Here is a 70,006-nt window from a genome sequence, read left to right as displayed (position 1 = left end):
AGGAAGTCCAGGAAGCTCAGAGAGTCCCAAAGAGGGTGGACCCAAGGAGGAACACACCAAGGCACATCATAGTTACATTAGCCAAGATTGAAATCAAGGAGAGAATCCTAGAAGCAGCAAGAAATAAGGGGACAGTCACCTACAAAGGAGTTCCCATCAGACTGTCAGCTGATTTCTCAAAAGAGACCTTACCAGAAGAAGGGGCTGGAAAGAAGTATGTATGAAAACCGAAGACCTACATTGACCTACAGCGAAGATTTCCATTAGGATGGGGGGGCAAAAAAAGTGCTTCTCAGATAGATCAAATTCAAGGAGTTTACCCACAAGAGGGGGAGAGTCACACACAAAGGAGTTCCCATCAGACGCTGTTCTCAAAAGAGACCTTACCAGCAAGAAGGGGCTGGAAAGAAGTATTCCAAGTCATGAAATCCGAAGACCTACATCCAAGATTGCTGTATCCAGCAAAGCTTTCATTTAGAATGGAAGGGCAGATGCAGTGCTTCTCAGATAAGATCAAATTCAAGGAGTTCATCATCACCAAGCCTTTATTATATGAAATGTTAAAGGGACTTATCTAAGAAAAAGAAGATAAAAAAGATGAACAGTGAAAGGACAGCAAACTCACAGTTATTAAGAACCACACCTAAAACAAAAGTAAACTAAGAGGACAGCTAGATCATGAGCAGAACCATAAAAATGAAGATCACATGGAGGGTTAACAACAGGGGAGTGGGAGGAGGAGAAGGAGGGAGAAGGTACAGAGAATAAGCAGCATAGACAGTATAGACCGGGGGAGGGCAAGAATAATGTGGGAAATGTAGAAGCTAAAGAATTTATGACACATGGACATGAACTCAAGGGGGGAATGTGGGGGAAGGGAGTATGCAGGGTGGAGGGGAATGAAGAGGGGGAAATGGGACAACTGTAATGGCATAATCAATAAAACATATTTTTTAAAAAAGAAAAAATTATAGGCCAATATTCCTAATGAACATAGACACTAAAATCCTCAGTAAAATATTAGCAAACCAAACACAGCAATATATTGAAAAGATCATACACTATGATCAATGTAATTAATTCCTTGGATGCAAAGTTGGTGCCACATTCACGAATCAATAAATGTGACACATCACTTAAACAAAATGAAGGATAAAAACCACATGGTCATATCAATACATGCAGAAAAAGCATTTGATAAAATCCAGCACCCAGCAAAGTGAGAATAGAGGGAACCTGCCTAAACATAATAAAGGCGATAGATGACAAACCCACTGCCAGCACCATACTCAATGGGCAAAAAGTACAAGCGTTTCTCTTAAGATCAAGAAGACAGGGATGTCTGCGTTCACCTCTTATTCAACATAGCACTGGAAGTCCTAGCCATACCAATCAGACAAGAAGAAGAAATAAAAGGCATCCAATTCGAAAAGGAGGAAGTAAAATTGCCATTATTTGCAGATGACATGTTAGTGTACATAGAGAACCCTAAAGATTCCTAGAAACTACTAGAACTGATAAATGAATTCAGTAAAGTAACAGGATACAAAATTAATATCCAGAAATCAGTTGCATTTTTTTAATTTTAAAAGATTTTATTTAATTTTAGAGAGGGAAGGGAGGGAAAGAGAGAGGAAAACATCAATGTGCGGTTGCCTCTTGTGTGCCCCCTACTGGGGACCTGGCCCACAACCCAGGCATGTGCCCTGACTGGGAATCAAACCAGTGACCCTTTGATCCTCAGGCCAGCACTCAATCCACTAAGCCACACCAGCCAGGGCTCAGTTGCATTTTTATATGCCAATAATGAACTATCAAAAAGAGAAATTATGATAACAATCCCAGCCCTGACTAGTGTGGCTCCATGGGTTGGGCATTATCCTGCAACTGAAATGTTGCTGATTCAATTCCGGGTCAGGGCACCTGCCTGGGCTGTGGGCCAGGTTCCCAGTTGGGGGTGTGCAATAGGCAACCAATCACGTTTCTCTCACATTTTAATGTTTTTCTCCCTCCCTTCCCCTCTCTCTAAAAATAAATAAATAAAATATTTTTTAAAAAATCCCATTCCCGATTTCTTCAAAAAGAATAAAATATGTAGGAATAAAGGTAACAAGGTATGTAAAATACCTGTACTCAGAAAACTATGACACTAAAGAAAAAAATTGAAGAAGATACAAGTAAGTGGAAGCACATGCCGTGTTCATGGTTAGAAAGAGTTAACATCATAAGATGTCCGTACCATCCAAAGCAATCTATAGATTGTGTTGGTCTGCTAAATAAATAAATAAATAAGTAATAAAACACAAGCCTACCAGACACTATGCTGCCACAGATGTGGGACTCAAGTTGTTCTTAAACATGTCTTCACCTTGGCCCACTGGAGAAACAAAACCTCTAGCTCTGAGCTCAGAGAAACCTGGATTTTAGAGCCAGTTGGAAGTGTGGCCCCGGCTTCACTCTGTGCCTTTCTGGGCCTTGGTTTTCTCATCTGGAAAATGAAGAGAAGAAGAAGCAGCCGCTCTCCGAGTTTTTGAGAGAATTCCACGAGCTGACACACGTAGAGTAGCCCCAGCACAGTACCTGACATGGAGTGGGGCTCAGCCATGGCCGGTCCCTTTCCTCCCTTTACCCACACACACCCTTGGCGTTCCCCTGACCAGATTTCACCCGCACAGACACCGTCCTGGAGACTGTGCAGAGGCAGTGCTATGTCAGGTTCCCTGATGGACTGGGCCCTGCCCCTGGGATATCTGCACGTTCAAAGAGAAAACTAGTTAATCCACAGAAAGCCTAAGTGACACCGGGAGGTAAAGAATTTCTGGATTCACCCCAGAAATATTTGGGGTGGGAAGCACCCCTTCCCCCCCACCCCTGCCCCGCAGTCAGGCCGCTGAGGCAGCAGTGTGCTTCCGCACCACTTCCCCACACACCCCCAGGCCCCTGCGCCCGCAGTTCCCAAGAGCCAGTCCCCGCCCGTGTTCTCGCCCATTCACAGCTCGAAATGTCGGTGTGAGAATGCCTATCAGCCTTCTTGGGAAAGGACTGATATTAATTTTAATCATTTTGGCATTAAAATGTTCATTCTGGGGGATGTAATAATGGGAAATGTTAAAAAATTATCCTTATGGCTTTATTTAACAAAATAAGATCCCAGCTACCCTTACATCAAGTCCCAAAATGACTTCTTAAATTTTATCAGAAATTTTATCTTTAAATCTGAGGCGCATAGCTCTACCTGCTCAGTGGGTGGGGGGCAGGGTGGCTTTTTCCTGTGGCCCGGAGTCCTCCCATTTACCAGATCTCCCGGTCTGGCCTAAGAAGGGACAAGTCATGTTCAGGGACCAATATTCCCGTGAACCGAATGAGGTTTCATTAGACTGTGCGAACCCCATGCGTCCTGGGCAACTCACACCCAAGCTCCCCTCCTGAAATGGGTCCAGGGGCAGCACCAGGACCTCCTGCCTCTCTCCAAGTCTCTCAGGTTAAACCAGACCATCTAGGCCACTGTCCCAAGGGCACAGCCAGGCCTCTATAGCCAGGAACGTACCTCCAACTCCCCCCTTAATATCTTGTCTTTGGCTTGGAAGCAAAGTCAGGGACAGAGACCTGGAGTCTGTCCAGCATACCCCCCACCCTCTGGAGATGCCAGGCTCAGCCTAACATGCATGAGAAGCCATTGGTTGACTACAGGGAATGTGAAGGGAAGAGAAGAGAGAAAAACAGGACGAAAGGGCAGGCAGCAAATACAGATGTAGGGCCCACTCGGGGCCAGGCCCCGTGCTTGGGGCCAAGAAGGCAAACATGAGAGACACAGCCCCTGCCCTGAGAGGCTCCCAGGTGGGCAAGTGGAAGAGGCCAGGCCAGGACTGACATTTATCAAGTCTGTTCATCCTCCATAATCCTAGAGACATTAGCCCCATCCTCAGGGAGCTGACAACCAATTCAAAAAGAAGGAAAAGTACAGACTAGGGTAGGCCCTAGAATAAAATATTCGAACAAAGATGACAATTTAGAAGGTGGTTACAAAGGACCTCTCTGAGGAGGTGACATTAACAATGAGGTGGGGGAGGATGAGGAGGAAGAGTGTTGTAGGTAGAGAGCAGCAAGCCAAAGCCCAGGAGACCAGAAAGGTCTTGGCACGTGCGAGGAAGCGCTGGGAGGCTGGCGAGGCTGCAGCACGGGAACCGTGGGCAGAGAGGAAGGAGATGATGGGTCAGGCAAGGCCTTGCAGGCCACGGTAAGGAATGTAGGTTGTGTAATAAGGCGTTTATCCCCATGTAGCAGGTCAGAAAAGGAGACTCAGAGAGGTCAACTATCTCACCCAAGGTCACACAGCTGGTGGGTGGTGAAGTTGAGATCCCACCATGCAATCTGACATCAAAGCCCACATGTTTTCTTTCCTCTACCCCACTGAACAGGTACCGGGCTGGCTGTTCCAAATGTCGTAACTGATAAGTGATTAATGACAACTGACTGATAACAGGGGCCCGGGGTGGCCTGTTTGCCAGGGAAATCTATGTGGAGGAGCAGACACTCATACTGGGCCTTTAAGGATGAGGAGGACTTTACCAGGTGGAGAAGGGGGGAGAAAGCATGTTCGATGCAAGGAGAAAGCACAAAGGCAGAAATGGGGGGTACACAGCCTGGTGGGGGGAATGAGAGGCAATGATTTGCAAAGAATGGAAGTCAGGTGAGACAGGTGTGAGAAGGCAGCTGGGCCAGATGACAAGGGACCCCGAATGCCTATCAGGATGTCTGAATTGTCTCACAGGCAATGAGAAGCCAAGGAAGGTTCTCAAACAGGCTAAGCTATTCTGTGCTTTAGGAAGATGCCTTTGGTGCAGGAGCCGAGAGAGACCCGGCTGGGGGAAGAGACAGCTAAAATAAATCAGGAAAGGAGAGAAGGAAAGAGAGAAGTGGTGAGTCATTAACTGCAGAGGGAGTGGGGGGAGGTAGGGTGGGCCCCTTACACTCCAGAAATAACCGGCATTTTTAGTCCCTCCCCTCCCCCACAGTAGCATATTTATCCTGATCACACTTAACCTCCACAGCCTGGCGGTGGGCGGGAGGGAAGGGTGGAATTTGAGAGAGCAGAGGACCTCACTCGGCAGATAAAGCGGTATTTGCAGACCCTAAAAATGGGGTATCACAGCCCAGGGCCCCACTCTGCTCTGCTCCACCCACCCCTCAGGCCTGGAGCAGGCCCTTGGTCCATTCTTAGCCAATAGCCCCACGCCCTGCTGCCAGCGACCCCCCACCAGCAGCCTAGGGCTGTCTGCCCATGCCCCACAACCCTCAGCCCCCACTATCTGTAGAACATAAAGGGTGGGGTGTGGGCTTCACAAGGTTGAGTGACCCTCAGGTGCTGATCAAAGCCAACCCTCCGCCGCCCTCAGTGAGAAGGGCCCTGTTCTGATCTTTGGTTCTCATGTCAATTCCTGCCATCCCTACAAGGTAAATATCAGGATAGCCAAAAAGTCCGTTTAGTTTTCTTTATAAAATAAAAGACACATTTTTCATTTTCATCAATAACTTTGTTGATTTAGATATTTTGAGTGTATTGGCTATCTCTCATGTGGTATTGACATTGATTGTTCTCAATTAATGTCTATTTCATCGCTATCAACTTCAACTGGTCTACAAGGCCATGGAGCTTGCTTTGTCCAGTGAGAAATCTCCAGCATGAAACTTCCCAAACCACTTTTGACATGTTCGATCAGTCACAGCACCTTCTGCACAAATCTTTTGTGTGTATGTGTTTCAGTTGTATTTTTACCTTTCTTTAAATAGTAAAGCACAATATGCCAAAAACGTTGCATATTTTCTTCCATCTTTAATATTAAAATGGCTACACAAAAATTCACGAATTTTGTTTTCTTAAAAGACAGCTGAGATGACAGCTGAAACAATCTAACAAAATTGTTTTAAATGAAGTTAAAGGCATCTAAGCACTACTAGACCCATTCTATGGGAAAAAAACAAACAACCTTTTTGGCCAACCTTGTGTTCCCAGGAGGGGAAATTGTAGCATGAGGGAAAATTTGAACCCTGGCAATCTGATGCAAGGGCCTAGGTGTAGACGCTCCTCACTGCTGGGTCTTCGGTGAGTCATTGTTCTCTCTGGACTCTGAGCATCTCTACCCTCTCTCCCACCTTGCAACAGTGGGCAGTCACAAGGCCCCTGTGGGGAAGCAGGACAAGCCTGTCTGCACCCTCCCACCCTGCACTAGTGCAGGGCCCGCCCGGACCTGGAGCCTGCCCACAGCCAGCCTCAGTGAGGCGGTCCCACCTACTCTGCTCCTGGGGCCTTGCCAGACAGCCCCCGCCCAGGATGCCCTGGCACCAGGGTTGTGAACCAACTCTGGGAGACAGGGAGCAGGGAGCCCTCTTGCCCACTAGATGGCGAGATGTGCACAGAAATGTAGGTTTGACCCAATGGACTGCCCTTCTCACCCAGAGAGACTGAATTTTCAACACACACCCTTTGTATTTATCTCCCTTTTATCCCAATTCCTCATGCACACCTCAGAGCCAAACACTTGTATGTGTCTTTGTAAAACATGAGCATGGATTTTTCAGTTTCATACTTAGTATGTTTATAACCCATCCATGTTGCTATGGGCATATTTAGTCCCTGGTGGGCATCTTCCACATCTACTCCCCCGCTCAGAGAGTGCTGGGCACCATGGTTCTCTCTGATACCCCTTAACAATCTGGCCACGAGCACTACTGCATGTGACCCCCGTGGCCCTGTCTGAGAACTTAGGGAGCAAAATTTCCAGGTCACAGGGTACATGTCAACTTAATGTGATGTACAACCTAATGTAGCATACCCGGCCAGCTCTCAATTCACCCATTCTTGAAGAGTCCCTGGGGAAAAGACCACCAGCCTGCAGGATGGCACAGCCTGACATCCCTCCCAAATCCATTCTACTTGAGCCTTCAGGGAGTTGGAGAGCTGCTGGCCAGTGGCCTTTGTCAAAAGCTCCTTGCAAATGTAAGACCTTAGGTTCTGCTTTCTCCCCTGGGCCTGCACTGCCTACCTTGACTGAATGCTCACCAAGGCCACGCTGACCTGTTAAATGCCCCACATCCCTGTCTTCAGGAGTCTTTCTGGTACCAAGGCCCATTCTTTCCCTCTTCTCCTGACCACAGAACCACCCGTTTTCTGCATTTTCCCAAGTTCTCTTTCTAAGCCCGTTCCTTCCCTGGGACCGGTTCAGCACTTCTTTGCTCTAAGGGCAACTTACTGAATCTCTCCGAGTGTCCTTACCCATGATGTCCCTCCCAGCCTCTGCACATAGCCCTCTCTCTGACTCATAGCTGTCCTATTTTTCCCACATTCAAGTAGCTTAAGCTCCTCCTTCTCCAGGAACTCATCTTGGATTGAATCAGATGTGGCCCCAAAGCCCTTAACCCAACAGTCACCTAGTAAGAGCTCATATCTTTTGGGCTGAAATTTGAAATAGCAATAATGGCTATAATCCATGAAGCACTTATCATGTGCTGAGTTATCTTTCCTACTCCATCCTCCTAAGAGCCCTACTAGGCATACATTATCACCCCATTTCACAAATGAGGAAGTTGAGGCTCAGAGAGTTCAACCTCAAGCCTCAAGAACTCAGAGTTCAAGCCTAATGACTTCCCCAAGGTCACTGTCAGGAGGCTGTCAAGGTCTAGACTAGAATACAGTGTTGTCCGACATGAAGTGTTTCCCCTACCCCACACCACCTCCTTCAGAACCCCTTCTTCCATCCCTCCTTCTACATAAGCCCAGTGTGTGTGCTGCCTTTCAAAATTAGTTTTAAGTAGACAAATGATAAAGGTGTATATTCTCCTGATAAAAAAAAATTAAAGCACTGTAGATAGGGCTATGCACCTTCAACCAGGACCTTCTACCCTTCTCCGAAGCATCCCACTATTAGCAGTGCCCCAGACAGCACTCCAGCCTTTGTGCGTGGGCTCATGTACATTTTTCCACATGTGTAGGAGATAAGTACTGTTGCGTGCTCTTATTTTGCTGTGTTTTTCATAAACAATGTGTGCGTATATTGCTCTTCAACATGCTTTTCCCCCACTCAACAATATGCCTGGGAGAGTTACATCTATTTTCACCCGTGCCATCCTTTCTTGGTGCTGTTGTGGGGTGTGCTGTTGCATGGAAGGCTTTGTTCACTGAAGCAGCCCACTACCGATGGGCTTGAACTACTGATGGTCGTTCAAGCTGTTTCTGGTTCTGCTGTTAAAAATGGGGCTGAAAAGAAAGTGCACAAACAGCTTCCCTGTGCACTGCGTGTGTCCTATGCCGGGCACAGAGAGTCCCTCCTCTCATCTATCACACTGCTAAGGGACACCTCTCATGGGAATGTGCAACCCAGGAACCACTGGTGGGTTCGGGGGCCTCGAACCCCTGAATCACACCCAAACGTATGTGTGTGAGCCTCTGTATGTACGGACTATTCTGGGAGAGAGTCCATAACCCTCACCAGGCCTCAGGTTTTCAAAGGGACCCTAAAAGCTAAGAAGCACTGGCCCATGTTAATCTGTGTGCTTTTCCTTAGGAATACCAAGTTATGTGTGTGGAGGCACACGGTGGGCCACACAAAGCCCCCTCCCTCCCAGGGGTTTGCTAACAAGAATTCTGCCTAGGGCTGAGAGGACCTTTGATGTCAGGCCTGGGCCAATATCCTGGCTCCATCCCTCACTGTGGACAACTAATTAATTAATACCTCAGGTTCTACTTTACAAAGTGAGGTGAGTAACATCTGCTTCAAAGGTATGAAGAGTGAATAAAATCATCTACAGCACACAGTAGGTGCTGCTGCATGTCCTTGCTCTTGGCCTCCTTCACTTCTGGCCAAGCCCTTTGGGCAATCAGAACCTCTGACATGCAGACACCAAGGCTCACCCAGCTTCTAAAACCCCCTTTTAATCTGCCATTGACAAATCTAGGAGTGATTATGCTGTGAGCAGAATCCCCGCCCACCCTCTCTGGGCCACACCACAGCAAGGCCCTGCCCCTAGAGAGGTCCTGCTGGGGGGGGGGGGTCTAATGGGAGTAGTGTGTGTGTGTGTGTGTGTGTGTGTGTGTGTGTGTGTGTGCGTGTGTGTGTGAGCTCATGTGTATGAGTGTTTGTGCATGTGTGTGAGCTTGTGTGTTTGTGCATGCATAAGTGTGAGCTCGTGTATGGGTGTGAGAATGTGTGGGCACATGTGTGTTTGCGCACGTGTGCGGGCTCAGGTGTGTTTGTGTCCTGTGTATATGAGATTATACGTTTGTGTGTGAGCTCGTGTGTGAGCGTGCATGTGTTAGTGTGAGCTCATGGGTATTAGTGTGTTTGTGGAGTGTGAGCTCATGTGTGCGTGTTTGTGTATGTAGATGTGAGCTCTTGTGTGTTTGTGTGTGCACGTGTGAGTGTATACAGATGTGCTGGGAGAGGCAGAGACCAGAGGAGGATCAGGGTTTCTGGAGAGAGAGGAGCCCAGGCCCCTTTTCTCGAGCAGTTTCCAGGATGGTGGAGCGATTTGAGGTCACCTACTAGGTGCCAAGCACTGCTCCTGTCCTTGAGAAACTGACAGGGGCTGGAAACAAGACAGTTGGGTTCAAGCAAGATCCCCAGGTGCCAGCATTGTATCAAGTGCTAGAGACTGAAAAAGACAGTGTCTTTGTTTGTTGTTTTGTTGACGTTTTTGTTTGTTTTTATTTGGGGGGTTGGGTTTTCTTTCTTTCTTTGTTTGCCTTCTGGAGTCCGATGTGCCACTCCTCTGCAGTCAGACTCACAACCCAACAAACACAGTACCGTGTATGGCACCTGGGAACAGAGGTGTAGTCCAGACCCAGAGAGGAGGAGAGTGGCATTAACTCTGTCCTGGGGTCACAGACCTGTCGGAAGGAAGGGGGCACTTCCCCTGCCGGGCCCTTCAGACCCTGACCCAGGATGACCCTGCCACTGGTCTCCCCCCACCCATGCCCCCACGGCCACTGAGCACTGCTGGGCAGACTCCCCCACTGCACAGGCGGGAAACCCTGGGCAGTGCACTAACGATCCATTCTCCATCCTCCACCCTGGCTCCTGGGTATTGGATCCCCTCCCTGCCCACCCCCACTCTCAGCGGACAGCCTCCCTACACACAAACGGAATTCACCAAGCACCCATTCTGCCTCCAGGCTCAGGGACTGCCATACCCTATGCTTGTTCATATTCCCCTGCTTCTCCCTGTCCTGGGGCCTCCTTCTGCCCCAGCAGCACTGTAGATGCTGAGCACCCCAGCACCCCATCTCCTGGGCCCAGGACCTTAGACAGCCACTCCACTGATCTGAGTGTCAGTTCCCTCCTCTGTGCCCAGTGAGACTAAACAGACCTACCTTCTAAGGCATTGGGAAGACAGGGTGGTATCAGCACACAAAATGCTTAGTGGGGAGCAGCAGGCAGGAGTGTTCACTGAACGTGACCGCTGTTGCTTTAAACCCTCAGCAATACCCACCACATCTGAAAGGGCACAGGGCCCACTAAATGACCATTAGGTGATCAGGTATGCAGAGTCTGGGTTGTTTGATTCTGCAAATGGCTGTTTACTTTACCCATCAAATCACCCTTAAGTCTAAGTAAGATGAACCCCCAAATCCATCCCTTCTAGGATCTCTGCCACCTCCCCCAGGGCTGGCCCTCCGAGAGCCAGTTTGGTTCCATTGTCCTCCCAAGGGTCAGCTTCCTCTGCCCAAGAGTTCCCAGAAAGGCCCTTCTGAGTGAAGCACCAACCATTCTACCAGGCCTTCTCGTGCGGCCAGTGCCGACCTGCCAGCACTTACCGTGTGTCAAACGTTCAGAAATCACAGAAGTTAAAACAGTGAGTTCACCAAGCAATAATGAGTGAAAGTTCATTGCGCACACACCAAAAAGGCAGTGTACGAACCGGGAACACGCCAGCCAGAGCATGGACTGCGGCTCAGGGTGCATTACATGTGCAGTGGGAAGGCAGTGACTGCTCATCCTTCACAGATTTGGGTTATAATATCAGAATTTTCTTAAGTGGCAGGGAAATGGCATATCAACCTTGGGCAACAGCTTACATTTTGCTTACAACTTTCAGAGCAGACAGGAGTGACACAGGTCAAGTAGGCCTTGCCCAGTGAGCTGAATGAAGTTTGCTCGTATGAAACTGGCTTTGCCCACTCAAAGGGTTTTTGAGGCTGGTCTCCATTTGTTTTTTAACACATGCTAACGTCTTCTCAAAAAAAATCCCCTCACAGCAAGAAGAACCCACACGTCTATAAAAAGTTGCTCAGGCCTCTCCAGCCCGAAACACTCCTCACGCCGCCCCCCAGCAGCAGCCGGCCTCTGCTCTTGAAGAAGCCTCCACACTCCCGGGACCACCCCCCTTCCCATGCTCTCTAACCCACCGCGGGTGCCTCTGATCCAGTTCTGCACCAAGTCAGCCACGTGGTCATGGCACCCAGCCCTCTGTACACCTCGCTTCAAATGGCCCCTGCCACATCTGACCTAGTGACCACTTCCTCCTGAGCCTCATTTCCCTGCCTCCAGGACCCTGCTTCCAGCCCCCTTCCCCCTTCCTGATCATTTCTTCCTGATCTCCTGCCCAGCTCCACCTCCCCCACCCACCTCTTAAACATCAGTGTTCAGAGCTCTGCCCTTGGCTTACAGCTCCTTCCTCCCTCTCCTCCCCTCGGTGACCTCATGGTCAAGAACCACCTGTGTCCTGACAGCCTGAAATCTCCCACTGTTCTCTCCCCTGACCTTGTGTTTAGTGTGGCCCACTGTCCCTCGAACACAACTCAACAACTGAAAAAGAACCTGGTTCTTCCTCTCCACTCCTCCCCCAGGACCCCAGACCCCAGGAGGAGTCCCACCAGCACCCCATGCCGGGAGACCTAGAAAAAGGGCACCCTGGCCTCCTTCCACTTCCGGTCACCAGATCTGCCTGTTCCACCTTTGGAGCAGTTTAGCAATCGGGTGGCCCGGCAGCTTTAACAGTCGGGGTGCAGGAATCATGGGTGCACTTTATTTCAAGGACATGGCTCAGAGGAGGGGCAGCTCCTGAGTGCAAGGACAGGGCTGAGGAGCAACACAGGGCAGAGGAGGGAGGCAAACCCCACGGCTCCAGTCCCCAGGTGATCTGAGCAGGCCTCCTCCCACCACAGGGATGCTGTGGCAGGCGCCGTCCCCCCCACACCCCACCGCCCAGCCCAGGCCACCCCGTCACCCCCCCGAGCTGGCCGAGCTGGCCGAGCTGGCCCCCAGGACCTGCGGCTTGCCCTAGGTGTGGCTCTCCCCACCCACCCACCCTCCTTTACTGTTTCCCACCACATAGCTCCTTGGGATACAAAACTTACCCCTCAATAACCTATCCCCCTCAAGTTGGGCTAACTTGAATTTCTGGACCCCTGCCATCTCCCAACATGACTCTTCTCTGGGAAACACTGTCTCTACCCGCTAAATACCTATTTTTCCCAAGGTACTTCTTTTTAAAATATATATTTTATTGATTATATTATTACAGTTGTTCCATTTTCCCCCTCCACCCTGAACCCCCTCCAGCCACATTCCCCCCTTTAGTTCACGTCCATGTATCATACTTATAAGTTCTTTATCTTCATTTCCCACACTATTCTGTGGGAAATATACCCTTTCCCTGTCTATTTTCTACCTACCATCTATGCTACTTATTCTCTGTACCTTTTCCCCCTCCCCCTCCTGTTGGTCCAAGTGATCTCCATTTCTGTGGTTCTGTTCCTGTTCTAGTTGTTTGTTTAGCTTTTCTTTTTGTTTTAGGTGTGATTGTTAATAACTGTGAGTTTGCTGTCCTTTCACTATTCATATTTATAACTCCTTTTTCTTAGATAAGTCCCTTTAACATTTCATATAATAAGGGCTTGGTGATGATGAACTCCTTGAACTTGACCTTATTTGAGAAGCACTTTATCTGCCCTTCCATTCTAAATGAACGATTTGCTGGACAGAACAATCTTGGATGTAGATCCTTGCCTTTCAGCTGACAGTCTGATGGGAACTCCTTTGTAGATAACTGTCTCCTTTTGTATTGCTGCTTTTAAAATCCTATCCTTATCTTTAATCTTGGGTAATGTAATGATGATGTGCCTTGGTGTGTTCCTTCTTGGGTCCACCTTCTTTGGAACTCTGAGCTTCCTGGACTTCCTGGGAAGTCTATTTCCTTTGCCAGATTGGGGAAGTTCTCCTTTATTATTTATTCAAGTAACTTTTCCACTTATTGTCTTCCTCTTCTTCTGGTAGCCCTATAATTTGGATGTTGGAATGTTTAAAGATGTCCTGGAGGTTCCTAAGCCTCTCCTCCTTTTTTTGAATTCTTGTTTCTTCACTCTTTTCTGATTGGATATTTTTCTTCCTTCTGGTCCACTCCATTGATTTGAGTCCGTTTCCTTCCCATCACTATTGGTTCCCTGTGCATTTCCCTTAGCGTAGCCTTCATTTTTTCATCTAATTTGCAACCAAATTCAACCAATTCTGTGAGCATCCTGACTACCAGTGTTTTGAACTACGCATCTGATAGGTTGGCTATCTCTTCGTCGCTTAGTTGTACTTTTCTGGAGTTTTGATCTGTTGTTTGGGCCTTTTTTTTTTTTTTTTTTTTTTGGTCTTGATGAGCCTGTTACATAGTGAGAGGCAGAGCCTTAGGTGTTCACCAGGACGGGGCAACCCACATTTCTGGGTTGTGACACTGTATTTGGGGCAGGGGTCAGAGAAAAAACAATGGGGCTTGCTCCGCTCTCTGCTGGATTTCAGTCCCTTCCCCTGCTTTCCACAAGCAAACTGGGCCCTTCTGGTGCTGATTCCTGGGTGGGTGGGCTTGTGTACATTCTAGGACCCTGTGGGTCTCTCCAACAAACTCTCCTGTGAGGCTGGGAGTCTCTCCCAGCACCTCAACACCCACAGGTGTTTTCAATTGGTTTTGAGGCTTTATTTTTCCTCGCTGGGACCCTGGGTTGTGTGGTCTGTCTCACTCCCTGGTTTCGCCTGGTTTATCTGCGTGCAAATGTGGGACCACCACGTCCCCCAGCTGCTTTGTGCTCTGTGCCCCTCCACAATTTGCCACCTTGCTGGGTCTGCCAGCTGTTGCCCTGGGCACCCAGAGTCCTCCAGCCACCACTTTGCTGAGACCCCTTTCTGCCCAGCCACCTGACTCCGCCCCTCCTACGGGGCGATGATCTGGATGAATGTTTCTTCTTTAACTCCTTGGTTGTCGGACTTCCATACAGTTCAATTTTCTGTCAGTACTGGTTTTTTGCTTCTAAATTATTGTCCTTGTTTTGGTTGTGCGAGGAGGCACAGCATGTCTACCTACACCTCCACCTTGGCTGGAAGCCCCCAAAGTACTTCTCGACTGCCACCCTCCGTCTCTCGCTTGCCTTGCCCTAGTGCTCTTCTCCTCTCAAACTCACGGGCCCCCTGCCTGGCCCCACTCTGCCCTTAGAGGGCTCCCTGCACAGCAGCTGGGCAGTCTTGACAAATGCTCATCTGGGAAGAGGGACTGTGCGGTATTTAAGGCAGGGCAGTGACAAGGTCCAAGTCCCAGCCCCTCGTGTGACCCTCCCATCTACCACTTCACTCACTGCCACCCGCCTAGGAGCCCCAAAATGCTGGCAGGTCCAGGTCCATCTCACTGGGTGTCACCCTCTGGCTTTAGCTGGGCCGGAAGGCGCTGGCATGTAGACTGTCACTTGACTCTGACTGACCTTCCAGCTCCCAGGCATCTCTTGGAAGGGTTTCCGAACCTCCCGGGTTAATGGTAGTCATGGCGTCCAGGCATCCCGACACTTACCATAGAGTGAGCCGGTTCTAATTCCGTCACCGCCCTGGAGCTTCTCCAGGGCAGGAACCATATTTTGCCTACCTGGGTTCACACAGAAAATGTTTGTATCAGGCGGGGTCTGAGCAGGTAATAGGTGGGCCACTCCAGTTAGGATAACTGGAGGAGGGTTTAACAAAGGGACTGTTTGCAAAGGTGTCGGCCAGCAGTGGGTCCTGCAACATGGGATGTTGGCCTCTGGGAGGAGTGTGGTAACAAAGACCAGCCCTGCGTGCAGGGAGAAAGTGGGAACTGGTGGGGGGACTCGAGGAGGGAATATGGCCAGTGATAAACACCCGAAACACCTTTCTTTCCCTCAGCCCTTTCACCTGCTGGTGCCTCCCTCTGGCCACACCCACCTGGAAGTCAGAGGGCTTGAGAACCCCCTGATGCAGTCCACAGGGGCCAGTTTCCCAGGCACAAAGCAGGGTGGAAAGGGCTAGAGGGACCCTGAAGGGCAAATTAAGATGTCAATCCTGGGGCTCAATAAATGTCAGTGTATCCGAATTTAACTGATGAGATGATTGAGCAGGGCTACCCAGGATGAATGACCACCTCTCTCCAGGAGAAAAGGACATTCCAAGCCAAACAGGCGCAAAGACACTTGCCTCATGCTGTGTGTGGAGGAGGCAGCAGTCAGGTGGACAGGGTTGGAGACACCAAGAGTGAGCATGACAAACCCCACCACCATCCTGCAGGGACCGGCTGAGCAGAGCTGTGTACCTGGCCTGTACAGGACTCCCTTGGGCTGAGTTTCCCAGCTGAGAGGTGGATTTGGAGATGCAGAGGAAGCCTGAGATGGGGGTGAGGAAAGACACACACATTCAGCAAACTTGACAAGCCCACTCAGTACTGGTGCTGAGGGCTGCACAGTGAACAAGAGGAGGCGCCAGCCCCAGGGAGCCCATCGTTGGCTGGGCGCAGAGTGGAGGCTGAGGCCCATTTCCTCGGCCAGAGTAGATGCTCAGGTTTCGAGGGGCAGGAAACAGTGCTGATGAATACGCAGGGAGTGGGCCTCCAGTGGGAAGCACTGCCGCTGGCTGGCTGGAGGGAGCTGACCTAAGTGGAAACTGGAAGCAACTGTGAGTATCTGCAGTAGTCATCCAACTGATGCTTCCGGAAGATTATTTTAATAGCTGAGGGAGGGCATGTTACCAAGAAATAGTTCCACCACAGGTCAGTGCTGCAGAAAAGAGCAGGAGATATGAGGTCAGGCGGGCCTGTCCCCGAACTTGTCTCAGCCTGGGCTTCTCAGTCCTATACACGCGCAGTGTCCACAGTGCCATTGTGAGGGCCACTTTGGAACACGGTGTGCACAAAACCGGCACAAAGTAAGCCCACAGTACATTGGTTTGTCTTCCCTGATCCTACAGCCATGTGCTACAGACCCCAGGCTGAAAGGACCTGATTTCTGCACAGAGAGCTGCCTCTGCTGGGCAGTCGGGTTGTCACGGTAACTCGTCCCAGTGCGGCAAAGCTGGGTTAGGGCCCTGAGCTGGGGGAGGAGGAGGCGAGAAGCTTCTACCACTGGAGAATGGGCAGCTGGGAACGGAAAGTGGACAAGGAAAAGCAGCACAAACCCAAAAGTGACTCCACAGTTCTGCCATCTGTAAGGCGAGAAAGGGGTTGATGCCATCACTACGACAGTCAAGGATAAGGGCAGGGCAGAAGCCAAAGCTCGGAAAAGAGTGGCAGCCAAGGTGACCCAACCATGAGCAAGTGGCTGAGCTCAACTCTTAGCCTTGACCTCAGCCCCAGCCTGGAGCCTTCATGTGGACAGAGTTCCTCTGTCTGCCCTCTGTGAGCCAAATGCCCTGGTACTCTGGTGGCCTTGACGCTGTTGGTCTCTTTCTCAACTCTTCAGTGGGCGGCAGCCTTTCCAAATTCCCCATTACCTGCTCCATCTGAAGGCTCAGGGGCAGGCAGTGGGCAGACAAACAGTGGTCCGGTGCAGAGTGCCGCGGACTCGGTGTGGGTCTCACCCTTCAACTCTGCACCGTTATTTAGGAGCCAGCAGTTCACCCTGGTTCCCAGACACCCTGTCCCTTTACACACAAAAGGTCCCCCTTAGTCTTTTTTTTTTAATTCTCACTTGAGGATATGTTGATTGATTTGTGAGAACAAGAGAAATATCAATGTGAGAAAGAAACATCGACTGGCTGCCTCCCATACGTGCCCTGACCGGGGATCAAACCCACAACCTAGGTATGTGCCCTGAGCAGGGATCGATCCTACAACCTTTTGGTGTACGGGACATTGCTCCAACCAACTGAGCCACCAGGCCAGGGCCCACCCAGGCTTACACCAGGATTTCTCCCCCTTGGCACCATCAGCACTTGGAGCTGGCTGGTTCTTTGTCCTGTATGTCACAGCACATCCAGCAGCATCCCTAGCCACTAGACACTACCCTCAGCTGTAACCACCAGCAGCATCTCCAGACAAATGTCCCCAGTTAAGGACCACTGCCTTATCCCTTGCATAGCTTTCTTTTCTCCTTGACGTGATGAAGATTTAAAAAATTCAACTTTAGTCAATTAATAAGCATGTTCACTCAATATCTTTCTGGGTGGGGAGGGGGGAGGAGATAAGATTCAGGAAGGTGTGAGTGCTTTGTCAACAAAAAGCCATGAACGGCTGGGCACCGGAGAGCACTGAAGCCACTCCATGGTGCTGCTCTGTCACTGTCCATCACATGCATCTTCCTATTTGTTTTCTGCTCTTACTCCCTTTCTTTCTGTCCCCTGCCTAAGCCCGAGGATGGCCGATTGCTCCCTAGGACACCAAAGAACATGAGCCAAGGATGGAGCTGTGAGAGCCCCACCTTATCCGCTCCACCCGTCCCTTCGTTGCCCAGCCTGGAGGAGCTGCTGCTTGCCAAGCCCCTGCAGAAAAAACCGCCTCATAGCCCCCCCTGTGATTATCTTTTTTATTGTTGCCCATATATATGAAGCTATGAAAATGTTTGTGATTGGAAGCAGCTTTAGGGTAGGGTACATTATTTTACATTCGGAAAAGAAAAAAACCAAGTTCTAGTTAAGGGCTCCTTTTCCACCCTGGCTAGTCCTGGACAGACATCAAAGATATCGCTCAAAGCCACACCTCGCCGTGGGTTCTCTCCAAGAAAGCACACATTGACTCTTAGGGCATGGATGTGAACTCCGCTTTAGCAGGGTCATCAGCCTAGTCCTGGATCGGGAGGGCATCCTATGAGCCCCAGACACTGGGTGTCCAGCCAGCATGGGTAAAATCCACTGGGTGAGGATCTACAGAGATGTGCAGCCTTGTCCTGCACTGGTCCTTGGACATACTCCATAAACGTCTTCATGTTCGCCAGCTCCTATACTAGACTTCTACCTGTACACACACTCCTAAGTTGAGAATCCAAATTTTAACTATTTATTTATTTATTTATTTATTTATACAAAACAAAATAAATTTAATAGGAGTGCAAAAAGGGCCATGTGATTCCATGGCATCTATATCCCAAGTCCTTCACACAGAGCAGCAGCCTCACTCTGTACCCAAAAACAAAAACAAAACAAAGAAGACCAAGATCTGGCCAGGATGAAGAAGGCGTTGTCCCTGCAGGGCCTCATACCTTGATCTGAGGCCAGTGGCTGCTACAGCCCCCTCACGTACTGCAGCCCCCCTTATGTGACTATGTGCTGCGGGTGGACCAGGTGGCTGATCTTTCACCATCTTGGCTGATCTACCATTCGGGGAGATCTCATAGGTCAGCCACCTGAAAAATTCTCCAAGATGAGAAAACTCATCTCTGTAACAGAGAACCCTAACCCCTGTGGCCCCATGCCTTCTCAGAGAGCCCTGAATCCTGCACTGCTTTTCCTATCCAGCACGAAATGTGCGTGAGATCTCAGCTCAGCAGCCTCCAGAAAAAAGGGATTGGAAAGTGGTGTCATGCACAGTCTGGCCGCGACCCAGGAAAACAGATGACTTGTTCTCATGGGGCCGACGAAACTTTCCCAGAGCTTGCGCATTCTCTGGCACTCCTCAGTACCCATCTGGATCAATGGTGGTGCCTCTAGGGCTGGTATAGGCCCCATGGACGTGCAACACGCCCACTTCTGCCCCTCTTGCACCCACTCTACGTGCACCAGTAAAGTCAAGGGATTCTAGCTGTTTTCTGACTCTTTCTGCACCAGTGAAGTCAAGAGATTCTAGCTGTTTTCCCTGACCTGCCGCATACAGTTGCAGGAGGCTAGAGAGCTTTTTAGTCAATGCCAGGGCTCCATGTTCCATCAGGTGGAGAACTAACCAAAGTAGCTCTTTTCCAGAGTCTTTGATCTTTGACACCAAGCCATGAAATACTGCATATAAAGGGTTCTTGAAATACATGTCATGTTCACTGTTACATAAGAGCCTCTGAAAAAAAATTCCTGGGCAACTTGAACAAGATCCTCATTTTCCTGGAAATGTGTCTCAGGAAAGATATTTTCCTCTCCTCTTCTCCTAGATCAACAAAATCATAGCTTGCATTCAGTAACGTAACACCTGAACTGTCTCCTTCCAGAGCTCAGGGCTGACCTCTCAGGTGCAACCGCAGCACCAATGCCTGCCTCTTCCAGTCACCAGCGCAAGTTCTCCCACCTCCTTACTTTTTAAGTGTGGATAGAGCATCCTGAGCCTTTTGGTGGCGGGGGCAGGAGGGTGGGGGTGGTTCACCATCACACGATACAAAATTGCTGTGTGTATCAGAGGCCTGGTTCCCTGAGGTCATTGAAGTTTTGTGTCCACTGCAAATGCCGCCAAAGTTCTCCCAAATTTTAACTTTTGGGCTTCCATATGTTTTGTCCACCTACTGACAATGAGAAGAAGAGAGGCGAACAGGAGAGACACTGTTCCGGAGCCAACAGAGGGTGGAAGTGCTGTGCTGAGAGATGCCACACACAGCAGGGCCCCGCAGAGCAATGAGAAGACCACTGGGCCCAGCTCCGCTGTGTGCTTACTCGGTTTTCTATCTATAAAAAAATAAGGACATCAGTCCTAGCTGCCACCCACAGTTGTCACCAAAGCTAGAGGAACCCTGGCAGTGGGCGGGAGGTGAGATCACGAAGGTAAGGTCAGACCATTGTGCAGAATGAAAATGCCCTGCAGAGGCAGAGGTTCCCCAGCAGTGGCGTACAGAAACCAGGAGGGCCCCAGGGAGGAAGCACCCTGCTACTCAGAAGGCAGAGGAAACAGTGAGGCTGGCTCTGAAGCTCTGGGAGCCAGCAGGGGCAAAGAGGTCAGAGGGAAGGGTCCAGGCCACAGCAGCACCCCAGGAACCTCAGGTTCATCGGGGCAACAGAGATTCTCCCACCCCCTCACCAGCAACACTGCTTCTCAGCCCTGTGGGCTGGGCAGGTATGGCCCCATCCAACGCGTTTTTCAAGAAGCTCATCATATTTTAAAATATGATAAGACTAAAAAAAACAAACCAGTGCTCAGTGATGCTGGGAGGTGCATTGCCGAAAACTTGGCTGGGAACCAGGAGACCCAAGTTTCTCACTCCGAATCTCCGGCTCCATCTGTGAAATCGGGGCCTCCCCAGCTCCCAAGTCTACGTGGGGGCGGTGAAAGGCCTAAGCCACACCCCTTGTGTGTTGAAATAAACTTGAGCCCCAGCTGGGTGAGTTCTGACATGCCCTTGCCCTTGGTGAGAATGGCTCCCTATATGTTCCCAACCCCATGCACCAAAGGGAAAACTCAAAGTACACACCACTAACAGTGGTTACTTAGGGAGCACAAAGTTCTCCTTTCCCTTAAAAACTCACCACAAACTGGAACAGAAATAATTTATTAAATGAAGTACCACATACTTACTATGTGCCAGACGTTTGGAACACGGATTTAAAAGAAATATGATAGTCACATTACTAAACTGGAAGAAGAAAAGAGTATAAGCCAAGCCCAGGCCACAAGGAAAGGGCAGGGGTGGTCCGGCCGGAGGAGCCGGAGCCGGAGTGTGGCAGCCGCGGCTCCTGCTCTCTGACCAGCCCACCAGTGCAGAGCTGCAGGCTCGGGGGCCACCTGGACCCTGGCCAGGTCATTGGATTCTTTTTAAAGTGATAATTCCTTTCTTTCTTTCTTTCTTTTACCCCTGTCATTATTTTGAAAATGTTAAACTTTGAAAAAGTGAAAAGAATAGTACAATCACCATATAGTCATTTAGATTCACTGACTGATAACTTTTTGCAGGTATCATGACAGTTCACTCCTAAGTATTTCAGCATCAGGCTTTTAAAAACATAAATACATGATTATATAAAGAGAATGGGTAAAACTAAAATTAATTTTTATATATAGTGGAAGAAAAAATATAGATATACAAACTGTCCTTTGGCAAACAGTTTCCTACCAGAAAGAAATTAAATTAAGTACAAAGAAGCCTACGGGACAGAAGATCAGCAAAAGGCTGTTGAAATGAATGGAAAACCATGTAACTAATTCTCAATTGTTTGTACACTGCCGGGACCAGCCTGGGGAGACAAAATTCACAGACAACCCTAGAACCGCATTTCAAGTAAGGGTTCCGTTCTTCTTTACCAGCAAACCTTTAACCAGAGCTGGCAGCAAAATTATTGAGTTAACTCGGCTGGCTAAGGACAGTGCCAGGGAGGTAAGTGAACAGATGAAAGCTCCACTCCCTGCCCACGTGTGCCAGCCAGCAAGGGCACTAGGTGAGCCCGTGGAGCTGGGTGGCACGGCCCACTCCTAGGCCAGGCCCAGCACCCGTTGAAAAGGCCAGATCGTGGGAGAGCCTTCTCTCAAGGTCTCTCTTTACCTCTCCTCCCTGCTCTCAGGAGGTGGTACAAAACAGTGGGGAACAGGACGGATGGCTCTGGTCAGTCCCAACTGACCAAGAGTTGACTCTGTTTGTTTGGCATGTAAGCATCTGGCCTAAAATCAACTGCCAGTCAAGCTTTCATAACATCCAAGGGCAACCCAATTATTCAAGAGCTCCTCTGGAATTTTCAAAATAAAATAGTTTAAATTCACTTTTCATTTTTAAAGGTAATAATACTTGACCCCCGGTATGTCTTATGAGGTAGCCTGTCATAGTATCAAGCAAATGACAACAGACTACCACTGTGCCTGGGTCTAGCTGGCAGCCACTGGCTTCCACGTAAAGAAACTGGCTTGCTGTTGAAAGCTGAGAAGAAAACTTATGATCACTTTGAATCCAGAAGCCCAAATTACTTGGAAAATTGCTAATATTTGGCAAAACAATTCAGCAATTGTCTAAAATGCTGAGGGGAACTGAACTATAACCTATGGCCATCCTCCAGGTAGGAAAGTATAAAACAAAACCCCCAAACTTTTTGTTAAAGATCAAATTACCAAATTAGAGGAAGGAAAGAAATGCAGCTGCTGGGGCAGATTTGAATTTCAGTTAAGTATTCCAATATCAGGCAATTTTCATCAAAAACAAGAATTCTCAAAGAACACAAGAGAACACGAGAAGCCATAGAAGGCAATGAAAGGATGGATGGAGCAGGAAGCTAAGGAGGCTGCGCCCAGGTGAGGCCGGAGGAACCCCACTGGCCCCCAACCAGCCAGGGACTCACCCCTCCACTGAGGGAGGGGCTCCCCTCCTCACGTGGACACAGGAAACAGCGTAACTCAGATCAGCTCTGCCTAATAGGAGCTCTCTCACTGTCCTTAGCTTCCCTCACCAAAGCGAGGCTGAGCTTGAGAATTTCAAGAAGGAAATGCTTGTTATCCAGGAAGTGGCCTGGCCAGGCCACCCCTGCCAGAGGTGGATGGCTTCTCAGTTTTTCCAGAAGCGTTGATGGTGACAGGATGATCTCTGCACATCCTTTGGCTAGGTCCCCAACTGCAGCCAAGGGCCCACCCTTCAAGGTGGATGGAGCAAGGGCTGCAGTAAGAGCCAGGCCTGACGGACTCTGGAGGTTCCCTGCTGTTGGGTCCCCTGAGCACCAAGCCCCCATACAACCCCCCTGAAGCTGTGGCTTGTCCAAAATCTAGTTAGCAGCACAGGCCCAACTGGAGCCCAGGTGTCCCAACCACAACCACCAATCTCCAGCCCCTTCCACCGTGTTTCTTTGGCAGCAGCATAGTGGAGGAAATCAAACCCTGGGTGGAGCTAGGCACTGCGGCAGACCCTGTGGTGGACACTGCAATAAAGTCCAAGAACCCAGAGAAGTGAGGCCTTTGACCTGTCAGGGGCAGCTTCTTAAGGGCACAGAAGGGAAAAAAACAAAAGCAAGTTTATACTCGGAGGGAAACATAATCTGTGATTATAAATATTTTATGAGCAAAGAAAGCAGTACTGGCTGAGAGACTAGGGTGTGGAGGGTGGACAGCAAATTAGATCCCAGTTTGCAAAGTGATAGGGCGGCTGGAAAAGCAGTAAAGCCGAGGCTATTCTGGGCTGTGTGCTGCAAGGGCCTGCGTCACCCACGCAGTGTGGGCCCTCGCCAATGGCTTTGTGGAAACCATAGCCTTCCAGTGGTCAGCAAGAACACCTTGGGAGGAGTGGTTGAGCCCATGGAAGACCAGAAGAGAGGACAGCAAGGACAGTCATTTGAATGACTTGGGTAAACCTCAGCACCTGGGAGGTGGGTGAGGGGATGCAGCTGAGCGGCCAGTTCCCCGCAAACTCGATGATGCAAGGATGAACACACTTTCTGCTGACTAAGGGTGGGGGGAGAAGTGAGCCTGAACCCAGAATGCAGGTGACCTGCAAAGCTAGACAGCAACTCAAGTCAAACCGCCCCACTCAGAGCGAAGGTCCAGCCCCTGAGCAGGTAGTGCGGGGCCAAGAATATCAATTCCACCTTTCCTTTACCTCAGGACAGGGGTCTCTTCCTCCTGCAGCCTTTGGGAAGCAGCCCAGAAAACAGGGAAATTAAGAGCTTGCTGAGTACCAGCTGCTGCAGGTGAAGAGACACTCATCACTGGCAAAGCAGGCCTAGTCTGGGTGTGAGTCCTCCTCTGTGGCCAGTCAGTGCTGCAGCAGACCATGTCCAGATCCTTCCAGAGGCCAGATGGAGAGGGACATTAGTTCCTGAAACACCTAGAGGTGCTTTAAATGGAGCTTAGTCGGAGGAGCCCTGGGGAGCAGTGCACTCACTCCTCTACCAGGAAGACAGAAACTAAAGCCTGTGTTCGCTTCCTTGCAGTTGAGGCTTAATGGGTGAGAGGTTCCAACGTGGATCACACTCTGCTAGGACCACAGCTGGTGGTCAACTCAAGCTGGAGAGGCTTCATCAATGGCAAACGACCCCACTCGTTGTGGGAAGACCTGAGTTGGAAGTCGCAGGATCAGGCTTTAAGACTAGCCTTGCCACCTCTTAGATGTAAGACCCTGAGAAATCATCTGGCCTCTGAAACTCAGTGTCCTCATCTAAAAAACAGGACCAGTGCCTGCCACACTAAAGGAATGAAGAACACCAAGAATATGCACATACACATAAATGCTTTCAAAATAGAAACTAAGTGCTATTCTAAGTGATTATTTATATCCAGCTACCTACTTGACATCTGTTGGATTTCTCAAAGGCACCTCCATTCAGAGCTGCCACTCCCCACTCCCTGCACTTCCTCCTGCACTCTCAGGCCTCTCCCAGGGCAGCCCAGCTCAGAGAGTAGCAGGACCAACCATACAGGCATGGAAGCCAGAAACCTAGGACCCATTCTTGGCCCTCCCCTGCCACAGTAACACATTACCAAGCCCAGTCAACTCTGCCTCCTAAAGGCTTCTGCTCCCCTCCATCACCACCATCCCAGTCCAACATATCTTGCCCAGTCTCCGACAAAGCCTCTCCCCATCCATTCTGGCCTCCCTCGGCCCCTCTCCATGTTCCCCCTCCTACCACCCCCGCCCTGCTTGCTAAATATGCTGTTTAATACAACAGTAGCCCAGTGCCCTCCAGATAAGGAAACCTCCTTCCCAGGGGCTTACGAGGCCATGCACGGTCAGGCCTGCTCCTCTGCCAGCCTCGGCCCACACCATGCTCTCCTTGGCTCTCCCTGCTCCAGCCACAGCGGCGTTTTCCTCAGTCCCCGGTGGTCACCCCATTCCCTCCTACCACAGGGTTTTTGACATGCTCTTCCCTATGCCTGGAATATTTCCCCCTCATCTCTCACCTAGCCAATGCCGATCCATTTATTTTTACTAAGGTATAAAGCATACAGCTTCATAATTAGTTACAGATGTATACACTCACCTAACTCCCACCTAGACCTAGATTTAGAACACTTCAGCACCCATAAGGTCCCCTCTTGCCCCTTGTTCAACGGTCTACACTCCTGCTGGGCCCCCGGGAACCACTGGGTCAACTTCTATCACAATGCCTGTTCGTTCTTCAGAACGCAGCTGATGCAACGCTTTCTCAGAAAGCTGCCACCAATCCCACTGAAAAAGTCTAATCCCTCCTTCACAGGCTCTTGTTACACTTGGGGGTTTCATTTGTTCAAGTAACTGTGACTTGTGCCCCTCCCCCAGGACACTGTAAGCTACAGAACAAGGACGGTATCTGCTTACACTCACCTGTTTCCCAGTGCTGGCACACGCTCAGTGATGCTAACAGAAAATAGCTAATACCTGTCAAGTGCTTAGTATTGCCAGGAACTTACAGGTACTAAGTCACTTAGTTCTCACGTCAGCCCTACCAAGTATGTGCATCATTTTATCCCCATTTTACAGGTGAGAAAACTGGGAGACATGAAAGTTAGATAACTCACCCAGAGTCACTGAGGGGTGAATGGCGGAGTCGAGATAAACACCCAGGCAGCCTGGCTACAAAGCATGTATTCTTAATCATCATGCCACTCCACCTCTGAGGAACCTGGAATATCTAGTGAGTAAGTGCCCACAAGATAGTTTGAATAAATAAATGAACAAATTCATAAATGAGTTGATGAGGTTCTATCAAAGGAACCAAGGGGAACCCCAGGCCTCCCCAAGGAAACCAACACAAAAATGGAAGACAAACTGTCACTGAGTCACCTGCACAGGTCCCAGACTGAGTCATCTGCTAAACACAAGGACTAGCCCACCACCCCAGCAGTGAGGGGGGACGTTTTCTGCTATGGGCACAGAGCAGCACTTTGGTCCCTCTGGTCACTGGCACAGAAAGAAGAACCCTTTGGGTACATCCCACTAATTAAACAAGTCACTCTGCTCCTATTCATGCTAACCCAGTTATCCTCACAACTACTTCACACCTCAAGCCCTCTGACACTGGGAGAGGACACTCTGAATGGGAAAAAAGGGGGATGCCTGGTTAGAAGCGACAGATTCCACCATGCATCCATAAGTGGGCTTTCAGTCTGTGCCTCAGGCACTTTCCAGAGCCTGAGACCCCTGGAAGAGCTCAGGGGCTGCTCCATGTACACACTGCTGCCTTACGTGGCCAGACATGGGTCAGCCACCTTCTAACCGCCACAGTGCCATTTACCTGGCAACCACATTTCCGAAAGCTCAGGGAAGAAAACATACCTAAAAAAGTGTTTATTTCTCACAGGACACTGTTCCCCAGCCACAGGGACCCAAGCTCCCCATCAGCGATGGCGTGGTTTTTGGAACTGCTCCATTCGTGAGCCCCACTGCCGCCAGTGGCCTGGGCTCTGCTCACACAAAGTTCTGAGCAATGGCCAACACCTTGGAAAATTCGCCTTCCCTCCGGCGTAGGCTGGTGGGGATGGGTGTCTTAATTCGGGTGCCCACAGGGTTCCCATTGTCCTCAATGAGGACCACGTTGTTGGAGTCGAACCTGGGGGTCATCCGAGGACCGGGCATGCGATGCCCCACGATGAGCGCCTTTTTCTTCTGTCCTTTGATGGCCAGCAGTATCCGGTCACCCACCTTGCCCACCCCACTCTTGTTATACACGTGGATGCACCGAGGAGGGCGATGGTATGGGGTGTTGCCCAGGGCACTGTTGTCCACCACACGCACGCGTGTCATCTTCTGAATAGCACTGAGGGTCCTGGTGGTGCTGATGGGAAAGGAAAAAGGCTGAGGTCTGCACCTCCCCCGGTCAGGGTGCAGAGCCTCTGGGAGGGCAAGGCTCGGGAGAGCATGCACGTTAGCCATGGCGCTGAACAGGGAGCCACCAGGGGCTCCGACAGAGAGTCAGCGGCTTAAGGCCTTCTCCGTGCTCGAGAAAGTGTCCGCACAGACAAGGTCTGGACTTGGATGGGCATTAAAGAGAACCCAGTTTTCTGTTACAACATACTTCAGGGCAGCCTTAACTTAAAGGCTCTGACTTCCAAAAGGACTCTGAGGATTAATGAAATACCTTATGGGCCAGGCCTCACCCACTGCCTAACCTGCAAAACCTGCTCCCCCAGATATACTGATTCCCAAATTTTCTCATCTATGTGTTGCTGGGAACCAGAAGGTATGAGTGAGCAGGTTTGCTAAGGGAGTCCCTTGACACGACACAGCAGAAACTGTAAATAAGTCAAGGTAACAATCTTTTGTTTTAATGCATTTTTCCCCACTAGAAAGGACTTTTTTTTTAATGAGCACCTATTAAAGGCAGATAAGCTAGTATTAAGCAATCCAATGACAGTGGGATTTCTAGTTTCTGCAAGTAGCACCTTAAGCACTGAATGTTCTCCAGGGTAACCCCAGGCCCTCTTCTTTCACTCCACATGCCTGCTCTGGGCAATTTTATCTGTTCCTATTGCTTCCAACTAGTAAGTTCCATCTCCAGCCCCATTTGTCTCCTGCATTCTAGTCCTGTATTTTCCCTCTGAACTCACTTGTCCTACAGACACTGCAGACTCAGGAGGTCCCACACTGAGCTGTCGCCTCCCCTTGCAATCCTCCTCCTGCGCTGCGTTTCCCGTAGAGACCATGACTTCGGAAACTCCAGCACCCAAGCTGTACTCCCTTCTCTCCATCAACATCCACTGCTGCTGCGTCCCGCTGATACCATCTCCTCAGCGTCTCTGTCCTCTCCCTCCACCCCATCACTTCCTGAATTCGGCAACTCACTCTTACACCAAGACATTAGTGTCCTAACTGGTAACAAGTACATTTCACTCTGCCAACCAAAAGCTCTTCTTAGAATATAAAACTGAGGCCACTCCCCTACTCAGAAGTGTTCAATGGTTCCCTGTTGTCTACACTGACAACAACCTGGCCCCAAGTTACCTGCCTTCTGAGGTCCACCATCTCCTACCACTCCCCACACCTTTCGAGCCCCAGTGGCCACGAAGCCCTGGAGCTCTGAGCACGCCACGCCTCTCAGCCCTCCCTGGAGGCCTGGATGGGCCTGCTCCCTCTTCCCTTCTGGGAAGGCCACCTCCACTCTCCTTTCCTCCCCCGACTCCAGCTTCGTTAGCAGCTCTGGCCTCGGGCCTTCCACAGCAACACACAAACCTCTATTCTTACACTTGTCACATTTTCTTAGAGTTATTTGTTTCCAAGTTTGCCCCCATGGCCAATTGTGAGAACTCTTTCAGGGCAGGAAGCAATTCTTATTCCTCTCTCTATGGGCAACCCAGGCACAGTGCTTAGTGAACACTTGTGAACACTTGCGAAATGAGCGCATGAACAGGGCCAAAAGGCACGTTTGCCAACAGGAACGTGGCCTGTGTCCTCCCTCGGCTCAGTGTCTAACAGGAGGGGAGGCCGCCACATTTCTATCATGCTTGAGCTTTTTATAATAAGCATGTAACTTTTACCAAATGACTCCATTTCTAAAAGAGAAGGTTCTAATGCACTGGAAGAATGATAAGGTCGATAGATACCAGGTTCACTCTAAGTCTGGCAAGGACTAAAAAGTTTCATCTTTTATCACATGCTGTTGCCCATCCCGCTACTAACAGCATCAGTACCTCCTTGTCTATGCCCCTCCCCTGATGGACCAAGCCCCGGCTAAGTCTGATTCTTCTACCTTCCCTGACCCCAAGCACACCTCCTGGTGTTTCCACTTCTGTTCTAGTCACCATAACACCCAGCCCCAATTGGAGACTTACTTGAAAGATGCAGCTTTAAGAACTTAATGGGAAAAGTTACCTGAAACAGCGTTGGCTGAGTGCTCTGCTTACATGGGCGAAAGGACCCCAGAGCCCAGTAAAGAAAGCCATTGGATAGCAAGGGGGAAAATCCTGCAGAAAAAGAAAGGGGAAAGGATTTACTTCTGAGTCAGTGTCCTTACTCAGAGCCAGTTTTTGTTGTTGTTGTTGTTGCTGCTGCTTTTTAAATAAAACACTGCCAGGGACTTGTGTGGGAGATGGCACTTTCAACACAAAATCATTAGTCACTAAATATAAATCTTAGTGGTTAAAAGATATAAAGATGATTAGCTGGAACTCCAGCTACAATTTTGCTGATTCATGTATTTTTTTAAATCCTCATCTGAGGACATGCTTACTGATTTTAGAGAGTGTAAGGAAGGGAGAAAAAGAGGGAGAGTAACATTAACTGGTAGCCTCTCGCACGTGCCCCAACTGGGGACCAAACCCACAACCCAGGCCTGTGCCCTGACCAGGAATTGAACCTGCGATCAACTGAGCCATGTTGGCCAGGGGATCAACTGAGCCATGTTGGCCAGGGCTGCTGATTCATATTCTAACTGGGCTCAGAGAACTGGAATGACCCACAACAGATCTCGCTCTAAGAAATACAACAGTTCAGAGAATGCTGTCCTCATCACAACACCTCCACAGGCTGGGGAAGCACTGATCCTCTGGTATAGTGCACAGCCAGAGAGCATCTTCCAAGTCCTCTGCAGAGAAAATCTCCACACCACTGCCCTTGCTGACCCCCGTGGCCTCCTGAGACCAGCACTTTTACTCCCTGAAAGCAAGCAGATTATCTGAGCACCTGCCCAGGCTGTCTGTCACCACATCACCTTTCTCCCCAATGTAAAAACCAGAGCACCTGGACAGCTCAAGGCTAGCAAAGTGGAGCCCCAGGGTGCCCTGCCAAGTCCCTGATCAAGGTTTCTATTTGGGTCAGTCTCCCAAACTACCGCCCCATACTGCAGCTAAAAAGGGGGATCTGGAGGGCAGGTTGGAGATATAAAAGCAAATACCAACCCAACACTGATGACTCCGGCTTGCAAAACCTCAACCCGATGGCTCCCTAGAACCAACAAACATAAAAATCCCCAGTTTCCTGCAACATCTGGGCATTAGCTAGGAGCATGTTTAAGAAAAACCTTCAAACAGCTACTATTTCCTGCTGCACAACACACCTGTTCTTCCCTCTGAACATCTGGCTGCAGAGGGCCTCATTCAGGTAGAGCTCTGTTGAGAGGCCTCTACCATGGCAGTGTCTACACACAGTTCACAGCACCGCAGGTAAGATTTCAATTCACCAGAGTGGGGGGAAAACTTACTATTTACTTCCACAGGAATATCTAGAAATACACTTCAGAAATGCCTTTTAACTGTAATTTAGCCTCAAATCAGAAGCTTACTTTCCAGTGTTTTCTTAATGACAACACAGTAAGCATTGGCCAAGATGTAATTATGATTAGAACAGTAACTGCAAAAGAAGTCAGAAAACACAGAACTACTAACATCTGACACACAGAGCCAAGGACTATCAGAGGAGGCACGCCTCCCCTTTACAGCTAGGCACCCCAGCGAAGGAACTATGTGACACGTACGGCAAGACCTCCTCACAATATGATGAGGAGATAAGCCATGCAAAGCACAGGACACAGTGCCCAGAACTCAATACCTGTTAGCTGCCTTCATCATCATCATTATCTTTGTCATTGTCACACCAACAGTAGTCACATCTCACTTCACAGATTAGGAAACTGAGATATAGAGACATGAAGTGACTTACAGAAAGCCCCACAACTAGCCAAAAGCAGAAGCAGAACCAGAACCAGAACCAGAAGTGGACCAGCTTCTGTCCAAGCTTCTTTTTACCACACCCTCCAGCCTCACCACACCATACAAAACTCCCTTCACATGAGGGAGCTCCAGGTAAGAACAGCTCTAAGGGTAATCTGGTAACTTTTCTGTTTCCTTTATGAAAAGTTATTGAGACTAAATGCTTTACACTGTTGTCTCATTTCAGCCTCACAAAACCCTATGCAATGGGCACGGTCATTTGCCCCAGTTTGTACATGAAGAAATGAGGCTCAGAGGTGTTAGATCACGTGTGCAGGGTCACACAGCCAGGAGTGAAAAAGCTGCAACATTAACCCAAGTAATAGCTCCCTGAATCTGTGCTCTTAACAGAGTTAACATGGTAACTTCAACTTAAACATTAATAGTTTTCCAACTGTTAAGTCATCCTCGCTCCATCAAGAATAGTGACATTGCGGGCACATTTTACTCAAACCCAACTCAATGCCTACCAAATCAACTGAGATGTAGATGAACACGAGGTGAAAATGATTCACTTTAACCCAATTTAAGTTTTGAAAACAATCTGTAGTGTTGGTGGCAAGAGGAGCTCCATCCTCTGAGCAATAATTAGATATCAGCTTTAAAAACAAAACAAACAGAACACAGCTCTGAAAAGCATTCCTTCTGGTCCAGGCTGCAGTTACCTGCAGCCTCAGCCAAGTATTTCCATCTGATACCACAGACCCTTGCTCTGCCCTCCAAAGAGAGGGGGCTCCTCAGCTCAGCAGAACCCTCGAGATTAGCCCAGCACCACTGCACGTCCTCTCCTGAGAAGGGGACAACCTGCCTCTCCACGCCACTCTGCTTCTTCAATTACAGTTATGTTTGTCCAAGAACTGCAGAAGTGCCTGGGGGCTTCCCAGAACTTTCCGGACTTGGGTATCACAAACCCCACCACCCGTTGCACCTCCCTAAACTGTTTGGGGCAGTCTGAACACACGCCCAGGCCCAGGCCCAGGCCCCTCCCCACGCTGCGCTCACCAGCCCTGGGTCCAGCCGGCTGTGAGTGCAGCTCCTCTATGAAGCCTTGTGTAAAAGTGCAGCATCAGATGCTACCCTCCCCCTCCAGCACTGAGGACATCTGGGCAGCCCATGCCATAGGAACTCTTTCCGCTCCAATTTCCACGATTCAAACACAAACACTGAATAAATTTAGAGACTTTTTTTGAAATAAAGCTGATATCCTTTAACATTCTAGTTCTTGGTACTCACTATCTCAAACTCAGAAAGAAAAAAAAAACCAAGAATCTCGATCATCTGGCAAGCAAACTCATTGCAGGAATTCAGGAAGCACAGATTCAAAGGGCGAGGATTGCTTGTACTGCCCTCAAACACAAGAGTAACACATTCCCATCTCCAGGGAGCACTTACGTTTTCACAAGAAAGGGACTGATTTCAAAGACTTTTCATGAGCTTTTGGTGGGCCTAATGGTGAGCTTCAGATCCAAAGGATGTGAAATGGACAACAGTAAGCCTTCCTATGAACCTGAAAGCACAAAAGAACCAAATCAATTCACTTACTGCATCGTCAAACCCTTACTCGTTACAAAAGTAAGTCTGTCCTCACCACTCCCACCCCAGCAAAAGACTGCAGCAGGTCCTCATGGAGTAGTAGTGCAATAAACACTTGCCGAATAAAATAAATGAAGTAGCCAACACCGACGACAACAAAACCCCACTCATGACTCCAGACACACTGCAGAGCACTTATCCGTCTATCACGAACCGGGTGCTGGTCTTGGGAGGGGCAGCCCATGCTGTGTTTGCTGGCCCCGAAACAAATCTCCCTGGCCTGGCACCTGCACAGCCCACTGTGGAAAACATCTCATCCCACCACTAAATACCTGGTTTGAATCAGGGAGGAATAATGGAAGCAGCAATTTACTTCAAAGCAACTTTGGCCCTGATGCTATTTCCTAACATAAATCCATCCGCAGACACAGGCCCTGATTCACTTCAGATGCAGTCTATTTCTGATATTTTGTTTCAACATTGAATTTTATGTTTTCATAAACAGTAACCCCAGTGATAGTTCCTCCTCTACAACACTCTCATTCAGGGAGGGCCAGGTGTTTAGAAGACTCCAGTGCCAGGGATGGCTTTTGAAGGCACTTTCCAGTCAGCACTGAGTATTGCCCTCCAGGTTTAGACTATGAATCACAACCTCCCCAGAAGGGGGAAGGGGAAGAGAGGGGGCTACATAAAGGAGGAGAGGGAAAGAAAGGAAGGGAGGGAGAGAGGGAAGAAGGGTGGAAGGAAAGGAAGAGAGGAGGAAAGGGAGAAGGGGGAAGAGAGGAGGGGGAAGGGAGAAAGGGGAAAGGTAGGGAAGAGAAGGGAGATAAACTACTTACTATACAATCCAAGAGCCATGCTCATTTTCTACCCTGATTTAACTTTAACATCTCCCTTCAACTGTGGAGGCCAGGAAAGATCGTATATTTCAGGTACATATAGGTGAGTTTTTCATTTGGGATCGCCTTACAGATCCCATTGCAATGATGCTCAGAGAGGGCAAGGGGCTGTGCCTGCCTGCCTGCCCTGCACGGTGCTGCAGGACCCAGAACAGTGCCTCGCACACAAATGCAGCTCAGTACCTGTTAAGTGAATAAAATTAATCTGCAACTGCAATTCATCCTCCAGCTCCAGAAGGCTCCATGCTGAGGGACTGATGATCTTTCTCATGCCCAACTCACAGGCTCCCAGTGACTTGAGGGAGCCTCCTACACACTGAGAGCTCATTTCTAACTAATTTCAATACACAGACTGAGCTGAAGAAAACACAAAGTGCCTACACCTCTGATGCTTTGTGGAAAACGGGGAAGTACCATTACGTGTGCTGAAGTTTATGGAAATGTATTTAGTATCACAGACCTATATATAATTACAGATTGTTTCCATATGAACAATTTCCATCTTTAGGTAAAATATATTATATAAATTTCAAAATCCTTTCAAAAGGAATGGACTCTGTAGAAGAGACTAAACAAATAAAAAGGTCCACAGTCACAAAGGAGTGCTTAAAGGAGATTCTGCTACTAAGTGAGATTCTGCTACTAAGTAACAGCACGGGAAAGAAACACAGAGAAATCAAATGCAACAAGAGCCACAAAAAGGACAAACTCCACAAGCCTGAGGATGTAAATGTCATTCTTAGCTATAGCAGGGAAAGGCAGGTGCTCCGAGGCTTCGAAGAATCCAGAAAAAAGAAACCCCAGGACCATGACATCTCCTGCAGTTTTCACCCCAATCATTCTGGACCAACACATGCTCTTATCTGTTTCTTAAAAACCCATTACTGTTTTGTTGTCCAATGATCCTCTTTCAGGAATCTTTTTTAACCTCACACAAATGTAACATGTTACAATTCTCAAGTACTGCCACGCAGATCACTTTCTTGGATGATTTCATTCCCCAGCACCCAACGAAAACAAAAAGACAAATAGTAAAGAGCAAGTCTGCAGGGGATTGAATCAGTTAAGGACTTTGAATGGTTCAGGGGGCTCAACAGTGTAAGCACCATTTTGCAGACTAGAAATGAAGCCTGAAATACTAAGCAACTTGTTGACCTTTCCAAGGTTAGAAGGCTGTTCCTATTACAACCCGCACAATACCTGCACAGCAAAGATGCTACTTTAACCACTAACCAAGTACACAGAAAAACACACACCCACACAGGGCAAGGACTTGGTTTTCTCTCTCAAGGCTGTCATGTAATCTTAAAAAACTCAGGAATTAGAAAACCGTCTTTTCAATAAATATCAGCACTCACTCAGCACAGCCTAGAGCAAACGCTGAAGCTGACCTGATTCACATGTTAAAGTGAGTCTTCCCAGTGTCATGGTCAATAAGCAAAGTGCCCCTCAATAGCATGAGGAGCTGTTTCTGCCAGGACTGCCATGAGGGCCTCATTTCTCCATTTGATTCACAAAAGAAAAATGTTTCCAGGGCTCTTGTCCTGTATTTGTTCATCTATTCACCTCTCCCCACCTTGTCACAAAAGTATTTAAAGCTGTTTTTCTTAGGTATATCTGGCAATTCTCAATTACTCAAACTGGTTTTTCGATGTGTAGATTGTATCTATTCTGGCTCTCCTCCCTCTCTACCCCCACTTCACAGATGCGGAGACATCTATAGTCTAGAAATAAGTTTGTAATAATCGGTATGGTCAAACTCTGAGGAAGCGCACAAAGCAAAGTCCCATTCTACTCAATCATGCCCATTTTTCCTTCCTGTTACCACCTCTAGTGGGCCAGTGGCAAGGAGCCAGGTTTACAGTGCTGTCAGGTAGGCAGATGGGTAGTGGAGGAAAGGAAAAGCCGAGAGGAGTCCCTGGACTCAAACAGGAAATGCTGCTGATAGAAACCATATCTCCTCCACTCCATCCCCCGCCTCTACTGCTAAGTCTGTGACCTTGAAATCAACTTCTCCAGGCCTCAGTGACTTCCTGCCAAGCAAGGGTAATTGGAAAGAGCAGAGGCATAGAAGAGAATGTGCTTTAGCCTCACTCACTTAAGTGGGGAATCTCTGTCTGAACTGACCAGTAGGGACCAGGTCTGCAGGATAAGAAGTCTGTTTTCCAAATCTCCAGCAGGGAGAAGAGCCTCACTCCCTGCTTTTCAGGGCAGCACTATAGTTCTCACTTTAAGATGACTCAGCCCTAAAAGCGTTTTTCAGCCTAAAGCAGACGTGGAAAACTGCTCCCCTCTCTATTCTAGGGGTGCAGATGATTTTTTAATGTTTCTAACAAGGAGACTTTCCCACTCTGAGTTGTTCCACTAGTGATAGGTAATCCCATACCTTTCTTGGTAAGAGAGCATATTGCATGACCCGGAGCAACATTCCTGGAGTCTGAACCATCGTTCTCCCCTATGTGCTGGTTGTTATTGTTAACACACATGTAAAACCACACCAGGGTAAGCTACAATCCAGAACAAACCACCAACCTTTAGAAGGAAGGCTAAATCATAATCTGGTTTTTGAGACCCTGTAAGCTTTCCTAGAGGCATAAAAACTAAACAACAGGAAAATCCATCCAATGTGGGTCCAGGTGTCATAACAGCCAGACAGGAGTGGGGCAAGGCAGGTTTTAAGAACTCTTGAATCATCCGAGATTCTAGTTGCTGAGGAGAGCCTAAATAATCATGTTCATTGTCCATGAGTATACCTGATGAAAAATGGACTCCAGAAAAGATTTTTGCCCTTCACATTCAAGGGCAACAATAAAACATTTTGGCCAGTGTTCCTTCACGAATTCCACAATGCACTTAATTCTATTTCCATTTCAGGCTCTCTAAAATGTTTCTTCTCTCCACTTGTTAACATGTGGTGACCCTAATTGGGCACTGGGAGAAAAGATCAGGAATCCACCACATGTTCCAATTCATAACTGCATTTTAAAAATAATAGTAATATATAAATGCCTTCAGTGATCCTCAGAGATCCAAAAACCAGGTAACTATGGCCTCCAGTTCCACTTTCCAGATATGCATCACAAGTGCTATTTGGCAATGAATCATGGACATTTTACAACCATAAAATCAACTCAATCTGTAAAGTTTCATTGGAAATATACATGTACACAGCTCTGAGGGTTAAATGGACAATTCCACCCCTCCCAAAAAAACAAAACAAAAAACAACTAGCGTAGATGCTTTTTCATCTAAACTGTTTGCTCCTACCCAAAACAAAACAAGTCCGAGAATCCAAACCTACAAAGACGGCTCCCACCAGCAGTCTACCATAGACAGCTTCACGCCGCCTTCCTTCCTGTTCTTCCTAGGTAGGCCAGCCTACTTCCTACCCCGATGAAACACTGTTCTTCAACCAAACAAACTTCCAATAAATGAACTTTCTCCTTGGACAGTCTCCTGCCTGAAGAAAGAGGCCCGCCCTGTTCTTTACTGTACATTCCTGGTATGCTAACTGCATCCTCAGGCTGAGGAAGGCAAGAGGGCAAACAAGAAGATACAGAAGACCAATATGTTGCAAACTTTTCTGTGACGCACAGAAAGCAACATTTTCTAACATCTTTTAATTCACTCACACGTGTGTGTATACCTGAAGCAAGTGTCAAGAAATAATACCTACCCTTACCAAGGACAATGCACTCTGATATCTTCTATTTCTTTTTTCTTTCTTTCTTTTAATGACTGTGATCCACTGAACTGATTTCCCACGAACCAACGGAACTCAGCTGCAGAATTCAGTTTGAACTACAATAAATCAAAACTTATAGCTTCGTTCCACAAGCTAACCCTTTAAAAAGCCAGCAGCTCACACCACCAGACGCACGGATGTGGGCAGGACCCTTCCCCTGCCCAGCTGCCCAGGTTTAAGCCTCATCCAACCTCCCAGCTTTTCTCAATAACTCAAAATGATTCCGCCATAGGCCCTTTTGTTAACCTCTTCATAAATTCAGTCCATTCAATCTCTTAGGGTAGCAAAGTTCATTTACTGCCCGCTGTGAAAAGCAATATTGCCCTTTTTGTCCTAAAGCGATCCACTTCAAACTTGAAGGAAAGAGAACCTTCCAGGAAGCCAAAGTAAAATGACTAAGTTGGTACTCTGCCTATTTGTGTGGGCGATACAGTCCTATACCTGTGCATGCTCACGCACGCGCGCGCACACCTATCTGTCTCTATCTTATCTATGTATCCAGTCTTAATCCCTGGCAGACGCAGCCTCGGATGAAATTAGAAACCAGGGAACCCCCTGGAGCCGGGGAAGCACTCATCCCCACGACAGTCACAGCAGCGGACGGACTCTCCACACCATAGAAGTGCCTCAGGAGTCACAAAGTCACGTCCAGACCCGAGCTGGGAGGGGGAGAGGACAGGAGGAGGCGACGAACTCGAGAAGCCGCGCTCGAGCGACCGGCCGAGGCACCTCGGGAAGGCCCTACCGCGGCCCGCGCCAGACCGGGCCGGCCCCAAACTCAGGGAAGGCAGGTGAGCACCCGCCACAAGCGCGGGGCGCAGAGGCCAGAGGAGCCCCGCAGCTCTCGGGGGCGGGAGGGAGGAGCGTCTGGGTCCGCAGCCTCCCATCTCCGTCAGGACTCCTCCCGCAGCCCCAGTGCCCCAAAGGGCCCCCTGTCCGCCCACTCAGGGAGTGCGCCCCCCTGCTGCCGACAAGAAAAGAGGGGAAGTAAAGAGTCGGGAGCCGGACGCCCCCGCCTCCGCTCCATACCGCTTTCGCCGCTCTGGAATATCCCGCTGACCGCCCCACGGGCCCAGCACCGCCTCCCCCCGCGCCCCACGCGGCTTCTCTCCCTGCGCCTGCGCGCCAGCCACAGCTGGAAGGGCGTGAAAGGAGAGTGCGCGCGCGCTGTGCGTGTGCTGGCGTGGGGGCGGGGGCCTAAGAGGCCCCGCCCCTTCCCCTCCCTCCTCCTGCTCCCCCTCCCCCGACACTGCCGCGGCCGCCGCAGGAGCCTGGAGCTCGAGCGGCCCAGCGACTCCCCTCCCCCCGCCCCGCCCCGCCCCAAGCCGGGGCTCCGTGCCGGAGCTGAGTCTGCGCCTGGGGGTGAGTATGCGACCCTTCCCCAACCCCCTCTCTCTTCTTTGAGAATCCCACTGCCACCCAAAACAAAACCCCAGACTCAGCTGCGCGTCCCCTCCCTTCTACCTCCTGCGGGACCCAGAGGTGCCCGGGCCCGCGGGACCTACTGGTGTCGCGCGCTGTCCCCAACCCCACACCATCTTGAGCCAAATGTGAGTCTTCCAACCCCTGCTAGGGATCCAGAGGTGCAACGCCTTCTGTCCCCACCCCTCTGGAGATCCAGAGGGGTGAGACCCCCGCCACTCTACAGCCACTCTTCTCCCACCTGACGGGTCCAGGTGCGCCTCCCCTCCGCGGCCCTCCGGGGTTCCAGCTGCGCCCCGTCCACCTGCCGCCGCTGTGGGGAACCTGCCGCCCCCGCCCCCGAGTTTTGGATTCCAGGGTCGCCAAGTCCGCTGGCCTCGGTTTCTTGTTATTTTCTCCTGCTCCTGGGGCCGAGTACCCCCGAAGCCGACCCCCCGAGGCAGGGTTTCGAGCTCGGGCAAGGACATATTTCGCGGGTGCTGACTGGCAGGAGGCTGGCCGCTGCCCCCAGCCGGTCTGGGGACTGATCGGCGGGCTGGGGAGGCGGCGAGCCCTAGGAGCGTGTCGTGTCCTCTCCTTGCGCCCCACACAGTGCAGTTCATTCATGAGGCGCCCGGGCCTGCGTTGGAGGGTGCGGTGGGGAAAGGATTCCGCACGGAACCCGGAGTGGGGCAAAGGCCCAGTGCGGGGCAGGGGGCGCGTTTTGTCCCTCCTGGCCTTCTTGACCACCTAGAGAGAATAGTCCCAAAGCTTTGGCGCCTTGTGTCCCAGAAGAGAAGGGCGCTTGGGAAGTGAAGAGGAGAGGTCAGAGGGGCCCGCTGCCCTTGGGGCTCTGTGCTGCCACCTTCCTGGATCCCCTAGGTGGAGATCTGGCGGCTGAGTACTGCGCTTCCCGGGAGAGAAGGGTGGAAGGTGGGGGCAGCTAGGGTTTTTGCCTAATACCATTCTCTATCCTCGCTCTGGGTCTGCAGCAACCTAGGAAAAATAAGACTGTGCCCAACCTCTCCTGAGACGGGACCCCTCAGTCCTGCCTCCTTGCGAGTAGGGGAATGGGAGTATCTGCCAGGCTTCCAGTGATGGCGTGCTGGCAGCATGACTGTCCTCTAGAGCATCAGAGGGTCCAAGCCCTGGCATGCCCAAGTGGCACATGCTGAGGCCTGCTGTCGGCTCACCCAACTCAGTCAGGGTGGGTGGGTGGGGAGGTAGCAAGGCAGAAGGCAGGTGGTGGGTAGCTGAGAACCCCCTTTTGGACATAGTACAAGTTTCCTCCAATTATAACAGCCTTGGAGAGCTCGGTTCAAACCCCAACTCTGCCATTCTTTAGCTGTGTGACCTTGACAAGTTACCTAACCTGTCTGAGCCTTAGTTTCCATTAAAAAGTGTATTTACTATCACTTCCTTTCAAGATTTATCATGGGGATCAAACTAGACGGCACAGGTAAATCTGGCACCCTGCCTGGTAGTTGATCAATAATGAGTTCTGTCCTCCGAACTTCTGACCCCTTCTAGTGTAGCATCACCCTCCCATGCTCCCACCTCCCCCTCCTGCTACGGATGGAACGGATATAATTGAAAAGTTTAGGAACATGCCCTGCCTCTCAGTGGAAGAGTCCCAAATGGGATATAAGCCCTTAGGTCAAAACAAGAAGCCCATCCTGGCTGAGGGGCTCTATCATATTAAATTCTATGCTTTCTTTTATTTTGATTTTTAACAGTTTTCCTCCACTAAACCTATTACTTTTAAGTCCACTCCATATTAATAACAGTAGTTAATTTTTTAGAGCCCATTATGTGCCTGGAACTGTATTAAAAGCCTTATATAAGTTATCTTTTTTTCATCCTCAAAACCACCATGTCTGAATTATCCCAATTTGCAGACGAAGGAACCAAGGCCCAGGATGGTGAGGTAGTTTGTGAAGATCAAGCCAGATCTGCCTTATCCTGGAGCCTGTGCTCCTAACCACCCGGCTTTGTGCCTTGCTCCCTGCATCTGCCTCAGAACCTAAAATCACAAACCTAAGGCCTGAGCGGAGAGTCTGGGAGCTACAAGCAAGAGGGAAAGCAAACAGGTAGAAAATAGGGTGTGGCATTTCTCCGAGTGGAGGGGCAGTCCTCAGCTCTGTTGGAAGGGTCTCTGAGGTTGGCCCAGGCAGCAAAGTGCAGTGGTTAAGAGCATAGCCTCGGATCAGGTTGCCTGGGTCCATATCGGTATCTACCAGAGCCTGGCTGCGTGAACAGGTTAGGTACCCCACCCCTCACCCCATACCCACCCACCCCCATACCTCACTGCCCTCCTAGAGTTGTGATGTGGAGTAGATGAATTAATATTTGTAAAACTCTTAGAACAGTGCCTGGCACAGAATAAGAGTTAAAGAAGTATTTGATTAGTGCATTCTTCTACTAGTTTTATCCTCATTCGTGCATACACTTTTGCCCATCCCTTTGAAGTTAATAGGGGCAGAGCAAGGATACAATTCTGTTACAGATTAGAAGACTGAGGCCCAGGTTGCATAGTAACAGCTAGCCTCTGCCTCCTCCCAATAGACATACTGCCTTCCTCTGAGCCCAAGCCTAAATTAAATCTTCCCAAGTAACTCTGTAAGAAAAAACTTGTAACTTAAACCTCCCCCACCCCTACAATGTACACGCTTCTTAATGGTAAAATAACAACCTTCAGTTAGCTAGAAATAAAATCTTCCATCGCTCTCTTTACGAAATTCCAGCTAAAAGCCTTGCGTCGGGCTAGAGAAATTCTGGGATCCAGCTGGCTCCAGCAACTCTGTGGAATGGAGGAAATGCCCTCCTCCCCTACTGTCTATCCCACCCCCCAAATTCGGCTTCATTCTTTTCCCTCTCGGCTGCTCTCAGTGAAGGAACAGCCGCCCTTGGTGAAACTCAGCCCAGCAGCCCCACCCCCACAATTAAGAGCTTGGAGCAACCCTGTCAGCCAGCAGGGCCACCAGCCCTGGCTCCACCCTTTACCTGCCCTGTGACGTCCTGCAAGTGGTTTCTCTTCCCTGGGTCCCTGAAAATGGGAATAATGATCTGATGGAGCTGGCCCTGCTTTCCTCAGGTGTAGGTGGGAAGATCCATGCCATTTTGGAGGCAAGAGTGCTTTGCGACTGAAAAGGAGTCCCCAGATAAACATGGTGATCTCAGTTACTAAGCGTCTGCCTGGACTCTCCCCACCCACACTACCAGGTTCCCTTAATGTAGAAACTCCAAGAATATTCCACACCTTCCTTCCAGGAGGAGAGGATGCAAAGGGGGCTGATGCGCCAGGGGTTTGTACCCATTACACTCTGGCCTGGTGGCGCCTTGAAGTTGGGAAGAGAAATGGGCAAGGAATGAGAATGGGCTGTATTGATTTCTGGAGTGCATTGGAGTTGGGAGTTAAGGGGGAAACTAATGTGCATGCCCCTCAACTACCACAAACCCAAGATATCTATACCTACCTTTACCTTCCCGGCCCCCGTACCCCAGAGTTCTGAGCACCGCCTTGTGTTGACACACTCAGCCTCCCAGACAAGCCCACATACACATCCCCACTTAGAAATCAGCACTCACTTCGTTTCTGTAGACTGCCATGCAGTCACTTAGCTTCCCCCACACACAAATGCACACCACGTGCACTTACAAACCGAAACACATGCGTGCCCACAGCACCCCGATGCTCTCTGGCCAGAGGACATTTCATGAGCTCATGCAAAGCTTCCAGGGTCTGCAGAGTCCTGTTCTAGGCACACCAGAAAAACACTGTGGCACCCTGAAAAGTGTTCTAGCCTTAGAAAGTCAAACTAGGTTTGAATCCCGGGTCCATCATTTTATTACTGGTGTGACTTTGGGAGTTACTTAATCTTTTTGAGCCTTTGTGCTGTCATCTTAAAATGCCAGTGACATCCAACTTAGGATTGTTAAGACTTAAATGAAATCATTTAAGTATGTATTCCTGAAACAGTGGTACTCGATAAATGGCACTTGCTACAATTACTAAGTTAGTGTATGGGGAGGGGGGGGGTTGTTCGTTTTTTTTTTTTTTTTTTAAGGCAATTTAGGCTGGGAAGGAAGAGGGAGGCATAAAACCCAGGGCAGTTACTTTCTTAGCCTTCCTAACCAGCTTTTCAGAGACTCCCTGGGACTGAGTGGAACACATAAACAACTCCAGCCCCCCTCTCCCCTACCTAAGATCTGGTGCCTCGCCCTGCAGTTGAAATGTTAGAGGGAGGCAACGACTGGTGGGCAAGGAAGAACCCTGTAAGTCACCCCAGGGGGGCTGGGAGACACTTGCTCCCAGAGTTGCAGTCACCGATGCTGGGTTTGTTGTTCTCTTTGTCTGCTTTCTTTTCTTCCCTGGAGACCCCCCCACCCCCAAGGCAGAGCTTCAGTGTTGTCAGCAGAAGGGGTTCCCCAGGGGCCCTCCATTAAAACGGGGGTGGGGCAGTGATGCCACGGCCGCACTTCGGCGCCCGTGGGAGCCTCCCCAGAGCCCTGCTTCGCCCCGTCCTCAGGCACTTCCAGAACCCAGGTGTCCGGGCTGCCTGCCCCTTCCTTCCTCCTCCCCACCCCATTCCCTGGGACCCTCGACCATCCAGGGCTGAACAGCCTGGCTGTGGCAGGAACCCGGAGTGGAAAGCACTACCCCAGCAGCAGAGGGTTTGGGCGACCTAAGAGGCCCCCGCCCACTCCTCCTTCCTCTGCCAATGGAAAAGCTCGCTGGAGGCACGGCATTCCCAGCCTGCCCTGCTCCGGAGGCAGGAGCAGGGCACTCTGGGAGTTATAGTCCTCACAGCTCTCAGGTGACTTCTGTGCAGAGATCAGTGGAGACAGGTGAGGAAGTCAGAGGGGAGAAAGCTGCAGTGCTGCCTGGGCAGGGCGAAAGGAATGACAGTGAGCAGCAGTGACTGGAGCCAGGCAAGTAAGGCCGATCCAGAAGTCCTACTTTTTAACTGACTTCCCACTCTGAGCCTATTCTCGGACCCCTACTCTGGGGACAGAGAGGACTCTGAAGCTAAACATCTTGTTTTGAGGCCAATTATATTGGGAAGATGATTAACAGAGTTGAAAATGAAATAAATGAAAACATGCCATTTTTCTATTGGGGATAGAAAGAGAAGATTAGGGAGGGGTGCTGGCTCCTGACCCATGCTCCCTTGGCCTAGAGACCCCTCCCTTGGATCCTTGGATCCTCAGGCCTAGGACCCTTCCTCATCTTCCCTCAGACTCAGCCCCTTGCCTGAGACAAAGACAGAGACACCTTTGGAGCGTGTATGCACGTGTGTGCGTGTGTGCATGTATGTGTGTGGAGGAATGGGTGATAGACATTAGGCTCACAGATAGCTTCCAGCTTAGAAAACCCAGTCTCCCCAGGCCAGATCTGGGCCAAGTTCCCTGGCCCAGGGTGGGGCCACAGCCCGAGAACCCGCGAAGGTAAATCTATGTGACTTAACCCTCCCTTCTCCAAGCCCTCCCTTATCTCCGGAGGCCAGAGCTTCCACCCACCCAGGCAGTCCGGTGATCTGCCCTCACTTCCCCCTGCCCGCACCCGCCCTCCCAGAGCTCTGAGAGGGACAGGGGCTGTGCCCAGCTGACCACTCTGCCCCCTGCCCAGGAGGACCATGCGGCAGTAGCAGCCATGCTGCCCTTCCTGCTGGCCACACTGGGCACCACAGCCCTCAACAGCAGCAACCCCAAGGACTACTGCTACAGCGCCCGCATCCGCAGCACCGTCCTGCAGGGCCTGCCCTTCGGGGGCGTGCCCACTGTCCTGGCTCTGGACTTCATGTGCTTCCTCGTGAGTGTCCACTACCACCCACACCCTCAGCACCCACTCTCTGTACAGTTTGCTAACATCTGCAGCTCTAACCATTCTCCCACCTGGCCCCGACTGGCTATGCTTAACTACAGGCGGTATCCCCATCACACAGCCCAAGCCTGGCCTTTGCCATGCACCCAAGCCAGGGCCACCCCCTTCCAAAACAAGATTCTGGCCCCTCTCCCCCCGCTCTTCTGGCTAATCCAGTGGGCAGGTGGAGAAGCCATCCACTAACTACTCCCTCTTCCCTCAGGTATTGCTGTTTGTGTTCTCCATCCTCCGGAAGGTGGCCTGGGACTATGGGCGGCTGGCCTTGGTGACAGATGCAGACAGGTAAAGCTGAGAGACTCTTCCCCACCCCTATACATGCACACACACTTGTTCCGTACTCCTCAGGTATGAGAAAAAGCCAGCCCTCTGTCATCCCCCTTTGTCGGGGTGATAAGGAGGGACCAGTCCCAGAGCAGGCATGGGGAGCATGAGGTCCCCAGTTGGGCCTTTGTCCTTGCCAGTCCCCAGGCACCCACCTGCCCCCTGCTCCCCCCCCGCTGACTTTGTCTGTTCTCTGTCCCCAGGCTTCGGCGGCAGGAGAGGGACCGAGTGGAACAGGAATAGTATGTGGGGCGCCAGCCCCCTCATTCCCACTAAACAAGCTTTCTCTTTTCTTCTCTCATGCTTCTCTTCTCTTCCGGCCAAGTCGTTGGTTTCTCCTTGCAGTTTTCTCCTCTGCGGGCTCATTTTCACGTTAACGCAGGTGGTGTGCTTTGCAGAGCAAGGGCCCCCTAACTTGTCTCTGTCTCATTCCCCCACCTCTCCATCTGGCTCTCTGCCCGGGAGAAGCTCCTCCCCGTGCACCCAGCTGCCCGGCCACTGTTGGCTGGAGTGCAGGAGCCACCCTCCCGGAAATTCATGGCACACTCACCCTGTTGGTCACAGAGACAAGATTGGGGGTCACCAGTGGCTTCCCTGACAGCTAGTTCATATTCCAGGGTCCCCTGCTCACTTCTTCTGGAGGCCTGGAGGGGCGCTGCTCAAGAAGCCCCAAGTCCGGCCCTTTGTGTCACATCATGGTCTCTGTCTGTAGGACTGATGTTGGAGTTTTGGCAGCTGCTGGGGTCACTGAAGAGGGCGAGTAGGGCCCACCTGGGAGACATCCCCAAACACCCTTAGCCCCACCTCCCATTGCTCTGTGCATAACACTGGTTTTGTCAGCTCTGAAACTGCAGGGCCAGGTCACATTCTCACTCTCATTTCAGCCTCCAAGGGGTGATGATGAAGATACCTTCCTCCCTTCCCCCACCGCCTGTGTCTATTCCCCCAGATACCACTGAAGGGAAGAGGCAGTTTGAGGGAGGCAGGGAGAGGGCCTTTCCTCCTGCTTCAGCCACTGCTCTTTCTGTGCCTTGTCTAACCGCTGGGACTCTGCAGAGGGAGCCCACCCACTCCTCCCCCTGCTCCCCAGGGGCTCAGACTCACGGGGCTTTCTCATCTCCCATCTCCTCACCCCCAGTGTGGCCTCAGCTATGCACGGGGACAGTCACGACCGGTATGAACGTCTCACGTCTGTCTCCAGCTCCGTCGACTTTGACCAAAGAGATAATGTGAGTGCCCTGCCCAGACTTCTTAGCCACCCCCTCCTCCTTGGGGCAAGTGGGCCGAGCATCCTCCAGCTTCCAGAGAGTAGAGTCGAGCACCTGTGCAGCGTGGCCTGCTCGGCAAGGCAGTGCTCCCCTAAGAGCTGCAGGAGAACCAGCCAGACCCAGAGCTCCCTGCTCTGTCCCCGATGTCAGCCTCCTCACTAGCATAAGCCTACTCCACGATTTCAAACTACTTCCACAGGAGAGTTCTGTGCCCGCCTCTGTCGATTAATCCTAAGGACCCATTTTTCCTTAGACATGGTCTTAGGAGCAATCATGAGTTTTTCATGCTGCCTAGCAAAACGTACAGAATCGTTGCGGTGCTCCGTCCGAGGTTGCAGGCCGGCAGCCCCTGGCTGGGCGGGTAGGGCCAGTTGACCTGCTCGTGGATTGGGGCTGAGTGGCAGTGGCCCCTGAAGATAAGGATTGTGCCTGTTGACTCACAGCAGTCCCCAGGCCCCTTTCACGTCAGACCCCACACCCTAGTGTTACCCACCTGGCCCCCATCATTCTGCCAGGGGAAGTGTCCCGGTCAGAACTCTAATCTTCAGGCCCTAGGATGGCTCTGGTCAGTCCGGCTCAAGCTGGGGGCCTGTCAGCTTCCTGAATTGGACTCATCCTGGTAAGTGGCTAAACAAAAGTATTGCCCATGCCAGCCAGAGGTGTCCGGATGGTCCCCATACTCAAGCGATGTTGGCAACAGGTAGTACAGTCCTATGTCCTGGCCGGGTACCTCTCCCCCCGATCCTGTGTTGAGCCTGGGCCTTTTCCTGGTAGGAAGGTGGGGGTGGGTTCTCCCTGCCCATCCCTTTCCCCCAAATTTCCCCTGCTCTGAGTGGGGCTCTGCCTGAAGATAGGCCTGGGGGCTTGTGGGTGGGAGCTTTTGGCTCACGGTGACCTGGGGTTTCGGTCCGCTGAGGTGTGCTAGGAGATAAGTGTCAGGGTCTCAGGCAGTGTGGCTCAGGCCTCTGCTCTTGGCAGCCATGTTGCAAACTCTTTTATTAGCTCTTCCTAAAACCCTGAATCCCAGCCATCCATACCTTGGCCCATACAACCGCAGGACCTGGCCCGGTTCTACTGCCCCGTGCGGGGCCCTGTAGCCCTGGGCGTGAGAGTGTAGACTTTAGCCTTGGTCCTTTTCTTCTTCGAAGGCTGACATCTTCCCTGTCTCCCTCTCTGGGGTGAACTGTTTTCTGGGGTGAACTGGGGGGTTGTGGAAGCTGCACCAGGGTGAGTGGGACCTGAGGGGCAAGGGGAGGTTCGGGGCGGGGGCTGGGGCCGCAGCTGACAGCCCTTTGTCCCCCCCAGGGTTTCTGTTCCTGGCTGACAGCCATCTTCAGGATAAAGTAAGTGAATGGTCTTCAGGCTGTAAAGAAAGAAACAGGGAAACTTCAGAACCTGTCATCTCCTGACAAAATCCAAAGCCCAGCAGCTTGGAGGTCCTTAGGGCTCCTAGCCAGCCCAGTGCCCTTCTCCTTCCTCACTTCAGGGGGCCAGGCCCTGGGGTCCTGGCCTCCGCTGCCCCTGAGCTGGCTTCACTTGACCCCCACCCCTGCCATGGTGTCCTAGTGCCCCACTGCATTGGAGGCCCTGCTCTATCCACAGCTCTCCCGGCCCCTGCCGCCCTGAGGGCAGGGGCTGGAGCCCCTGCCTCAGAGCCTCCATACATCCAGCGGGTAGGGGCAGCAGGCAGGCTGGGAACAGCCAGCCAGCAGCAAGCAAGAGCCAGTGTCCGGCAGGCAGAAGTCAGGAGATCAAGCCAGAGTGCAGCAGGCAGGCAGTGAGTGCTGAGAGAGGCAGGAAGCTGGACAGGTCAGCACCGCCCCCACGCCCGGCCCCCAGGGCCCCCCAGGTGTACCATGTATTGTGTTGCACCAGCACCCATAAGGTGCTGCTGCTTCCCAAACCTCCCCCCAGCCTCCTGCTTTCACCTCTTCATGTCACCATTCCTCTCCCTTTTGCCTTGACCTCCCCTTTTCCACCTTCCTCTTTCCTGTCCCTTTCCTCTCCGTTCCTCATTTCTCCTCTTGCTCTCTGCAGCTTCCTCCTCCTCTTACTCCTCCCTCCCACCTTCCTTCCCAGCTTCCTGTTCCCCTCTGCTATTCCTCTTCTCTCTATTCATCCCCTTTTCCTCCCTTTCTCCTGCATCTTTCTTTTTCCCATTCCCCTTCCCTCCTTTTCCTCTCCCTTCCCAGAAAATGTGGGACTCAGAGACCCCATTCCTACCCCACACTGCTGCCCAGTTGGCAGGGGCCATGGTGGATGTGGGTAGGGGTGGGTAAGGGCAGGCAAGTCATGGCCCCTCTGTGGCCTCGGTCCTGACCTGACTCCGTGGTCCCGCTGCACCGCAGGGATGATGAGATCCGGGACAAGTGCGGGGGTGATGCTGTGCACTACCTGTCCTTCCAGCGGCACATCATCGGGCTGCTGGTTGTCGTGGGCGTTCTCTCCGTAGGCATCGTGCTGCCCGTCAACTTCTCAGGGGACTTGCTGGGTCAGTGAGGGCCAGGGCGCGTGGGGTAGAGCGAGGAGGGGGCAGAAGGGGACAGGCCCTGACCCCGCCATCGGCCTTTCCCTTTTCCCACCCCCCAGAGAACAACGCCTACAGCTTTGGGAGAACCACCATTGCCAACTTGAAATCAGGGTAAGTTTAAGGAGCTGGTCGGTGAGGCCCAGGTCTGTGTCAAGGTCTGTGTCAGAGTCTGAGCCCGAACAGGCAGAGGAGGAGAGGGGGAGGGTTCGGAGGACAGGTGGCTGAGGTTGAGGCCGTGGTGCCCGAGAGCTGAGGTTGGAAACAAGAGGCGGAACCCTGCTGCGGGTTGCCAGGGCTGACCGGATGAAGAGGAGCACGCAGCCTTGGGCTGGCACGGCCGACTAGGGGCAGGGGGTGGGTAGTGTGGCCAGTGGGTAGGGCATGAAGAGGTGACCTCTGGGGCCTTTCAGTGGGAATGGAACAGTCTTCGGGTCTAGGGGCTGTAGGGTGTGGGGCCCACCCTGTGGGTTGTCAGTTCCAGAAGACTGGTCCAGCGGAGGGGCCCTATACCAGGATTTAACGAATGCCAGGAGGTTGGGGGTGTCTGAGTGTGTTCCTAGCCCCTGAAGCTTCCGTGCCCTCTGCTCCCCCCAGGAACAACCTGCTGTGGCTGCACACCTCCTTCGCCTTCCTGTACCTGCTGCTCACCGTCTACAGCATGCGTAGACACACATCCAAGATGCGCTACAAGGAGGACGACCTGGTGAGTGGAGCAGAGCCCAGGTCTGCCCTGCGTCGGCCCTTTGCCTGCCCCCCAGGCCCTTGTTGCCTCGGCTCTGAGGTTTGTCAACCCCAGATCAGGCCAACTTGGTGTGAATCCTGGCTCAGCAGCTCAGGAGCTCCCATACTCTAAGGCCGTCACCTCCTCAAGCCTTGGTTTCCTCTTCTGACAAATGATGTTACAGCAGTGCCTGTCCCGAGGTTGGAGGGAAGGTGAAGTGAGGCGACGTATGGAAAGCCCCTGTGCTATGCCTGGCACCAGGGCAGTAGCTGTGGTTGGTGATGTGGTAGTAAAATTCCCTATGGTAGTGGATAAAGTGAAACTTACCCCCAAACTAGTGGTGAATGCCCACACTCCGTGCCAGCCCCCGCTCTGGGTCTTCCCCCGCTCTCCTCCCCCCAACTCCTTGAGGCGCCAGGGGCCAGATGGCTCTTTGGTCAGGCTCACTGCCTGACTACTGTCAGAAGTTCACCACGGCCTCTCCGCTCAAACCACCTCTGTCTGCTCCTCTCTGCTCCCCCATTCCCCACCCCCTCCCTACATCTTCTGGCGCCTCTCACTCCAGGTGAAGCGGACTCTCTTCATTAATGGAATCTCCAAATATGCAGAGTCAGAAAAGATCAAGAAGCACTTTGAGTGAGTAGCCACTCCTACCCCCCGACCCCTACAGCCTCAGGCCCTGCAGACCCTTCTTTGCCTTTCCACTCCCAAGACCCCCTCACGTGCCTCTCATTCCTCTCACTCGGAGTCTGGGCCGAAGCAAGGGTGGAGGTTAGACTAAAGAATTCTCTGACTCTAGGGCAGCCCGACACTTGGGCTGGGTGATAGGCATCTCCAGGAACACAAGAGAAATACTTGAAATACTTGAGAAGTGAGTCCAGTCTCCCACACGACGCCCCCCTGCCCAACCCCCGCTGCCTTCTCCGGCTCGAACTGGATCACGGGTTGTTGCCCAAGGGTCCATAGTGTATGGCTTCTTCAGAATGATATGTGATGTTCTGGAGTTTGTATGTGGACTGGCAGGGAGAAGCTCCCCCACTCCGAGTGGGCCATCAGGAAGCCCCGAGCACCTGGGCCGTGTGTCCTCTCAGGTCTTTTCAACTCTGGAGGTCTGTCTCAGCGGGAGGGGGTCCCAGGCAGCCAGAACAGCCGTGTACAGGGTTAGGGGTCCTAGTATACACTCATCTATCCATTCAGCAGACTTTCTTAGGCACTAAGGCCTAAGTCCCTGTGGTAGGCCTTGGGACTATACAAATGAGTAAAAGGCCATCAGACTCTTGGGGGTTCACAGTATGGAAGCAGCTTTAGAAGCCAGTCCAGGTCCAATCAAAGATTGGTCTGGGGTCAGTCTGTGGTCAGAATTAGGAGTCGGCCAGTGGTCTCAATAAGAGACATTGATAGTCCGAGTCAGGGCCATCTCTGGTCAGGATCGGGATTCACAGTGAGGTCTGGATTCGCCGTGAGCTGGCTGGGACCAGAGGCCAGGTGCTGTCTCAGACCAGGACAGCATCGTGAGTCAGCACCGGTCAGGGCCAGACCCCACACCTCTGTGTTACAGGAAAATGATGGGTTTGTGGTCAGCACTGGTAGGTGAGCACCGAGCTCATTCAGCAGGTGTTTATCAGTCACCTTCTCTGTGCCAGGCAGGGGGAAAAGAGAGAGAGGCCCTGCCCTCATACAATTCCCAGAACAACAGTCAAAACTGAATCAATCTCGGGCAGTCTGAGAGAACAATTCGGGGTCCTACTGGAGCTCAGGCTTTGATCAGCATTAGGGCGCAGTCTGAGATTAAGGCTAATGTATGCTCAGAATTAGCTGACACCTTAATATCGCTGTCCAATTAGAATCAGCTATTAGCTGATTCTAGCTTGTCTTCCACAAGCCCCCTGCTCACGAATGTCCATTGCGCCTCCCTGCGGCTGCACCAGAGTAGGAGCTGGGGAAGGAATAGTCAATGGAAAAGAAAAAGCCCCCGCCCTCATCTTCTTACATTCTAGTGGGCCCAGAGGACAGTAAACAAATGAACCAGTAACAGACCTGTGTCGAGTGGGGGTGGGTGCTGAGAAGACCGCAGCAGGAAGAAGGGCGGAGTGAAAGAGTCGGGAAGGGTGTTCGGTGGGGAGCAGGGGGACGGGCTCTGACAGGGTGACAGTTGAGCAGAGACCTGCGTGTTCTTGGGGAGTGAACCCCATCAGCCAAGCCTTCATTTATGCAGCACACCTTTGTTATACACCTACTATGTGCATCACACCAGGGAGACGAGGAAGAACCAGACATGGTGGTCATCTATGGGGGGCTCACAGTCCAAGTTGTCTTTCAGAGATCGGTCTTCTGTGGCTCTGTTTAGGAAATGGTCTGTGATTACAGTAAAATTGGTAGTTGCCCATAAGCAGGGATGTCGGGGGGCGGGGAACTGGTTCTAATGGGGGTTTGAAGGATCAACGGAATGAATATTATGGAATAGCCATTTCATTGATCAAATCATTTGGCATAACATGTTTGTTAAGCACCTACTGTGTGTAAGCTGTGGGCTCAATCATGGGTATATGGTAAAATACAAGAGGCAGCCTTGTCCTCACGGAGCTCCTGGGCTAGTTGACAGTACTTGGCAGGGCTTGTGGTCCAGGCCTGGGCTCTCTCTGGGTTGGAGGACTGGCCCAGCAGAGTTAGGGAACATCCTGTGTGCAAATCAGGGGACCTGTGTGCTGGGGGTTAAGGGACCAGAGATCAGCTGAGAATGAGGGCTCACCCTGCCACAGGGCGGCGAGGCCCTTCCAAAGAGGGTTCCTACAGTGGTTTGAAAACAACATCTTCAGGGAAAAGGTCTGGGAATTGCTTTTCAGGAAGCCCATCAGGTGTCAGTTTCCAAATTTTCATGGTTTAGTGCAGTTTATCTTGTTACTTTAAAGCAGTATATAATACATCTTTAACAGTGGTGCTTCATAAATTTTTTTAAAAGATTTTACTTACTCATCTTTAGAGTGGGGAGGGAAGGAAAGGAGAGAGGGAGAGAAACATCAGCGTATGGTTGCCTCTCATGCATTCCCTGCTGGGAACTGGCCTGCAACCCAGGCATGTGCCCTGACTGGGAATCGAACTGTGATCCCTTAGTTCACAGGCCTGTGCTCAATCCACTGAGCTACACCAGCCAGGCAATTTTTTTTAAAGATTTTATTTATCTTCAGAGAGGGGAAGGGAGGGAGAGAAACATCCAGGTGGGGTTGCCTCTCAAGCACCCCTTACTGGGGACCTGGCCTACAACCCAGCATGTGCCCGGTGACCCTTTGGTTCGAAGGTTGGTGCTCAATCCACTGCATAATTATTTTTTTTAAATGGGGCTCAGCCTAGATTAGGGATTAAGATCAAGGAACAGGATGTGATCAGAATGTAAAAGGAACTGCTTCCCACACGCACTCAACAGGTTATCCCCTGAGACCTGCCAGGGACCAGGTACTGAGAGTCAGGAACGGTCTGTCTGGTCAGTCTCAAGTCAAGGTCAAGGTCTGTCTCTGGCTAGGGTTAGAAGGTCAGTTTTCGGTCTGAGTTATGGATCAGTTTGGGTCCGAGTAAAGGATCAGTCTCTGGGGTTAAAGGTCAGTCTCAGGTCAGGGTTCAGGATCAGTCTCTGGTTGGTCTTGGGGCAGAGACTATTCTGTAGACTGTGGTTTGGTTGGGGTCAGTTCATAGTCAAGGCTAAGTGTTGGTCTATACCCAGATCTCCTGGGAACAGGGTAAAGGAACAACCCATGAGTAGAAACTTAAAGCTCAGGTTCTCCCAACTTAAAGCTCACAGCCTTGGACAAGAATCAGACCACAGTCGTGGCCGCCCTAGCACCACGCAGTGTGCGGTGACATCTGGGTCATCGGCCCGTGCTGTGCTCGCACAGTCCCCCACACCTCTGTGCACACACTGCCTCTGCTCAGATTAGCTCGAGGAGGAATTTCAGTGTCTTATTCTTGAGGAACTCCCATTTCTATAGACTAAGAAAGAGGGAGCTTGAATTGGGTGTGTCTTGAAGGTGATGGGGTCATGCATGAAAGTTGGGGGCAGGGGGAGGGTCCTCGTAGAAGATGATGGTGGACTGTATTTCAGGGAGGCCTACCCCAACTGCACGGTTCTGGAAGCCCGCCCATGTTACAACGTGGCTCGCCTTATGTTCCTTGATGCGGAGAGGTAATGGGGACAGGGACTGGAGGTGGGAGGGTGACACCTGAGGGCCCCCTGCCCGTTATGGAGGGCATCGTGGCTGCTGAAGAGGCTGGCTCCCTTCCTGGGTGTTCCCCAGGGCATTTGATTTTCATTCAGCCCCTGGTGTGCTTATCAGTTCAGCCTGCAGAGAGCAAGGCCTGGAGGTTAGAGCTGGTTGCAGAAGTAAAGGGGTTCACCATCCCTACCCATTTGAGGACAGACCCTTCTTCAACTACAGTATAAGAAATTGAGGCCAGACTGTAGGAAGAATTTTCAGTCTGCAAGGGGTGGGTAGGGAGACCTTGGGACCCTGGAATGGGGACATGTTTGAGCTGTGCATCCTAAACAAACCCAAGAACAAGATGCCCCCATGCTTGGGGAGTGAACTAATGACCCCTGAGCTGGCCTCCCCGCCGGCCCTCCCAGCCAGGCAGTATGTGACTGGGCACTTGGGTTCCACAGGAAGAAGGCTGAGCGGGGAAAGCAGTACTTCACAAACCTCCAAAGCAAGGAGAATGTCCCCACTATGATCAACCCCAAGCCCTGCGGTCACCTCTGCTGCTGTGTGGTTCGAGGCTGTGAGCAGGTACGAGGTGGGCTGGCCAAGGGGAGTGCTCGGCCTCGGCACAGACCTCAGGGCCCCAGAGCTCCCGGTGGCATGGGGAGGAGTTGGAAGGTCCTGAGGAGGCAGGTCGCAGCAGAGACGGATGCTTTCCGTGGTGCGCGTCCCACACCCTGTTGATGCGTGCGTGTGTGCGTGCGTGTGTGCGTGCGTGTGTGCGTGCGTGCGTGCGTGCGTGCACACTCTCACACACACAGGCCCTGCACATAAGCACCCAAAGGCAAGCTGACTCCCAGAGGAGTTGAGGCCGTAGCCGGAGACAGGCGTAGGGTGCAGCCCCTCTCTCAGCGGCTCTCTGCCTGTTGTTCTACAGCCCTTGAAGTCCCATTCCCACCGTTGGGTTGTCCCCTGTCCATACAGTGACCAAATTTTCAAACCCTGAATCAGAAGAGGTCAGCCAAGAGGACAGTGTCATGCTGTACACACTGGCTCTGTAGCTTTAGGCAAGTTTTTAAATTGCTCTGTGCCTCTGTTTCCTCATCTGTAAGATGGGGTTAATTGTACCGACCTCATAGGTTTGCTGTGAGAGACAGAACTGAGAGCAGCACCTGACCGGTAGGAAGGACCGGGTGGGGCAGCTGGTCTGCAGGCACCAGCCTAGCTCTCTGCCCAGAACCTGCCTCCTCCGCCCTGCAGGTGGAGGCCATCGAGTACTACACGAAGCTGGAGCAGAAGCTGAAGGAGGACTACAAGCGGGAAAAGGAGAAGGTGAACGAGAAGCCTCTTGGCATGGCCTTTGTCACCTTCCACAATGAGACCATCACCGCCATGTGAGCCTCCCTCCAGCCTGCCCACCCCGGCCCCAGTCCCCATGACTAGTCTGGGGCTCCCAGGTCCCTGCACTCATGGCCAGCTGTCGGCATTCGGGTCCCCGTCGACTGGTGTTGCGATAACTGGTGTCCATCCCCACAGTATCCTGAAGGATTTCAACGTGTGTAAATGCCAGGGCTGCACCTGTCGCGGGGAGCCACGCTCCTCGTCCTGCAGTGAGTCCCTGCACATTTCTAACTGGACCGTGTCCTACGCCCCAGACCCCCAGAACATCTATTGGTGAGCAAAGGGCAGGCTTCTTGGGCCTGGGTGGGCTCCAGCGGGCAGGGAGGGAGGGTCCTAGGTGCCACCAGTGGGGCATCTAGTCCCTGGAATGACTGCCTCCCGGCCTTCCCAGGGAGCACCTCTCCATACGAGGCTTCATCTGGTGGCTGCGCTGCCTAGTCATCAATGTCGTCCTCTTCATCCTCCTCTTCTTTCTCACCACCCCGGCCATCATCATCACCACCATGGACAAGTTCAACGTCACCAAGCCCGTGGAGTACCTCAACGTGAGCCCATATCCCACTGCAACCCTGCCCCACCAAAAAGCTCCCACACACCGTGGGCTGCAGATCCCACTGTGTCCTTCCCTTGGGTTCCTTGCCACCTTTCCCTGGGACAGGCCACCCTTGCATGTGCAAACACCTAGAGAGACCCCAGGAAAGAGAGAGCCCGGGCCCAGTCCTAACTGACCATGGACCTGGGACAGTTCCCTTCTCATCCCTCATTCTTCCCAACAGAAGAATGGAAGGTTCAGACTAGGCAGTTGGCTGCCAAACTTAAAGCCTTTATCCAAAGGAGTCTTACCTGAAACCCAGTATGGCAAAGCAAGGCTGCACAGATGACAGTAGGGTGGGGGGCCACTTCACCTGGTCTCCCTTCACCCTCCTGCCACTCAGTTCAAAGGGAAGTAGTTTGAGAATCATTGAATGATAATAGCACAATAGACAAGGCGTAGAATTTTTGGGTTCAAATCCCCACGCCACTACTTACTAGCTGGGTAATCTAGTAAGCCTCAGTTTGCTCATCTGTGAAATGGGATAATGCTGTGAGGAATACATGTAATGTACATGATCAGTGCTTGGCACATAGTAGGACTCAGCAAATGGCTAACTAACATGTTTCACCCTGGGGTTGTAAATATGGCCCTGGCCCCCACCTTCGACCCTTGGCCTCCAGAGGATCCGGACTTCTAACCCAGGGCCCTGAGAGCCGTGGGGGAGGGGCAGGTGAGCAAAGCGAGCTGGGCCTGCTAGACTACCCTCGGCTGACTCGCCCCGCCCTGTCTCCCACTGCAGAACCCCATCATCACCCAGTTCTTCCCCACCCTGCTGCTGTGGTGCTTCTCAGCCCTGCTCCCCACCATCGTCTACTACTCTGCCTTCTTTGAAGCCCACTGGACACGGTGAGACACCTCCACATACATGGTGCCTTGCTTTGGCACCCCAGAAGTACACCCATGCCATTGGACAGCCCTTTGCCACTTCAGCTCCCTGCCCTGGGGGTCCCAGAGCTGGCAGGACAGGCATGGTGTCAGCATTCTGACGTTGGGAAGCACCCCCCTTCCCAGGGGACCCTCCCAGGACACCATATTGGCTGGGGAACAGCATGGGGGCTGGCCCACCTGACCTCTGCCCCTGCGACCCCTGCCCTAGCTCCGGAGAGAACAGGACCACCATGCACAAGTGCTACACCTTCCTCATCTTCATGGTGCTGCTCCTGCCCTCGCTGGGACTGAGCAGGTGGGTTCAAAGAGAAGGGATGGGAGCTGGGGTCGGGCGGGGGGTGGGTCTCAGGACGAGGAGAGGGAGCAGTTCAGGCTCCCACATCCCCTGCCAAGACAAGCACCCTCTTGGCGGGACTCCCATCCCTGTTCCAGCCCCCACCACCCCTCTCCTCCTCTCCAGCCTAGACCTCTTCTTCCGCTGGCTCTTTGACAAGAAATTCTTGGCCGAGGCAGCTATTCGGTTTGAGTGAGTGACTGGGGCCCCCAGGGAAGGAGACTGTGTGGAGGGGCTGGTATGCTTGAGAGACACTTCCTTCCCCGGGGGAGGGTGCAGTACAGTTCCCTGCCCCTGCAGTGGGGCGGGGCAGCAGCTCACCCCACGGGCTGGCAGGGTCATCCCAGGGGGCTCACAGGGTGTCTCCGGGGTATACCTGGGAGTTTCCTTGGGGCTATGTTGGGGGCTCACTCCCAGGTCACCCTGAAGGTGTATTTGAGGCTCCCACATGGGGTTTCTGTGAGGGTTCTGGGATGAACTCTGGGAGTCTGGAGGGTTGGATCTTGGTCATGCTGTGGGAGTGACTTGGGGGTTCCTAGAGGTATCCCTGAGGGTCTCTTCGGGGATCTAAGGGGGAACTCTGGGGTACTTACAGGGCACAAGGTCAAGGCACACCTCTCAACTGTCAGGCTCCTGTTCAGAGGTGTGACTGCTGATACCTGAGACCCCTTCTCTGGGGAACCCTGTGAGGGTGTCTTAGGGGGCACATACCATGGCTGCAATGTGGGTGCAAGCTCCAAGGGTCTTGCTCTGGGCCATCTGTAGTAATCTCGGGCTCACACTTACAGTCACCAGCATCCTAGGCTCTTTGCTCTGAAGATCTCCAGGGGAAGATCTCTGGAGCTTGTGTTCTGGAGGTGACTTTGGGTTAAGACCTAAGGCAGAGAGCCTTCTTGGAGTTCCTGGGGCTCACACTCTCAGGGATTTTGGGGAGTTTCACAGGGTTGTCTGTGGAGATCTTGGGCATATGCCCTGAATACTGCTGGCCGTAGGGGTCTCAAGCACTCTCTCCATGGTTCTTTATGGGGCACAGGGTCTCAGGGCACCTCTGAGCTCACATTCTCAGGCTGTGTCCACGCACAGTGAGGGTGTGGGAGGTGTCAACACTCTGAGGGGACTGGGGTTCCCAGATGCTCAAGGGTGGGCTGGGGACACTTGGCTGTTCACAAGGCACGTTGCGGATGAAAGTGCAGTGCCTGTCATGCTGGTAGCGGGTGGGCAGCCACCCAGGGGTGCAGTGCTGGAGCGCCTGGTGCCCGTAGGTGCGTGTTCCTGCCTGACAACGGCGCCTTCTTCGTGAACTACGTCATTGCCTCAGCCTTTATCGGCAACGCCATGGACCTGCTGCGCATTCCGGGCCTGCTCATGTACATGATCCGGCTCTGCTTGGCGCGCTCAGCTGCGGAGAGGCGCAACGTGAAGCGGGTAACGGCCTCGGGGCCGCAGCGGCTCGCACGGCGCCCCCTGGTGGGCCCAACCAGGAACAGCAGCTGCGTGCCAGGGTGTGGGGCTTATGGGTGCTGAGATAGGGAAGTTCTGTGGCCCTGGGTTATCCCCTTCCCTTCTGTGCCTCAGCTTTCCCATATGTAAGGTGATGGGTCAACACAGATAATCCTGAAGGCCCCGGCCAGTTCGGACAGTCTAGTGTTCTGCGATGGGAGTTGGGGGAGATGCAGGTCCCTACACATAGGGTCCCTGGGCCCTAACCCCACATGAGGGCTCTAGGCGTCCCATCCCAAGCCCACCTCTCTGCCAGCCCCTGACCCCTTGAAGGCCCCACCCCCATGCCCTGTCACTCTCCACCCCGACCTCCTCCTCAGCCACAGCTCCTCTCTCTGCCTGCTTTGCCTTGCCCAACCCTGGACATGGGCTCCTTTTCCCTATTGCTTCTTTCCTATCCCTTCTCCTTTCCCACCTGCCCTGTGCCCCTCCTCTCCGCCCCTCCTCTCCCTGAGCCACCCTCCTGCCCATCTCCCCCCCAGCATCAGGCCTACGAGTTCCAGTTTGGCGCAGCCTACGCCTGGATGATGTGCGTCTTCACGGTGGTCATGACCTACAGTATCACCTGCCCCATCATCGTGCCCTTCGGTAGGCACCGCCGCGCCGGGACCTGGGCCCTGCTCGGGGGGACCGGGGACCTTGCCCTCTCCACTCTAGTAAGGCAGGCCACCCTGAGTGGACAGGGCCCCGGCTGGGAGACCGGCCCCTTGGGCCTCCCACCTGGTTCCTGGCTCAGTCTGGGACCTGGCCTGGGGGGAGGAGGGGAAAAGCCATCTCAGCTCAGGCTGGACCCACCTGCTGTGGTGAACCCCTGGGCACAGTCACCCCACCATGACCATACTCGTCCACACCAAGGCTTTGGCTCAAATGTATATACTGGGACACACATCACATACCCTCTAAGGTGTTCACACACACATGTCCACACGGGGTCCATGCGCACATTTGTACACAGCCCTGTAAACTCAGGAGAGATACTCAGATCCCGGGGGGGGAGGGGAGGGAGGGCCCTTGACACTCATGGAGGTGTCATTGCCTAGCAGGTGTCGTTGCCTAGCCGAGCGGTGGAGTGCGGCAGGTTCTTCTTCCTCTGGAGTTTAGCATCTCTCTTCAACTATTGCTTGCACTGGTGGCCTCTACTTTCCCCCTGATAACATCCTAGCCCCTTAACCACCCTCCCTGGTTGTTGAAGGCTCCAAACTCCCAAACTAACCTTGTTTTTCTCCAAAAGTTCCATTCTCTCAGCCTCCTGGAAAATAGAACTACTGCCTAATTTATGCTCATCTGTTTAGGAATAGGAGTAGAAAAAAACAGTGTGGATGATAACAGGATGCTCGTTCATCCAAATGAGTGGATTTTGTAATAGTAGAATTGCTACTGAGGGACTGCAGATTGAGGGGTTGAAGCAGAGGAAACAGGTCTGGTCCTGCTGGTGGCTTGGGGCACTGTCCTGTGTGGGGCTGAGGCAGGAGAATGGAGGCCAGCCCTTCAGCCTTGGAAGGACCAGGACAGCCTGCAGTGGACACGCAGTGGGCTGTCGCCACTGGTTCCAAGGTCAGGGCCCATGTGGCTTCTCCCAGGGCTCATGTACATGCTGCTGAAGCACCTGGTAGACAGGTACAATCTCTACTACGCCTACCTGCCGGCCAAGCTGGACAAGAAGATCCACTCAGGGGCTGTGAACCAGGTGGTGGCCGCGCCCATCCTCTGCCTCTTCTGGCTGCTCTTCTTCTCCACCATGCGCACGGGTGAGGGCCCCTCCCTGTGGGGAGCTGGGGTGGGTGGGGCCGGAGGGGCCTCCCTCCAGAGTCAAGGCAGAGCAGGCCCCAGGAAGGGCCCTGATAGCGAGAGGCTGCAGACGAGGGTCCTGGGAGAGGCTACAGCACGTGGGAGGGTGGGACTACATTCCGAAGGTAGCAAATTGGGGTTGGGGCCCCTGGCGGGGGGGGGCCTTGCGGAGAGGTAGCCCCATTCTTTGCTCCTCCATAACAGGGTTCCTAGCCCCCACGTCCATGTTCACATTCGTCGTCCTGGTCATCACCATTGTCATCTGTCTCTGCCACGTCTGCTTCGGACACTTCAAATACCTCAGTGCCCACAACTACAAGGTGTGGGGTGAGGGGGGCAGGGGACAGCAGAAACTCAAGGGTGTACAGGGGGTGAGGGGATGGTGGGGAGCTGAGGGCAGTGGGTGCCAGAAGGGTGTGAGGAGTGCCCTCATGACTCACGGCTGAGGGCACTCCTGCCAACCCCTGATGCATTCTGGGCCCCTGAAGATTGAGCACACAGAGACAGACGCCGTGGACTCCAGAAGCAATGGACGGCCTCCCACTGCTGCTGCGGTCCCCAAATCTGCGGTAAGTGCCCCACTCCACAGCCCAGGGTGGGGAGGGGCCTCTGAGACTCAGCCCCAAAGCCGGATACCCCATTATCCTCCAGAAAGGAAAGCCGTGGGCAACAGGGGCAGGGAGAGCCCTGGCTTCACGGGGCTGCCCACCTCCCCTGGGCAGAGGATACGCCCCTTCCCCGTAGGCCCTGTGACGCGCCATCACCGCCCCACCCACCCACGTGCCTCACTCCTTTCCCCCTTCAGAAATACATCGCTCAGGTGCTGCAGGACTCAGAGGTGGACGGGGATGGGGATGGGGGTCCTGGAAGCTCTGGGGACGAGCCCCCGTCAACCTCGTCCCAAGATGAGGAGCTGCTGATGCCACCTGATGGCCTCACAGACACAGACTTCCAGTCGTGCGAGGACAGCCTCATAGAGAATGAGATTCACCAGTAAGGGGAGGGAGGGGCCCTGGAGGCCACGCCCTGCCCCCACCTACCCACCCCCCATGGACACTAAAACAATGAAACACTAATAATTTATTAGATCTAAAGCCCCTTCCTCCCCCATCCCTTGCTTTCAATAAGGTATTTAAACCTGGGGGTTTTGCTGCTCTCCCCAGTCACAGAGTGGGAGAGGAGACCCCAACCTCAGTGAGGAGAGCCCCGAGCCGGTCCCGGGGCAGAGGGGTGTGGACACAGCTCCCCAAGATCAGTGCCCCCCCAGGCTAGTAGTGTGGTCAGAAAAGGATTAATGAGAGCCAAGATGGGTACCTGGCGCCATGGCTGGAGACCTGGGGGCGTGCAGGTGGGTCAGGGCAGTCCCCAGTTCCTTCCTCCCCCAAGTCCCCCTGGGACCCGGCGCTCCAGGGCAGTGGAGCCTCCAGCCCTGAGGGGCTGCATGGGCGGGAGGTGCTGAGTGGGAGGAAGAGTCAGGCCCACGCCAGGGGGGCGACCTGGGGTGGGGGGTGGGCATAGCTGACACTGGAAAATGGGTTTTTGCACTGTTTTTTTTCTTTATTTCCTTTAAAATAAAAGTGGAAAGAAAAGCTCTGAGGCAGGTGACTGGTTTGTGCCACTGCCCCGGACACCTGGCAGGGGTCCTGCCACCATTCTGTGGGGCTGGAGAAGCTCTTTGGAGTCCCCACATGACCCTGGGCTGGACACTTTGGACGGGTCTCAGGGAGGGGCCCCTGGGATAGTGCTGCCCCTCTCGCTGCATCTGCTAGCTCCGCCTCACCCCCTGCCCCGAGGAAATTGTGGGGTCACTCAGACTGAGGGACGGGGACACAGGCCAACATTCCAAATTGCTGAGAGCCACACAAATAAAACAGATTCAGTGGAGAAAGGCCATCAAAAGCCACAAGTCCCAGAAGGCTTCCTGGAGGAGGAAGATCCCAGGACAGTGGCTTCCAGGAAGGGGCTCAGCAGCTGCTCTGGAGGGGAAGAGGCGAGAAAAAAGGGCTGCCATAGTCGGCCAAATTCTGTCATTCGCTGTCAACATTACTACATCTTATCGAATGATTAATATGTGCCTGGCATTATGCTAGATGGCTGTCACATGCTTCAGACAGTTTCCGCAGAGAGCTTGCTTGAGTGGGGGCAGGCTTGCCGTGAAGGTTACACAAGACGTTCAAGTGCTCACCGGGCCCGGTGCCAGGCGCAGGGTACACGCCCGATAAACATCAACCATCATTAATACTATGATCAGTAATAGCACCTACAAAGTGGGTGTGGTTTTGCTCTTTCTGTGGGTGAGGACAGAGTCCCAGGAGAGTTCGGGCTTTGCCCAAGGTGACTGGCCTGGGAGCAGTCTTTCTGGTCCTGCTGAATGTCTCTGAGCCGGCCCCCAGCACGGAGGGCCCTTACCTCTCAGGAGTGTCCAAAGCCGTCCTCAGGGAGCCCCCTCCCCACCCTCCGTCAAGTCCTCTTCATCCTCTAAGACCCAACTCAAATCCACCTTCGCAAAGAAGCTCCCTGTGACTGCAGCCCACCCCCAGAGGCCCTCAAAGCCGCCCCCCACCCCCCCCACCCACACACACACAGGAGTGTGTGCTGTGTGCGGCAGGAGCCAGGAGACAAGGGCCCTGGCTCTGGTTCCCGCGTGAACTCGCCGTGCAGCCCCGGGAGGGAGGGCCAGCTCTCCTCTCTGGACCTGTTCCTTCATAAATAAAATCGGGAGACTCAGGGGTGACCAGGTAACCCCTAAATCCCTGGAGGTCCTCTCATCCACCCACCACCTACCAGCAGGGTCCACCCCGCCCCCCCCAAAAAGTTAAGGAACTGCCAGAGGGGAGAAGAGCTCAGAGGGGGAGAGACAGGTGTCACAAAGGCCTGCACGCGTTTGACTGGGAGCAACAAACGGGATAGCGAACGAGGTAAAAAGCCCGATAACAAGTGCCCAGGCGCCAGCCACGGGTGGGGAGCACACGGTGCCTGGGGTGAGAGGTGCCCCCACGCAGGGGGGCCAGTGTTTCCAGCTGGCTGCAGGGGGGTGGGGGTGAGGGCCCAATACAGCTGAGGCGAAGGCTGGGTGGTCCTGGCCTCTGCCTTCACGAGTAGAGCAGATCAAGCCCCAAGACTGCAGGAGCCACCGGCCAAGGGTGGGGGACCAGAGGGCAGGCTTTAAGAAGCAGCCAGGAGCCCTGACTGGTGTGGCTCAGCTGGTTGGACATCATCCCACAAAGCAGAGGGTCGCCGGTTCGATCCCCACTCGGGCACATGCCCGGGCTGCAGGTTTTGTCCTGGATCAGGGTGCCTACAAGAAGCAACCAATTGATGTTTTTCTTTCACATCAGTGTTTCTCTCCCTTACCCCCTCTCTCTAAAAATAAGTAAATAAAACATCTGGGGGAAAAGGAAAAAAATAAAGAAGCAGTCAGGACTGATTTGAACCAAGCACCCTGGCTCATGAAGACATCACAGTCCCTTGCCTGGCAAGCCCCACTGTCTACCTGGTGCACGGCCTGGACAGGCCTCAGCCTGGGCCCCTGGGCAGCCTGGGCCTCTTGGTCCCTTGCCGCCCACATGCCTCCCCTTCCCTTGAGGGAGGGTCTCCACTAACTCCCCTAACTCAGGTCCTTCTAGAAGGACCTGAGATGAAAGCCAAGTTCAAGTGTGTCCAGAGGTGAAATTCCAGGTGATGCCCAAGCAGCAGATAGAGCGAAGGTCCCCAGAGCCCCGCCCCAGGGTGGGATGGAGGAGCGCGCTGGCTCTCGCCCACACCTGCTCCTGGCACCTCGTCGTGGGCAGAACCCGGGTCAAGAGGTGGAATTACAACACAGATGTTTGGCAAACATTCCCGGAGCGGGGACTGAGCACCCCCGGCTCCGAGCTGGGTGCTGCCAAGGAGCCAAGAGGCACAGTGGTGGAATCGCTGAAGGAAGATGGAGGCCACAGGGGGCCCCAAAGTCCACCTCGCTCCCTCTCTTTACAATGGGGGCCAGCAGAAGATAGTGGATAGGAGATGAGGCTTCAGGTTCAAATCCCGGCTTAGCCATTTACCAGGTGTCTCATACCTCTCAAAAAGAAGGACTCTTGTCCTCTATGCACAAAGTACATCTGACACCAAATGTATGGGCACATTTCCCACACCCACCAGTTCTCCAACTCCCCAGGCACCAACTGGGTGTCCGATTCAGTCCTGACACCATCACCCTGAAGACAGCATCAGCTCCCACAGGTTGAGGGCTCAGTCCCATGAGACTGACCTCACGTCACACAAATCACAAGTCCTGTACTTCTGACTGACCGGCTAGGAGTAGGGCTTCCCACAATGCCCTCCTCAAGTTCAGTCATTTGCTATGATGCCTCACAGAACTCAGGGACACACCTACTTACATTTAGCAGTTTACGGCATGAGGATCTGATAAAGGGTGCAGATGATGAGCCACATGAAGTACAGAGGGTCCAGAAGGGACCGCAGAGCTCCGTCCCCGTGGACTTGGGACGCGCCACCCTCCCAGCACAGGATGTGTCTCCAGCCCAGACGCTCTCTGAATCTGACATTTTAGGGCTTTTCTTGGAGGTTTCACCACAGAAGCATGATAGATTTCTCTGTTTACTCCTGTGATTTCATGTCTTTCACTCTTCCGAGAAAAATATTGGCCCTGACCTGTGCGGCCCAGTGGGTTGGGCGTCATCCTGCAAACCAAAAAATCACTGGTTTGATTCCCGGTCAGGGTACGTGCCTGGGTCGTGGGCCAGGTCCCTGGTTGAGGGCATGCAAGAGACAACCAATTGATGCTTCTCTCCCTCCCTTCCCCTCTCTCTAAAAATAAATAAATGAAATCTTTAAAATAAAACAGAAAGAAATATTGGTTCCTGGTGACAAGAGCATTGTAACTTACTGCATCCTATACCAGTTGTCCCCCTTGTCCACAGGGAATATGTTCCAAGACCCCAGTGAGTAGATGCCTGAAACTTCAGAGAGTACTGAACCCTATAGATTCTGGTTTTTCCTATACACAACAAAGGTTAATTTATAAGTTAGGCACAGTAAAAAATGAACAACAATAACTGAAACTAAAATAGAACAAGTATCAATATACTGTAATAAAAGTTATGTAAATATAACCCTGACTGGGTTGTGCAGTTGGTTGGAGCGTCATCATGTGTATTTTGGGTTCAATTCCCAGTCAGGACACATACCTAGGTTGCAGGTCAGGGGCATGTATGGGAGGCAACCAATCGATGTTTCTCTGTCACATCAATCTCTCTCTCTCTGGCTCTCTCTCTTCCTCTGTCTCCAAAAATCAATGAACATATCCTCCGTGAGGATTTTTTAAAAGTTATATGGCCCTGGCTGGTGTGGCTCAGTGAATTGAGTGGGGCCTGAGAACCAAAGGGCCGCATGTTCAATTCCCAGTCAGGGCACACGCCCGGGTTGCAGGCCAGGTCACCAGTAGGAGGTGCATGAGAGGCAACCACACATTGATGTTTCTCTCCCTCTCTTTCTTCTTCCTTTCCCCTCTCTCTAAGAATAAGTAAATAAAATCTTAAAAACTAAACAAAACAGAAGCCATGTAAATGTAGTCTCTCCCTGACGACTGAGATGGCTACTAAGTGATTAACAGGCATCATTAGCATCTATACCAGTGATTTTCAACTTTTTTCATCTCATGACACATGTAAATGAATTACTAAAATTCTGCGGCACACCAAAAAATATTTTTGCCAACCTGACAAAAATAGGTACGATTTTGATTTATTCACACCAGATGGCTATCGTTGTCTTGTCTGTTGTCACCGTTTTTATTTAACAGTCTAAGGGAAAAAAGAGGTCGGCGCCCCCAACTAAATCATCAGGCGTTGCACGTTATAAAAATCCTTGTGGGGCACTGGTTGGAAAACGCAAGCCTACATAGCAGGGATGATTCAGGCCCTGGATTTAGCTTCCATCTCTATTGCCTCTATTCCTTTTCTCTCTTCTTTCTGTATGTAACTGCTTTTCTTTTAAAAAAAATGTTTTACTTATTGATTTGAGAGAGACAGAGAAAGATTGATTTGTTGTTCCATTTATTTATGCATTCAGTGGTTGCTCCTTGTATGTGCCCTGACTGAGGACTGAACCTGCAACCTTGCCATGTCAGGACAGTACTCTAACCAACTGAGCTGCCTGGCCAGGGGCTGTAACTGCTTTTCATTTGATGCTTATTTTTCCTCCCATCTTGTGCTGAGGCACAATAGATTGTCAACTCTATCTCCAGCCCCACTCCCTTTCCCTGGAGGATGGAGGTTGGGGCTGAAAGTTCTAAACTTCTAATCATGGCTTGGTCTTTCTGGGGACCAGCCCCCATCCCAAGGTTATCCAGAAGGCCCCCAAGAGTTACCGCATTAGAACAAAAGCTGTTTCTATCACTCAGGAAATTCTAAGGGATTTAGGAGCTCTGTGTCGGGAACCAGGGCGGAAACCAAATACATATTTTCTATTATGTCACATCTGGGCCTCACTTTACTCATTTATAAAGTGGGAATAATGATACCATGTACTTGAGCTGTTTTAGGGTATAAGAAGTGAAAAGTTCTTAGTCGTATTTGGCACATAATAAGAACTTAATAAACTAGTTTATGTTCTCACGGATGAGGAAATTGACACCCACACAGTGGGGAAGGGAGGACTTGCCCAAGGTCCACTTGGAACAACACTATGGGATTCCACTGAGTTGTCTGAGCATCTGCTCCGTACTGGATGCACTGCCTGGCAGGGCTGCGGGGCACTGGGACAACCTTGACAGTGTCCGTCCTCAACGGCCCTGTATTCTGCACTATAAAACTGTACTACAGACTTCCTTCCAGACAAGATGGAGGCAGAGGCAGATACACTTTGCCTCTTCACACCACCAAAACAAGCACAACAACAAATTTTAAAACAAAAAGTAACCAGAACTGCCAGGAAATTGAACTGTATGGAACTGTATGGAAGTCCGACAACCAAGGAGTTAAAGAAGAAACATTCATCCAGACTAGTGGAGGGGGTAGAGGTGGGCAGCCAGGAGGAGAGCACCTGTAGCAAGATGTGGGGGCGACTTCTTTCTCGAGGTCCCCCCAGTGCCACGGACATGCATGAATGAGTAAATATGGCTGAGACGAGATGAGATCTGTTTGGGGATGGAGGAGTGGGCTCTGGCCAGTTTCTCAGGGGAGAAAGAGGCCAGCAGCGGCCAGTTTCTCTGAGGAGAAAAAGGCCCCAAGCACCTTTCTCCATAGCCTTTTATTGGGTTGTAATACACAGGAATATAGGGTGACAAGGATCAAACAGTAGATAACATTACAAAGAGATCTGAGCCAGTGTCTGTCAGGAAGAAAGTTGCAGAAACTTTGGGAGACATACTCATTTCCTCTTGGATCCTTATCATATGAATGAAAGCACTCTTAGCAGAGCAGATTTCACAGGTTAATCAGCAAGCCTTTGTAATGCCAGATTTTTCCCAGGGCACACTCTGGCCAGGCAAGGAGCTGCACCTCTCCCCATCAGGTATTCAGGGTTAAGGGGATTAGAGCCAGGAAGCGCTTCTCCAAGAGGACATAGGGACTCAGGCTTTGACAAAGCCGGAGGGGGGGGGGGCAAGAGTCCATTGCTCTTTGTTGCAGCCCACCAAGTCCTTCCATGAAGGCCTCCCAAGTGATCGAGTCTGGCTTAGGTTGCCCCCCGCTGTGAGGGGTCTTACCCATCATTGACATCCGACCAAGCTCTGGGGGCAGGGAGAGGAAACTGAAGCAGCAGTTTGCTACCAGAGACAGGCTTTGTCTCCTGTGGCTCACATTCCAGAGGTTATCTCTTGCCCTTAGCCACAAGGGGTAGAGATACAATTCCTAAAACTAGGCAGAGCGGTCTACAACAGCAAGGGGAAGGCTGGAGGACTGGAGCCAGCAAGGCGGCATCTGGTGGACCAGTGGTCCCACATTCACATGGTGATAAACCAGGAGGAACAATTGTGGAGTGAGACAGACTGTGCAACCCAGGGTTCCAGAGCAGGAAAATAAAGCCTTAAAACATCTGACTGTAAAAACCTGTGGGAATTGCAGTGGCAGGAAAAACTCCCAGCCTCACAGGAGAGTTCATTGGAGAGACCCAAAGGGTCTTAGAATGTACACAGACCCAGCCGACTAGAATCAGCACCAGAAAGGCCCAATTTGCTTGTGGGTAACTGGGGAAGTGACTGAAAGCCAGCCAAGAGTGGAGCAAGCGGCACTCTTCCCTCTCTGCCCCCTCCCCCACATACAGTGCCACAATGCAGCAGTGTGAGTTGTCCTGCCCTGGCAAATACGTAAGGCTCCACCCTCTAAAATGTAAGAGGCTGGCCTAGACAAAGAAATGTGACCCCAATAAAAGACCAGATCAAAGTTCCAAAAATAGAACTAAGCAGTGAGGAGATAGCCAACCTATCAGATGCAGAGTTCAAAACACTGGTAATCAGGATGCTCACAGAAATGATTGAATATGGTCCCAAAATAGAGGAAAGAGTGAAGGCTATGAAAAGTGAGTTAAAGGAAAATGTACAGGGAACCAACAGTGAAGGGAAGGAAACTGAGACTCAAATCAACAATTTGGAACACAAGGAAGAAATAAACATTCAACCAGAACAGAATGAAGAAACCAGAATTCAAAAAAAAAGAGGAGAGGCTTAGGAGTCTCTGGGACAACTTTAAATGTTCCAACGTCTGAATCATAGGGGTGCCAGAAGAGAAGAGGAAGAGCAAGAAATGGAAAATATACTTGAAAAAATAATGAAGAACTTCCCCAATCTGGCAAAGCAAATAGACTTCCAGGAAGTCCAGGAAGCTCAGAGAGTCCCAAAGAAGTTGGACCCAAAGAGGCACACACCTTATAATTATATTACCTAAGCTGAAAGATAAGGAGAGAATTTTAAAAGCAGCAAGAGAAAAGGAGATAGTTACCTACAAAGGAATTCCCATAAGACTATCAGCTAATTTCTCAAAAGAAACCTTGCAGGCAAGAAGGGGCTAGAAAGCAGTATTCAAAGTCATGAAAGGCAAGAACCTACATCCAAGATTGCTCTATCCAGCAAAGCTATCATTTAGAATGGGAGGGTGGATAAAGTCAAGTTAAAAGACTTTATCATCATGAAGTCCTTATTATATGAAATGTTAAAGAGACTTACCTAAGAAAAAGAAGATGGTCAAATATATGAACAGTAAAATGACAACAAACTCACAACTATCAACAACTGGACCTAAAAAAACACAAAAACAAACTAAGCAAACAACTAGAACAGGAACAGAATCACAGAAATGGAGATCACATGAAGGGTTATCAGTGGAGGGTGGGGGATGGGTGAAAAGGTACAGGGAATAAGAAGCATAAATGGCAGATATAAAATAGACAGGGGAGGTTAAGAATAGTATGGGAAATGGAGAAGCCAAGGAATTTATACGTATGACTCATGGACATGAATTAAGTGTGTGGGGGGGGGAATGCTGGTAGGAGGGGTGACACAGGGTGAAGGGGAATAAAGGAGAGGAAAAAATGGGACAACTGTAATAGCATACTTAATAATATATATATATATTTTAAAACTGTACTACAGTGCAGAACTCCTAACTCGGAGTTCAGTGTTTCCCATGGAGAAGCATGACAGTCAGGCCAATGACCTAACCATGCCAAGGAGAGTATTGTGAGTGGAATGTGTCCTCCAAGAAAGATATGTTAAAGTCCTAACACCCCATACCTCAATGGTGACTTTATTTGGAAATAGGGTCACTGCAGAAGTAATGAGTTAAGATGAGGTCATATACTGGATTGGGGTAGGTCTCTAAACCAATACAACTGGTGTCTTTACAAGAACAGAGAGCCTTGGCTGGTATGGCTCAGTTAGTTGGAATGTCATCCCATGGCCAAAGGGTTGTGCATTCAATTTCTGGTTAGGACACATACCTAGACTGTGGGTTCAATCCCTGGTACACGCACATACAGGAGGCAACTGATTGATGTTCTTCTCTCACATCGATGTTCCTATCTCTCTCTTCCTCTAAAAAAAGAAGAAGGATGAGGAAGAGAAGAAGAATAAAAGGAGGAGGAGAAGGAGAGGAAGAGGCAGCGGAGGAGGAGAGACACGGAGAATGCCAAGTGAAGACAAAGAGACAGGGAGAACGCTGTGTCGGTGGAAAAGTGGCTCCTGGAAATGAGGAGGCTTCCAGGATAAAACGTCAGGTTGGGGCATCAGGGGCAGCCTCTTCTCGGAAGGCTTGGGTGGAAGCGGGGAGACTAGGACTGGTCCTGATTGGATAGACAGGGTGGGGCAGAAGTAGGTTTACATTTGCGAGTTCACAAA

The 70,006-nt window shown here is 51.6% G+C and overlaps 2 protein-coding genes across 5 annotated transcripts; one reads left to right on the top strand and one right to left on the bottom strand.

Moving 5' to 3' along the window:
* Nucleotides 1–26,307: 26,307 nt before the first annotated feature.
* Nucleotides 26,308–37,990, bottom strand: MRPL14 (mitochondrial ribosomal protein L14). 2 transcript variants are annotated; one of them, XM_037142610.2, is made up of 4 exons: nt 37,885–37,990; nt 32,071–32,185; nt 28,844–28,935; nt 26,308–26,810 (listed from the first exon to the last, which is right to left on the bottom strand). In XM_037142610.2, exons 3-4 carry the CDS (start codon nt 28,912–28,914, stop codon nt 26,444–26,446), a joined length of 438 nt encoding a protein of 145 aa, XP_036998505.1. In that variant the 5' UTR covers nt 28,915–28,935; nt 32,071–32,185; nt 37,885–37,990; the 3' UTR covers nt 26,308–26,443. The 2 variants fall into 2 exon arrangements, with proteins under 2 accessions (XP_036998505.1, XP_036998506.1); XM_037142611.2 differs by lacking the exon at nt 32,071–32,185 and having other exon boundaries at nt 37,885–37,986.
* On the top strand, nt 37,500–61,199 carry TMEM63B (transmembrane protein 63B). Of its 3 annotated transcripts, none has more exons than XM_037142608.2 (24): nt 37,500–37,646; nt 43,886–44,068; nt 44,343–44,422; nt 44,665–44,703; nt 45,600–45,690; nt 47,035–47,072; nt 48,078–48,220; nt 48,319–48,370; nt 48,854–48,962; nt 49,546–49,616; nt 53,074–53,154; nt 53,632–53,755; nt 54,428–54,561; nt 54,704–54,841; nt 54,960–55,113; nt 55,903–56,009; nt 56,260–56,346; nt 56,512–56,577; nt 57,648–57,810; nt 58,368–58,473; nt 59,466–59,633; nt 59,878–59,993; nt 60,162–60,242; nt 60,479–61,199. In XM_037142608.2, the coding sequence occupies exons 2-24, from the start codon at nt 43,910–43,912 to the stop codon at nt 60,668–60,670; spliced, it is 2,499 nt and encodes an 832-aa protein (XP_036998503.1). In that variant the 5' UTR covers nt 37,500–37,646; nt 43,886–43,909; the 3' UTR covers nt 60,671–61,199. The 3 variants fall into 3 exon arrangements, with proteins under 3 accessions (XP_036998503.1, XP_036998502.1, XP_036998504.1); XM_037142607.2 differs by lacking the exon at nt 37,500–37,646 and adding an exon at nt 38,099–38,217; XM_037142609.2 differs by lacking the exons at nt 37,500–37,646; nt 44,665–44,703 and adding an exon at nt 38,099–38,217.
* Nucleotides 61,200–70,006: the final 8,807 nt, after the last annotated feature.

This window comes from Artibeus jamaicensis, unplaced genomic scaffold, assembly GCF_021234435.1.
Source record: "Artibeus jamaicensis isolate MK-2021 breed Jamaican fruit bat unplaced genomic scaffold, CSHL_Jam_final contig_484, whole genome shotgun sequence".
Classification (NCBI taxonomy): domain Eukaryota; kingdom Metazoa; phylum Chordata; class Mammalia; order Chiroptera; family Phyllostomidae; genus Artibeus; species Artibeus jamaicensis.
The sequence above is the reverse complement of the archived record's forward strand: the minus strand, read 5'-3'. Positions and strand labels throughout refer to the sequence as shown.

Bases quoted from the DNA above. Each gene is read 5' to 3' on its own strand.
- MRPL14 (XM_037142610.2), bottom strand. From the start codon at position 28,914: ATGGCTTTCTTTACTGGGCTCTGGGGTCCTTTCGCCCATGTAAGCAGA. The intron at 26,811-28,843 runs GTAACTTTTCCC...CTTTCCCATCAG, and splicing joins CTCAGCCAACGCTGTTTCAG to CACCACCAGGACCCTCAGTG.
- TMEM63B (XM_037142608.2), top strand. From the start codon at position 43,910: ATGCTGCCCTTCCTGCTGGCCACACTGGGCACCACAGCCCTCAACAGC. The intron at 53,756-54,427 runs GTACGAGGTGGG...TCCGCCCTGCAG, and splicing joins TGGTTCGAGGCTGTGAGCAG to GTGGAGGCCATCGAGTACTA. The intron at 56,578-57,647 runs GTGAGTGACTGG...TGGTGCCCGTAG, and splicing joins GAGGCAGCTATTCGGTTTGA to GTGCGTGTTCCTGCCTGACA.